At 39.4% G+C, this 72,089-nt stretch overlaps 1 protein-coding gene and 2 long non-coding RNA genes across 4 annotated transcripts; all 3 read left to right on the plus strand.

The window, feature by feature from the left end:
* Positions 1-10,672: 10,672 nt before the first annotated feature.
* LOC137586535 (uncharacterized) lies at positions 10,673-11,443 on the plus strand. The gene is made up of 3 exons (XR_011033802.1): positions 10,673-10,808; positions 10,881-11,126; positions 11,186-11,443. It is a non-coding gene; the product is annotated as an uncharacterized lncRNA (long non-coding RNA).
* A 4,399-nt stretch (positions 11,444-15,842) lies between these two features.
* LOC137586527 (prolyl endopeptidase) lies at positions 15,843-18,191 on the plus strand. The gene has a single exon (XM_068302612.1). The coding sequence runs from the start codon at positions 15,870-15,872 to the stop codon at positions 18,135-18,137; it is 2,268 nt and encodes a 755-aa protein (XP_068158713.1). The 5' UTR covers positions 15,843-15,869; the 3' UTR covers positions 18,138-18,191.
* A 7,463-nt stretch (positions 18,192-25,654) lies between these two features.
* On the plus strand, positions 25,655-26,656 carry LOC137587042 (uncharacterized). Of its 2 annotated transcripts, none has more exons than XR_011033852.1 (2): positions 25,655-25,869; positions 25,935-26,656. It is a non-coding gene; the product is annotated as an uncharacterized lncRNA (long non-coding RNA). The 2 variants fall into 2 exon arrangements; XR_011033851.1 differs by having other exon boundaries at positions 25,950-26,656.
* Positions 26,657-72,089: the final 45,433 nt, after the last annotated feature.

Here is a 72,089-nt window from a genome sequence, read left to right on the forward strand (position 1 = left end):
TTGTCACACGAATGGCTTGATGCTATTACCAGTTATTTGATGCCAACATCTGTAATTACACTTTACCAATCCTACACTTCTGACATCCTTAGAAGTCATTCACAAAGTTAAACTACAGAACTATATCCTTAACTTTGGTATATATTTCAGAAATATAGCTCCTTTTTCGAGTCGGCCACAACTTACAGTCACATTATGAAAAGCTTAGCAAACATTTGCCACCATTCATCAAATAGGAAAGGATTCAGCCAGACAAAAACACAACTCAAAATACAATTCATCTGCATAAACATTTGTGAAGCAATTGAAAAACAAACAAGAGCAGGCAACATCACCAGCGACAACAACAATAAGACAAATAACCAAAAAAACAGTGTCGAAAATGCATGTGAGTGATGCGGGAGTGAATGAATTGCTGCCCCATCCGTTCCAAGAGCCTTACCCATCCCGTATCCATAAACAAATTAACAGGCACACAGAGAAGCAAGGACAAGGCAGTGATGGTGATGACGATGCTCTGACGACTATCAAGCAGAACAGAAAGAGAGGGGGCTTCATTTATCAAGCCACCGAAATGCCGAAAATGTCGGAGAATGGGATCCTGAGGTTGAGGTCCTACCATGTTGACGATAGTTAACTATGCAATTGCCCTTGCCAGAGAGAACACACAAATGGGGGAGGGGCAAGAGAGGGCAAAAGCAAACTTTGGGTTCGCGTTGCCTCAAAAGTGATGAAATTCAAATGGAAGCATTTCTAAGCATTCATAGGGGGGTAGTACGGGGGGTACAATCCTGGGGGTTACAAGCCCAAAACACTAAACTCTAAACTGAATGAATGAGTGTCAAGTGTGATATATCACCGCAAAAACAAGACCATAAGCATGAGTGATAAACACTGTTGAGCTTGGTTAGCGCCTAACTGCAACACCAACACCAACACCAGCATTCTGTCACACACACATACACACACACACACAAATACCGTCACACACCACATCCAGTCATAGACATGTCAACATGTTGATGATGGTAACTAACTAGAGCAAGAGCCAGAGACTGCGCGATACAGCTGGGATACTGGGATGGGAATCGGATGTTGGATGAAGGGATGGGAAGATGTGGAGGCGCAGGCAGCAGAACGAGCAGCTCCAAACAGAGTCAGAATGATGCACAGTCGGCACACGGCACATAGACAACATTGGGAAACGGACTTAAACTTGTACCATCCATAACACTGAATTGGGAACTCGTTTTAAGAATTCATGAAAATAGATATAAGAAATGATTTGAATTACAACTACTTTCGTTTGAACAACTTTTGCATGTAGTGCAAAATATGATTCATAATAGATTAAATAGTCGAAATCACTTTATGCACAGACATTGTCCCACTGTGCACTTGAATGTTTTGTGCAACATACTGCGGCAATCACATGTGATGAACTGTAGAATATCGCAAATTGTGGAAAGGGGGATGATTTAGGAAGGGGAACGCGAACTAAGGCCGTCGTTCGCTTTGCGTTTGTTTGTTTGTCCACAAAAAGGCGTCAAGGCGTTTAAGCCGAAAACAAAAACTGGCAACTAGGAATTCATTGGCCAAAAACAATGCAATTAATTTCACTTACCCGTCGCTGGCCGTGAATGATGATGCTGCCTGTCGAGTGTCATTTGTGTGGACTGTGCGGAGTGTTGCCTGATCCAACTCCAGATCCAGTTGAGAGATTTCACACAGCTACAGGCGGAAGTGTCAACGAGGCGAGGCCTTTTCACTGGAGCGGTGATGAATTTCATAGTTTGTTGATTTTATGATTGCCTGTTGACTGTTGTTGCTATGGCATCATTTGAAGTCGGCCAGCCCCACAACGGGCCTGGGTCTCACATGTGCCTGACTTTGGATTTTTCACAATTGTCAACTCCAAGTTTATGGCTGCTGATGTGGCCCATTCCTGTTTTTTAGTAACGACAGTTTGTGTAGTGTTTGTCCTCCAAAGAGCAACATTATGGTCGTATGCAGGCAGGACGGACATTGTCACATCGTGAATCCTTCAACAACAGGACCGACACCAGCTTTAGTTACCCTGCGACATTGGCTTTGGGTCTCGCCAGGTGTCGTAGGTGTCGAGGTGTCGCTTTGTGGTCCAACACAAATCTAAGCAATTTGCATTGTTGTTGACGATTTGGCCACGGCTGACAATTTCCGTATACCACATAAAGCCCGCCACCGTCCTCTGTGATTGCCGCTGTCATTCAGGCAAATCTGACCAAACTGGTTTGAAACCTTAAAATCTGAGTTTTCTCTGGGACATATTGATTTGTAATAATTTGACAGGTTATTCATCATAAGCACAACTTAATTACTTAGTCAATCTCAGAGATATTAGTCGCTCTGTGTGGTATTAGGCAAATAGGCTGTATTATTCTCAGTTATGGGGTTTGTAATCGATTAATACTTTCTTTTATTGATAAAGGTAAACGTATATCTTGGCAAACGAAGAACTAATTAGTAGGAAAAGAACCATTACTTTCTAAAGATTGGGACACAAAGTTAAAATAAATCCTGTCTTCCTTGATATATTCATTTTCTGGAACTACTTTTCGGAGATTCAAAGTACGGAGGACAACATCTTTGATCTGTAATAGGGCAAAATGAGTCTTAAAAGTATTTGCACGGGAGTTGCACAATAAAAGGTCTTCTACACCATTTTGTATGGTAACGGCCTGTTCAATGTATGTGTACATACACACACTCTGAGATGGCTCGTCTGAGTGCTTTATCACCGGTCGCCATCATGATGGCCTCATCATATTTTTCCTTTTTTTTTTTTTTTGCAACATTTTTCAACACCACAATGCTGGGATCGTTTATCAACTGGCCACCACGACTCCAAGGAGGATCAATGCTGTTGCAGAACGAGATTGCAATAAAGAAAATGAAGTACTTAAGTCTTCTCGGCGACTTGGGTATACCATGCACCAAAGGATAAACTATTGGCCATTCCTATACCCAAATATTATAACCCTTTACAGATGCCAGGTCGATCAGTGCAGTTCCTCAGTCTAAGAGATATTGGAAAGTACGTAAATTGGAATTAAAGGTCTTCATCTGGCAATATAAAGGCTATCTCGCTCTTCGTAGAAGCGTATAAGCCTAGAGCATATCATAAATATTCGTACATACATATGTACATGCTTAGGGGGATATATAATATACTGATTTGGCTGATTTTAATATACCTTTTCACGCTCTGGGCCCATGGTGTAAAAAGAGAAACCTAAATAAATTACGCACATCTGTCAACTTTTGAATTTGCCATTAAGTCGCAAAATGTGCAACATTAATAACTGACATCAGAGACTCGAATTTGATTCGTACCCGAGAAAGAGTGAGGGAGAGGGAGAATTAGGGAGATAGGAAGAGAAAAATAACTACTTGCACATGCGCGTTATGTCAATGTCAACGACGAACAAAAGTGGACGAGGTGTCCGACGCTCTTGTCCAGAAATGTGCCTGAGCATCGTCCTAATTGAAAGAAATTACTTTGAGCTGACTTTATCATTTGTCACCTTTTTGTGCGATGTTGGTCGGCCTTAATATGGCTTTCCGTAGAGTTTTTAGCTGATATTTTAATGGAAATTAATATCCATAAAATGGATCTCAGCTTACTAAATTATTAGATGCCTTTGCAATGTTGGAAGACACAATAGATCCCTTGCAGTAGTTACTTGAATTACAGGAGAATTTGAAGATCCAAACAGATCATCGGAGTCTCAAGAGACTTGAATTTGAGACAATGCTAAACCTTTTGTCGTTGAATTTTCACCTAAAACCAATTTCAATTTGACTTGAGTTTTTGTAAATCGAAAGTTTTCTCCTCGACCTTTTGGAAAAACAAACTGAGAAACAACTAAGGTTAAGGTAATGATAGTATCAGGGCCAGTTAACCGACCAACCCACCCACAACATACTCGAAATTAAAACCGAAATATACAAGTTAGATTAAGACAGTCAAAAATGATTAAGAAATGCAAAGAGGAAAGAAGAGAATGAAAAAAAGAAACCGAGGAAATCCAAGTGAAATGGTAAGTTAGAGGCAAAACCCAAGTCAGTGATGGAGCAGATGATATGCCCGCGGGAATTGTTACTGCTCGAGATGGAGAAGAAGCCAGAAAAGGAAAAATGCACAAGCACATAAAAAAGAACAAAAAAAATTAAACATACAAGAAAAAAGATCCTGCCAACTGATTTGGGTGCCTCGAACTTTGAATACTCTTCACATCTTGTTTCAAAGGACCCAAATCAATTGTATCTAATACATGTTGGACTTATGTACTAAACAAAAAGTTGGCCATAATCACACTCTAGTATTATAGGTTTATATTTGCATTGCAGAGAGACGATGGCCTGAATGAGGACTTGTCGATAGAGAATACTCTATGTTGGCTTTTCTTAGGGTAAGGGTATATAAAAAGAAATTGCAAAATGGATACTGGAAAAGCAAACTCAAAGACAAGCAAATGAGGCAACGGAGGCAAAAGAGAGCGAGAAAAACAGTTTGTAATAATTTCATTTTGCAAATGACGTGCGAGTAACGAAACAAAAGAAATTAAATTTAACATACAAAGGAAGTTAGAAATTGGACGGGGAGGAGATACCTATAGAAGAGCGAGCGATTCGGCCTCTGGGCAGGGGAATTGCCTTATGCATTATAAAAGCGATGTCTTAGTGGGGAAAGAACAAAACTATTTCTGCAGATGAAATGCCGAACGCGAATTGCTTTTTTTTTAATGTCAACTCTAGAGTCCGGGGCATAGAGAATTATATTATATTATGAATGAAACAGAAACAGAAGCTGAACCAGAGGTACAATAAAATTTTGCTCACTAATGTGCCCAGGACCTCCGACATGAACCCAGATCCTTACCCATGCCAGATGCGACGGTGACGATGACTGTGACTGTGACGGCGACTGTGACTACTATAGTCCAGACAGACGTTGATAAAAACTCATTTCAACTGATGGCCAAGTCCCAAGCGGAGTGCCATCCAAGCGTTTGCTAGCGATGCACAGTGGTTCAAAGCTTATTTGAATAATAGACGCTAGAGTGTGGTGGAGGTGTATTTCAATACCAAACATCTATAATAAAAGTGAATATTTTGCATCACTTGCATAGTTTGTTGAACATTTTTCAAGAGCCTTTGGGCTACTGTGCAATGGCATCCAATGAAGCGGAGACTCCATTCGTACTCCTTGACGTACGAATGCTGGGGTCGGTTTTGACGACTCCTGACATGACGAGTGCGATTGCCATTGCCCAGTTTGATACCAGTTTTTCTTCTCCTCGCCGCTGCTGCTGCTGCTGCTGCTGAAGTTGGCAGGCACTCGCTCTCATGGTCGCCATCGTCGTCGTCGTCGCCATCGTTGCGTTATATTTTAATATATTTGATACAGACCATTACTTTTAACGATTATTTTCTAAAGTAATTACGTTTCAAGTACGAAATATGAAGAAGCAAAAGACGGGCATTGGGCAAAAGAGCAAGCAGAACGCCAACTTATACTGCCCTCCCTCAATCCATCCCATCCCCTCACATGGCTAGTCGGCGCATTAAAATGAAATGTTCACACAGTCAAGAGCTCCAGAGCTTTGCTAACGACAACATTACCAGGCCCAGCCTTAACCCAAACCCTTTGATGAACAATGAATTAAATTCTGTATAGTCGAAGAGAGAGAAACGAGAAAAAAATGGGAAGAAGCAAACCTGCTCATCAAGTTGAGCACATTTTATGGGTATTTTTAATGAATATTGCCTTTCGGCTTTTAATATTTGTGTTGCAGTGCCAAGTACTCAAAAAGGTGGACTTTCATTAGATAGAAGGCTACAGCCTAAGATAAGCTATTTAGTTTTAAAATTGGTATATTAGGCACACGTTTTAAAAGGGCGAATCATGGCGAATATACGTATAATGGCTTAAAGTGAAGATAGTTTTAGGATGTTTTGAATACTTTTCTTTGCTAGTCTAATGTCTACTTACAATAGAAATTTAATGTAGAGAATAAGTTTTGAATCGTTCGATATTTAGTTGCATATGTAAATGGGAAATCCATTGTTGCAAAGTTCCAATAAGAGCACAGGACACAGACTCTTGAAAACGCTTGATTTTGTTTCTTAAAAGCATTTTGAGGACTTTATGGTAACTCTCAATCTCTGGGACATACCAATTCTAGTTAGTATGTACTCGGTGGTTCGTTCTGCATGTCCTTGCCTTTATAATACACATACCTACAATGTAAGCCAACAACAACAACAACAACAATAACAGCAGCTACAACAATAGGAAGTGAGCAACTAAATTATACCGTCGAGAGTAATTTACGTGCTTTCCTTCTTTATTATATGTGTGGGCCAGGCGAAGCGGGTGAGATAGATAGATAGCCAGACAACACAAAAAAGAAAGGAAAAAAAAAAAACAAGCAAAGAAAAAACCCGAAAAAAAGAGGTGATACCCTTGCTCGATATTTCATGATGTATTCGTTGTCCTGTCCCAGGCCCAGGCCCAGGGCCTCACCTCAATGTCTATGTCCATTACCATGTGCCGCTCCAGTCGGTTTGTAATTTTTGTTTGGGTTTTTTCTGTTGTTGTGGGTGATTTACAGACACTTTGACGTCCGTTTGGGTGACGGTTGACCCATTAGTGGAGAATGCCCAACCAAATCAACCCCTAGCTTGGGCATTGACCAAAGTAAAAAGGCAATAGAGGTAGAGCGAAAACAAAATCATGAAATCATTGTTCATGATGATGTGCAATACATTACCCATTCACCATTCGCCCAGCTGGACCTCTAAGGGGTTTTGCTTGATTCCTTTCTCCGTGTGCTCCCTCTTCAGTAACTCACACTTTGGGCAATGTGGATGTTTTTAACTCTACTCAATAGAATGATGAATTCATCAATAATTCAAGCACACATTTCACCCATTCTAATTGCTGTTGTTTTGTGCATGAAAATTGCATCAAATGTGGTCAAGATGTGCCACATGAGCAAATACAACAAACTGGACACAAACGGCACGACTAGGGGTGCAAACGAATGAATGGTTTATATGCATCACATTAAACTTTGCATTCCAGCTTCGAATTGAAGAAGGCAGTAACCGCAATGACTGTGGTTCGCCGTCTACATTGCCTTTAAGTTCATGTCCTGATCAAACTGGACAGGTCGACACACAACAATGGGACCTTGGTCTAGGGTTAGCATTAAGTTGGAAGCTGGAGGTCGAGATAATGACAACATCTCTATCTATGGCATCTTTGAGTGCAATTGGCTAATTGATTTCGATTCTTTTGCGTCATCCGTTCACACGTTCCCACATCATTACATTTGGGGAAAAATATAGCAAACGTTAGCAGGACCTTTGGCTTGTCATTATTTGTCCTTGTCTATCTGTGATTTCTATTTTCGATTCTATTGCTAATTTCGAAAGACGCAGACACAGCAAACGAATCCAAATGGTCGGTCAAAAGCAATTCGTCGCCGTCGTGTGTAAGCAAGTGGGTGGTGGGTTGGTTTTGGTTCAATGATTAAAATGTTTCTGAGCGCCTTCTCCCCCACCACACACTTTTAGCCTTGGCCACATATTCTCTGCAACCCCGGGTTCTTAAAAGAATGTGTTTCCACAAGTTTTTTTAACTGAAACTGTCATCAAGTGTCTGCGCAATTTCGATGTGTGCAAACAAGTACACCAGAGCTCCAACTCTCTCCATCCAACGCTATGCTGCTTTTAATTACAGCCGACAACAACTTGAGTCGCGTTGGCCAAGTCCAAGTCAAGCCATCAGCGTCATCCTTGCATCATCAGCAGAAGCTAAAGGAGCAGTTTGAAACAAACGCGCTGGCGAATTGATTTTTTGATCTTTTCTTCTTGAAGGAGGCCCCCTTATTAGTATCTTGTATTAGAACAAGAATTGTTTCCAATTCCGTGTCTGTTGCAATTTTGGAACAAATCGCATTTTATGTTATTTTATAATGCTTCTCTCGTCTTTGAAGGCAAGGGTCAGTAATGACTCGAAGATGGACAGGGCATCCAGTTTCATACACAATACATACGAATTGATTCGAAAATTGATTCAGTTGCATGTGACATGTTTACCGAATGGTTTCAATGATAGTATCGGCAAGGAGGCTTGAGATAGATGAGAAAAGGAGAGGGGAAGAGAGCTTGAGACATGTGTTGTAATTACTGAAGGAATTGCAATTTAAAGTCTTTTCATTTTGAAGTCACCTTCCCGCGCACCCCTCAGCTGTTACCCTTTTGTAACTCTCTTTTTGGGAATCGCGCTCAAATCTTTTACAAATCAAAAGCATACCAAATGTGGCTTGCTTTGAGGCTAATTAGTGCGGTCACTCAGCTCCTTTTCTCAACCTCCGTTTTATTTTTTTTAATTAGAGAAGCGAAAGGACAAAGATGCGTTGGGACAGGCAGAGCGTCAGTGTCGGCAAACAAAAGATATCAAGAATTCCATTTCTTGGCCAACGTGGAGGCGGCAATTGAAGCTGTGAAGAGGAAACCGAAAGGAAAACGAAGAGACGACAACGGTCATCACAAGAAGTTGGGACAACGCATTTGGGTAAAATAAAGAAAATGCCAGCGAATTAGCAACGCCGCCAAGACATCCAACCGTATAGGGGAGGGGTTATTTTGCCCATGTCCAAGTCGCTTTCTGTTTTTTTTTTTTTTTTTTTTTTTTTTGTGGCTTTGCAAGATGCGCTTTAAAATTCCACTGATAACAGCAAAAGGCAACAACGAAGTGGACTTGGACAGGGCCTCCTGGTTCTAGGAATGGGATGAGAAAAAGGCGTCAGTGTCAGACGGCAAGCATAAGAAATGTGTCCTTAGCAATTAGTGTCGGCAGCAAACAGGGTGCAACAACAGTAGCACACAGAACAAAAAAGAATTCGAATTTGGATCGCTATTGAAAGTATGTTGTTGTCTCCAAAGGGCCAATATTTGTTTATAATGCAAAACTTCTTCATCACGATACCTGAGACCCCGGAGTGGAAAATTGACCGACGTGCATACGTGTTATCCGATTTCTAGATGAGTCTAACTGTTCTTGTTCCTAATTGCTAGGAGTCAAATGGAAGTATCTTTTGCTCTAATAGAGCTACAGACGGACAGACAGACATGGCTGACAAGAACACTCACCAGAACTAATATACCCTTCGTGCAAGAGAATAACAAGAAACAGATTTGTGCCGTCTCGACCCACCAAAACAGTCGAACAATCTCCATCAACACGACCCCAGCAGAGTTCAGTGATTGATACACTCGAAATTAAAGTGAATGTTTGTTGTGTGTATTCGCTGTATATGATCGATTTTAATTGCTGTTGTATATCAAAACTATGTGGCAATTTGTTGAGCTGCCAAAACTTTCTTGCCAATCGAATGAAAAATTTATAATTCATAAATTAAATATCAAAGAAGTTAAATTCGGCTATGCCGAAGTTTATATACCCTTGCAGTCCTTGACAATAATAATTTCACATGTTCAAAATTTCTTTTCTGCAACTCAATTCATTAATATACAAACAAAACAATTTTACTCTTCATACTATGTACAATTTGTTCTTCTTCTTCCCTCATTCCCTAAGCAAAGCAACGCACGCATACACATACAGTTTATGTAGCGTTGCGTCTGTGTGTGTATGCATGTGCTCTGTTAACAGATGGTGACGTAGTAGGCAGCAAGCAGAGCTGCCGGCAGCGATTGAACCGATTTATATAGACTGTAACTTGTGTTCTATTTATCCGATCAGGGTCAAATTTTGGGATCTGAGATTTTATATCAAATTCTATTATATTGGTAAATTTCATGGGGATACTCCAATTTTTGCAAAAATTTTTGTTCCAGAGCTATATGATATAGTAGTCCGATCCCAAAGATTTTCATACTTTATCTCACCCGGGTAAAAAAAAGCTCCCAAAAAAAATTTCATCCCGATAGCTCTTAAGATGGCTGAGTAAAACGCGTACGCACCGACGGACAGACGGACAGACGGACATGGCTATATCGACTTAGCTTCTCATGCTGATCAAGAATATATATACTTTATGGGGTCGGAAACGTCTCCTTCTGTGCGTTACAAACATCTGACCAATTTTATAATACCCTCTGCAAGGGTATAAAAAGAAATACCGTTTCGGTTTTGCACTTTCGCGCCGGGGTGGCTTAGCTGCTTAGCTGCTGCTGCTGCTCTATATAGAAAAATCTAACACCAAGAATGAGAACTCACCAACAAACATACATACATATTGGCAAAATTTATTTCTCATCCGAGGCGACCGGGCGCGAAGAAATATCCCCCCGCATATCAAAATAAACAAATCATCAATCAAGCGATCCGCAAGGCAACAAAAAAGGCATCGCCTGCTGGAGGAATTGGGCATGGCAGAAGAGAGGGGGAGCTGGTAGTGGCAGCAAGCTGGGATATCTTTGACAGTTTGCCCAACTAAAATAAGCAGCCTCTGAAGCGATACTCATATGCACTCAAGCAATCAACAGGCGCGAACTCCGAGCAATGTTTCCAGTGAGCGCTCAGTTTAGATCTTCCATTTGGAAGAGGTTGATTTGCGTTGGATTGTGTTGTAGGAGTTTACTCAGACAGCTCACCATGCAATTTACAAGATCGAATGCTGCGTTCTGCACAGCAGTTGGTGTGCTTTACAGGCCGTGATAGACGTTCCCAGTGAGTGAAATTACAGTACGAAACATAAATATATAATAGCAAGTGTGGATGGATTCGTATGGTAAAAAACACATATGAATTTGTTAAGAACTTTACAATGTGTTATTGTTTTTCAATACTACATCATTTCAAGGCCTCCATTGGAGATCGCAGAAGGTGAATTTGGAATGGATTAAATTGTCCACTGAAACACATACATACATACATACATACATATAATCATCAGACGACCAGACCTAATCTCGCGCAGATCTCTGTTAAGGAAAAGTGAAATAGCAGTCCTATGTAGGTCCTCTCCTCAAGTCTTTGGCCCTTGTGCAAGAGTCAAAGGCATGCAATTATGGATATCCGAATCAAGTGCCTCGACAGCTTGTAGTCGGTAGGTGCTAGACGCTCCTTACATATGTCAGTGGAAATAATGCGAATTCTACCTTGTAGCGTGCTTGACAGACTTGCGCTCGAATCAATATCGTCTCGTGTGCGGGTGGTCAACCGCAAAACGGGAATAGGGATCGCGATACTTGTCTTGGTCTGAAAGATTTGTTTATTATTGTTTATGGAGTGTTTTTGTTTGGCATGCGATTACGTCTGCGTGTGTGTATTTTCATTGGTTTTTATTTTTTTTTTTTTTTTTTCTTTTGACGCGGTGTTGACAGCTACAAATGCAACGTCGAGAGCAGTCCATATATGCAGAAGAGGGGCACACTGGGGTAAACAATGGCCAACCGAGTTCCACCAATAAGAGGAGCACCATAGGAGGAACATCTCAAAAAGTTGACATTTGGGCTGGCCGTTACCAGTTGCCGGTGCTTCCTCCAGACAATGGTTGCTTCGGTCCACCAATGGTAGGTGCGGTGACTTCATACAGAAGACGAGACGCGGTGCACTGTTCCTGGTTCTTAATTTTCGTTCAGTGACATTGATACATCGCCAGCCTGTAAGTTTTGAAAGCTGTTGGCATTGTTACATTTTTGCTGTTGTTGCAGTAGGTTGGAAGAAGGCTTCTCATTGGTTAGTTGAACACAACAGTCGATCGATTACCCAGCAAAGAGTGAGTTTAGTGTTAATCTTTCTAAAGTAATTGGTTCGTTTGTTCATCAATATAGGACATTGAATGCATTAAAACTTCTAAAACATGAGATCATACACTGCTAAATTTCACTCAAGTTTATGTGATTCATAGCCCATCGCATAGTCTATGTATAGTCATTCCCCAATTTATATATGTATATTGCAGTATTTTCCTAGCCACATACTTCACTTACATTTGTTTATTTAAAGCTGTTCCTAATAGGTCGCAAGTGCCAATGATGCAGTTGCTTTAGTCCATGGGAAATGTTTTGACGGATTGTAAACCCATCGACAGCCAGTTAGGCACTCAGCGTAGAGGTAGGGGACATGGGCGGATCGAACTATAACAACTTAAACAACAGTACTCGGCATTTCGGGGTGGGAGGCCAAGGGCGGAAGTGCATTTCCAGCACTACAGGCCACAATTGTGGCCAAAAGTGGCCCACAACGGCGATGGGTTACGGCAAGTGGCGATGGAAATAATTCAAATATCGACAGCACAAGCAGCAAATACCACAAATCGCGTACGTTCTGAATTCGAAAAGTAACACATTCATTATACTATATGTATAATATATGTACTATATACATATGCTTGCATGTACATACCTCAGCATGGACTCGTTTGAATTAACGGGTGCATGTAGGACTGATGTTTGTTTGTCCGTTATTTAAGTGCGTTTATGACTCATTTGAAGCTAAATGGTTCCAACTGGACAACTTCCAGCTATGCATTTACTGTGATCTTATTGAGTTAACGGACTAAGCGATTCGGGCTATAAACTTTTTAAATTTAATGGACCCAATTAACTTACACCGACTTATAAAGGCCTTCGGAAATTTCGAACTTATGTGGCATAGAGCAATTTTAATTTCCCTTTTCTCAAACAAAACACAGAATTTCCAATGGAGCCACAACGAATTGCATTTATTTATCAAATCATAAAAATGATTATTTATAATGCGTTAATTTTGGTATTTCGCTTGGCCATAAAGCAGTTTAGACTCATAAATTTAGTTATGACTGCTGCCGATGCCTGACGAAATCCAAGAGATGATCCCATATCCAGTATCGTAACAAGTTCCTGCGCTTGGCCCATTGTCAGACGCAACAACGACGACGACGACGATGACGATGAGTCGGCGTTGGATGAGATTTTCCATGCACGAAATGTGCGAAAATTATTTCTGTTGTTTTATTTATGTTTACAAACTGATTTATTCACGGGCCTGCTGCTGCCTGAGCTCGTTTGCATGAAATTTATTTTGACAGACGTGCATATCGCAAGGATTGTGTATCTGTGGTTTGCATCCGTTTCAAATCTGTTGGCATCTGATGCGCGAAGTAATCAGGGAAATAGATACAAGCTGCAGGGGGAGAGAATGGTTGGGCAATATTGGGTAAGAGATTGAGAGGTCCAACATGTACAATGATTTGTAAAGAACTGTGCCCTACCTTTTCCGTTTATTTTTCCATCAAATATGCACATATTTAAGTACAAATGCGTTATGCACTTGTCTTTGTGTGTCTAATACCAGTGTATTAGAGAGATACATAAGGTCAAAGTCGATTTTAAAAGTTGAATGCTTGAACTTGAAACCAACTCGAGAAAGAATTGGTTCACTACAGTTTAAATTGTGTGGGAAATGGTTTCATACACTTAGAAACAAATCTAGTTGGACTTTCTGCCCCCAAAACTGCCGAATTTATTTTTGGTCGCGAATGTTAATCAACTTTCTTCGGCCTCGACAACAATGAACAAATGCTTTTGCCCAATTTCTGTTTCCCTTTTTGTCTGCCATTAAAAGTTAACCATCATAAAGTCAACCTGAGATATCTATGCTGAACAACAGCCAGAACGGCGGGCAGTGAGTGGACCTTAACAACAATGGACAATGAACACATAAATCAGTGTAATTAATAGAAAACTAGCCAAACGCATGCGCAGCAGTAGCCGTTCCGTACTCCGACTCGAGCCACGTGCATCCAGTCAATGGTATCCCAAATGCATTCCCCCACAGATCCATTTATGTCGCTAGCATTCCGATCCGCAAACTGCGTATGGGTCTAATTAAAGGGGTCTTCCTCTTAAAGTAAGAACTAATTTCAGTTCGCGATACTTTAATTGATTAGGAGTCTAGGAATCGACTATTTCGAGGTGCCTCTTCAGGCTTTCCCACTCTACAGACAGCATATTTATGTAAACAGTTGCAGCGTTTTATTCAACAATCTTGTTTTGCGTTTCAATTGGTTGGTAATTTATCTCACAGTTTGATACAAACTCATAAATCTCTCAACGGCTATACAATTCAATATTTCAGTTTCGAATTAAAATAAATATTTAATGTTATTTTTAGCAAAACCCCAAATTATCAATAAAACAAATTTCGAGGCGGGGAACACATCTATCAACAGTCCCAAATCTCGACCACATACAACAGAATCCCATGAATTCTCTTAGGAACTAATTCATTCATTCATTTAGAACCCTGCCGTCAAATCACTGACCATTCATTTGGCCAGTGTCCGGCAAAGTAAGAGCTCACAGTAGCCCGAAAACTCAAAAGGGTAAAAAACTAAGGGAGGCCACACAAAAAAGTCACCGGAAATAAGTCACAGCAAGTCTCAAGCAGTATAGTTTGATGCTTGGTCATCACTCGTGTCCTTCAAATTACATCCTAATTAGACTCCAGGGACGCAAAGCCATCTCATCTGTTGTGGTTGCGAGACGACAGGAGATAAAATTGATGCGCTCCGTGGACTTCAAAATATAACTCATCCTCCTAACCAACACAAAGTCTGAGTTTCCTGCTTGAATTTGGGAGACATGGATCCAATCGTTATCCCGCAAATGTTGCATTGCGCGTGGAAAGGGGTTCATTTTTCTTCTAAGCATATGATTAAGTCGGAAGCATAAACAAAACGCAATTCTGTGTACAACATGTTTGTTATATATACATAAGTAATGGGTGTTTGAGGTGCTTCGCTTAGCACTGCCCCATTGGAAATGGCTAGAAACTAATTTTTGAAAAACTCTGGTAAAATTTACCTGCTTTGGGCAAATCGTATGTGCATAAATTTGACTGTAAGTCAAGACCATGTGACAGAACAAGTGACAACGAGACGAGCATAAATTATGGAGGTGGCTAAGCGTTAATCGCACATTTTACCTGCAACACCAACAGCAACAAGAGAGGAAGGCAAATGATATTGGGGCCTAAACGATTGGCAAATCGACAACCACCACCAGCAACAACTTTGTTTCAGCGATAACAATCACGATTGCAGGAGCAGGAACCGATTCTCAAAGAGCAGTGAGAGATGCAACGGGCCAGAACATAAGCAGCAACACAAATAATTCGCTTTAATGAGATCGCAATCTGATCGATGCGTTTATGTCCTATGTGTGTGCCAGTGTGAGTGTGCCTGTGTGAGTGTGTGTGACAGGGATAAAGATGAACAAACTTGGGATTCCTATCTCGATCGAGCCCCAATGACGATCATGCTGTTCGCTGCTGTTGCGCTCATGTCGCTGTCAGCGCTTTGACTTGTTGCTGGTTCTGGTTTTGGCTTTGGTTCGCTGCCAATTCTGCGAGTTGTAGCCTCTGGTTCGTTGACAAGCCCAGCATGCTTAGGCTTACAGAAGATGTCAGTGTCTGCCTGCTACTCCTGCTCCATCTTGAATCACAGCTTGACAAGCCGTAAGGAAGGGATGTTGCAAATTGATGGAATTATTGGACACGCCATTGCAGTTCACTTTCAAATTGTCTTATTCCTTTCAATATTAATTGATGCCATTATTGCAAAGTTTGTATGCTTAGCGGTTAGTATCCTTTGCATTAAAGAGATGCTTTGCCATTAACACCATTGCATTTCTTAAAATACCTTTCTCAGATTTCCCTTATAGTTCTAAGTTACGACAGGTAAAAGTGATTCTCTTGTTGACCTGGGCTTGAACAAATTCCACACAAAATTACACTCTACACAAAATATATAGCAACATCTGTCAGACGATTTAAAATTTTCAGGCACTAGTTTAATTTTAATCAAATGAAGAGCATATATTGTATGTGTATACATAAACTAACTTTTCGGACTTTATTGTTAGACTCCCATTTCCTACTTCAGGGCAGAAACTTATCATTTACAAGCGCTTTCAATATGTCAGGAATAAGCATAAAGGATTCAAATCTTACATATCCTAAAGCGCGAATAGATACAATTGTAGAGCACCACCATGGCAAAGAGGTAAAAGACGCTTACCGCTGGCTCGAAAACCCAGACGCTGATGAAACACATAAATTTGTGGATTCTCAGAACAGCATTACTCGACCCTACTTAGAAAATTGCGAGGAGTGGAAAAAGATTCACGAAAAACTAAAGAATTTGTGGAATTACCAAAAATTTGGATGTTACAACAGACACGGAAAATATTATTATTACTTCAGTAATACAGGGTTACAAAATCAAAGTGTTTTGTATCAGCTAAAATCGTTGGATGGCGAAAGCAAAGTTTTTCTCGATCCGAATACTTTATCTGACGACGGAACAGTGGCGTTGACCACAAAATCTTTTTCAGAAAATGGATCCTATATGGCTTATGGGCTCAGCGAAAATGGATCAGATTGGAACAAGATACGCATACGATGCGTTGAAACTGCCAAAGACTATGACGAGGTGCTTGAGCGTGTAAAATTCTCTAAGGTCTCATGGACAAAAGACAATAAAGGGTTTTTTTATGCCCAGTATCCCCATCAAGGGGGTAATATCGATGGATCCGAGACGAAACAGAATAAGAATCAAAAATTGTACTACCACAGAATTGGGGAATGTCAAGATAAAGATACCTTAGTTGTGGAGTTTCCCCAAGAACCTGCGTGGCGCATTTCACCTGAAGTGTCGGACTGCGGCAAATATTTAATACTGCTTATTCAAGTCACAGTGCGCGACAATTTGATATATTACGCTGATCTGGATCTTGAGACAGATATAACAAGCAAACTAGAAATAAAACCGATTGTTCGAGAATTTGATGCAGACTATTACTACGTTACCAATGTGGGATCGAAATTCTATTTTTGCACAAATAAAAATGCGCCCAACTATCGTCTAATTGCGATTGATTTTGATGCTCCGGCTGAAAGTAATTGGTCAACAGTAATACCGGAAAATGAAAGAGACGTTATGGACTGGGTTAAATGTGTTCACGACGATAAGCTAATGGTATGCTATATACGAGATGTGAAAAGTATTTTGCAGGCGCATGAATTGAAAACGGGAAAATTAATAAAACAGTTCGATCTGGACATTGGCACCATTGTGGAATTTTCCGGAAAAAAGACGCTTTCGGAAATATTTTACCAATTCTCGTCGTTTCTCAGTCCAGGACTGATTTATCAGTACGACTTTCAGAAACCGGATGTCCCGCCATCAGTTATTCTTGAAATCGACTTTAAGTTAGATGGCTTCCAAAGGTCTGACTACGCCGTTGAGCAGATATTTTATAAGAGTAAAGATTCAACCAAAATTCCAATGTATATAATATGCAAGAAACGAGAGCATAGAGAACCGCGTCCGTGCCTGCTGTACGGCTATGGTGGTTTTAACTACAGCATTTTGCCATCGTTCGGTATCACCGGGCTAATGTTTATCGATACTTTCGATGGAGTTTTGGCCTATCCGAATATTCGGGGAGGTGGCGAGTATGGGATTAAGTGGCACAATGGGGGAAGGCTTTTAAATAAGCAAAACGTTTTCGACGATTTCCAATCTGCAGCAGCCTATCTAATCGATAAGAACTACACCACCAAAGATCGATTGGCTATACAAGGTGGCTCAAACGGTGGACTTCTTGTAGGCGCTTGTATCAATCAGCGCCCTGAATTATTTGGTGCCGCAGTGGCTCAAGTGGGTGTCATGGATATGCTTCGATTCTGCAAGTTTACTATTGGGCACGCTTGGATCTCAGATTATGGGAATCCCAGCGAGAAAGAACACTTTGAAAATCTTTTAAAGTACTCGCCACTACATAATATTCATGTCCCTGAGAATGATAAAATGGAATATCCGTCAACACTGATATTAACTGCTGACCACGATGATCGTGTGAGTCCTTTGCATTCCTTGAAATTTGCGGCCGCCCTGCAAGAAGCCGTTCGCAATTCGAGATTCCAAAAAAATCCAATTTTATTGAGAGTATACACAAATGCTGGTCATGGCGCCGGCAAACCCACTGCCATGAGAATTCAGGAGGCCACAGATATTCTGACATTTTTCTTTAAAAGTCTTAACATCGACACGGTTAATTTGCAAAAGTAGTTGAAATTGTAAACATTTCTTTCTGTTCATAATAAAATTTGAAATCTTTCGATATATCCTGGTTAGGCAATTTACCTTTTTAATTTTCAATTGTTTTTCAAACTGACGTTAATTAAAAGAAAACCCAAAACATGGAAGCTGTCACTCCGCCGATACCACTCTTTCGATCTTCACATGTGACTGGAGTACAAAACTGCCCTGCCCGGCCATAATCGCATGATAGTCATTCGATTTACGCTCAATACGAGCGATGATCATGCAATGCACGGTGAGTGGAGGGGGAGGAAGCCAGAAGCTGCCCACTGACATTGGACCAAGTGCTGCACTTGGTAGCTGATCGGTTGTGTAATGTTTGCTGCCTTTTTGCCATTGCCTCAGCATGTGCACTAACAGGCTCTTCCCCACTTCCTCTCTCTTTCTTATTCTGTAGCTGATCATTCTGTGGTATCGGAGCAACTCGATCGAAAATGGATTTGTATCAATATCGACTCACTAACATGATTCCAATAAATTAATATGCATACATGGCAGGAACCAAGACTTCGACGACGACGTTGGAAACTGTTGTTGTCTAGATGTGTATTTGAGTCTGGGGTTCCAGATCTCGATCGTCATCGCAACACGATGATGCATGTGCAGTGTCCCTGAGTTGTGATCGTGTTAATGTAAATAATTGCCAGACTCAGCCTCAACCACAGACCCAGTCTGAATCTCAGGCTCAACCGTATATGTAATTAAAATCCCTCGGCTTCTCCCTTGTTTTCTCCCTCATTTATTGCTTCTATCTCATTTCAACATTGAGTATATCTACAGCAGCTTCTCACTTTGAGTCTTTCGTCTGTTTTGCCTGCTTGTTCAACTGCGACCAAGGAGATTCGTCTTGACTGATATGAGTCCGGGACAAACACGCAAGTCTTACCAAAGAAAGAGTTGCGAACTAGAACCCGAGAGCTTATGTTGACACTTCACGAATTTCGTTTAGCATTTTGCGATATTTCTTGCCGTACTCTGAAGAACATAGATCAAGTTATCGTCATTTCCAATTGAGATTGTGCTTATTTGTGCTATATTGAAGGACACTTACAGTAATATTAAATATTAACAATTTATATGTATGTATGTAGATTGTGTTTGGTCCCCAAAATATTCAAAGTAAACTGAATCCCAAGTATCCATCAACCGTGGATTTTTGATTTGTGATTTGTGCAGATTGCAAAATGCACATGAACCAGCCGAAAGAGAATGCGTTTTTTAACTGTTGTCCACTTACTTGCTCGTATGTCAACAGGCAACACAAGTCCACAGCGAAACCCTTGTGCCAAAACAAGTCCACATGGAAGCCCTTGTGTCGAAACATTCTACTGTCCTAAGCTTATTTATGGCCACAGATTGTTAAGATATAACGCCAGACGAGGACAGAGTTTCGACCACGACGAAGAAGACGTATCGAGGACCCAACTCTGCAACTTTGTGTGGATATTTAAAAAAGAGATATCGACTGCATCGGTGACGGCTTTTCACAAGAACTGAAGGACCGAAAGCGAGGCCAAAGTCTCTTGATATCGATGCATTGTTGATTAGTCTGAGTACCGTCTGCCCGATACCAGGCGAAATATTTGGGTCTTCTTAGCAGTCACGCACTAATGTATGTATGTACTATAAACACGGCTCGCACAGTGAGTTGTCAATCAGAATTCCGTAGGTCCAATTCTTTGCCGCCGCCCGATGTCAATAGCATGAGCGGCTGGCAAAAGTCGCCATGTCATTATTTGTGGGAACGTATCAGACCAAAAGATTTCTACATCATGCAAAAAATCGAAAATCATTACTTCACAACTGAGCGCAAACGTGTTCAGCAATCAATCAATCAAAGTAACAAATCAAACATGTCACATACTTGTTCACTCACTCAAACAAGTGGTTCTGGTAACTCGAAACGAGTTCAGCAATGGCGCACATGAGACGAATAATCACCGTAGATCGATTTGAGAAAACAATCCCAAGTTGATCCCAAGTTGCCCCCACTTGATGTATGTATGTTATGTATCTCTTGTGTTTTTGTGTGCCTGCCTACATATATGTATGTTTCAATGGAAGGGAACATTAATAGGCAAAGAGGTGCGTTTGCTAACCCAAGGAAAGAGGTGAAATGTAGAACAAGCATGCCGTAATGTCAATATACATAATGAACAATGTCTGGCAGCTTAAGGCGGATCTACGTTAATGTGTTTAGTTGCTATTCCCTAATTATCTCGGGTTTACTCCAATTACGACACTCGCCTCGCTGTGCTCTACACATATTTGGATTTCGGTCGTCGAGCTTCCAACTGGACTTGTTCCAATCTAGTTCGAAAAATCTTCAATATCTTCGGTTCCCCATGGTTGTGTTCTGCAATTAAATTCATATTCTCTTGCAATTGAAGCGCTCAAGTGGATATTCCACGAATATCATGGATATGGATATGCTGACAAGCAGATTGAGATGCAGATGCAGCTGCCTGTTCTCGTTTTGATTGTGATTGTGATTCTGATTCCTAGGTCTGTTATTGTTATTATAGGCTCGGGGTACTTAGGTGCGTGTGTTTATTTTGCTGTTGGGTTTATCAGTCAGTTGGGGAGTCAGCGTCTGAAGCACCTACATATCAAAATAATCAAATTTTTGATTGAGTGCGGTTAGTGCGTCTCTGTTTACACGATCGATGATGATGATGACGATCAAGAGATCGAGAGATCGATTCGTATTCATTGCCTTGGCTTGGCCGTATTAACGTTTTTCGTTTTCATTTTCGTCCAATCATGTTGTTGATATTGATAATACCATTGAGTGACTATGTGAGATCTGGATTCAGCTTCAACTCCAACTCGAGTGCGAATGCATGCATTTGCTTACGCGGATTTTTGATTTTTCTTTTCCACAATGCCCCCATGATGCCTGTCAATCGGAGAAATCCAGCGCAATTCGATGAAATCAGGAATTTGGAATTCAAGCGTTCGCCTCTCAAGTTCATTGACGATTCATTGACATTATAAAGAGACACTTTCAATTTGTAGGTACACAGCAGTTCTCATGTAAATGATAATGCGCAATGATATCTTCAAGCGGCTTGTGTTCAATTGGTTTGCCGGTCATGCTATACTGGGGGGCTCATTTTGTTTGAGGGAATTGGGTTGGATTCCAATTTTGATTGATTCACCGCACCTGAAGAGATGACAAGTGAAAGCAAGTGAAATTCATTCTGTCGAGGATGCTCTCCATCTCCATGCCCCATCGCTTAATGAATTTTTCAGATATCTATAAATTGGGGAAAGTCTGGGGCAATGCATACCGAGATGATCTGCGCTTCTATTTCAGTTGTCCATGGTTAGCATTTGCAGAAACAATCAAGGCAATTAAAAGTGCGCCCAAAAACAATTTGCCATTCTGACATTTGACAATTGTCACTGTAAAATTTGTACAAAAGTATCGACGGTGTGTGTAATCCATCAAAAACAATAAATCGACAATGTCGCGGGTGAGGGAGAGGGAGTACAAGGTAAGGCGAAACAAAAAACATTTCTTTGTTTTTGCCCATCGAAATGTCAACTGCAACGTGACTCGGGGTCGTCAACAAGAGCGAGAGCTAGGGCGCGGCGGGGACGGAAACTCTTTGCGGTTTTTCTTTGATTGGCAATTTTTCAAAATCGTCACCATCACACGAACTCGGACATCGAACGGGCATGCCATGTCTTGGGTCAGTCACTTGCAATCGGTCGACCGGCCGGTTCAGTTCGGTTCGGTTATTTATAATTCGCAGCAATTGATTGATGGAATCGCTGTATAGTCGGTGACACTTGGCACTGAGGCAAAAATAAATAGTCAGGGTGAGGCATTGACAGCTGATTGCGAAAGTCCATTAAGAGACTGAACTGGTGCCGCTTCCTGGCATGTTCTGGGCTATGTAAAGCAACATGAAGAAGGAATCGGCGGCAGCGGCAGTTCAATGATTGGAAAGAAGGAGGAGGGCTGTTGCATCTGCATTGAGGTTTTATGGTACTGGCAGAGGCATCAAAAGTGCAGTCAATCAAGTGAACAAAATTGGATAATTTAGCCAAAAAACGTAACATTTTCGTTCTGAAGTTAAGGGAGTCATTTGCCGAGAACGGTGGGATGACGTACGGTCTGCATGGGCCAAATGTCTGGAGCAGACAGTGAGTTTAAAAATGCGAGTATAGGATAATACATATGTTGGACGTTGCTTATAACCAATTGTAATTCGATATTGTGCATTTCGCATTCTACATGTAAATCTCTGACTGCCGACTAGGTCAGACATGGATACCATTGCTTTTTGACACCTTCTTCCCATTCGCCATATTACAAGTTGATGTTCATCTCTCCTATCATCGTACGAGGGTTTCGTTAGACAATTCTTTCTTTACTGCTATGCTACTATTAGCATTTAAATCTATATTTAATATACACATATATATTGATAACAGGGGAGACCCCTATAAGTATGTATCTATGATAAACAATATTTATTTGACCATCTTTTTTAACCAAACACCCATAGTTGTGATATATCAAAATCGACAAAAGGTACAACTGCAACCCTAAAGTATATGTATATATTCTTGATCAACATAAACAGCCGAATCGATCTAGTCTGTCTGTCCGTCCGTATAAACCTCTAGATTCCTGAGTCTGTAAGAGCTAAATCAAGTTTATTTAGTTTAGAGTTCATTTACTAGGGTTTATTTTACTTTACCAGTTGTGTATGTTGCAGAGTCAGCCGGATCAGGGCACTATATCTCTCTCTACTGCTATCAAACATATTCTAAATATCTTTGCTGTCTTCTAATTCTCATTTCTATTCGTCAGTTTAAAATAGCTGTTAATTGCGGTAACATATTTCATCAAGATCAAGCGAATATATCGCATAGTTCACATAGAAGTGATCTTTAACCAATAACTTTGTTAGTTTTAAAGCGATGAGTAGTTAGGTGGGGGCAACATTTGGTGATACAAAAAGTTTGATTTATAAGAAAATATTTTATGTATAAAACTGAACTTTTTTTAAATATTCTACTTTAAATCTCATCTAAATGTATTGTTGATCATTAGTAGCACAATGAATTAATCTTTCATTTAAGTGTCCATAGGACAGGATACGAGCTCCCGATCAGGATACATATCATATCAAATAGCTCTCCTAGGGACGATAGGTCAAAACATAATTGTGGCTAGTAATTTTGTTTGCTTCTACTGCGACTATCACCAAGGAGTGCAACTAACTTACTCATAAAATAATAGTAGTCTGTTTTAATGAGAGCTATGTAGGCAAGAAAAGAGAAACAAATTACTTGCAAGGGTATACAAACTTCGGCATGGTTGAAGCAAGCCGCGTTACTCTTTTGTTTCTTTAAAATCGAAACGGATGTGTGTGGTGCTAGGGGGGCCTTGCGTTCTCTTGTGCGAGGTAGCCCATGGCATATGCATATGCTTATGTGCCAAAGAAGGCGGGTCGATTATCCTACTTAACTTTTTGCCATACATTCATTACGCATTCTTCTAGTCGTGATTTTTCATTTTTGCACCGTTGTTATAATATTTATGATAAGTTCACTACAGATTTGCATAGAGATTAACCTCATAAGATGTTTTAATGTGCTAGTGAAGTGATTGGTTCTGGCAATATGTATGTTTCAATAAGGACTGGATATGTGTGTACATACGTATGTATGAAACGCAAAGCAGAAATAAGTAACAGTTGAGTGTCAATATTGTGACACGAAATTATTTGGTTGCTCCAAGCAAGTTCAGTTCATCCTGACTTCCTTCCTCTTCCTCGTCTTCTGGATTCAACGTTCCAGTTTCATCGCATGATGATCGGCAATAAATTGATGGCCGTCTCCCCGTTGCGAATGGGCATGAAAGGCCACTGAGTCAGCTAAAAGCACTACTCTTCACTGAAGTGTTTGGCGAACTCAAGCATCGGGACATTAATGCTCCCTTATTGTAATTTGTATAAAATCCATTTTGCCATTTAATTATTGTTTGCGATTAGTGATTTATGAACATTTGATGTGCTACAAATCTTAAACTATACAAAATTGATAAAAAGAAAAAAAAAAAACTGTTATAGCATCTAAAGACATTAACTGCCCAAACGAACACGCGCATTTGACATTTACGACCATCAACATCAACAGCTGGAGTAGCTGTAGGAGTGGGAGTGGAACTTGCCTTTGACATGTGCAACTGGACATTGGACATGGACAGTGGCAGTTAATGGTCATGATGCTTCTTCCCACACACACACACAACACACAAAAAATAACCAACTCACCAACGCTACATAAATTTCAAAACTGGCCTGGGCTTACTTCGCTCAGACACTACTAGGAGCTGCCCCTTCATCTGCCACACACATTTCACACAGTGACGACATGAATCCGCCAACATAAACACACTCCAGCCAGGACGCTAGGACATCTGAACACGGAGACAACGCACTAAAACACACACACACAAAATATTAGAAAAAAAATATAAACCGAAAAGGACAACAACGGTACGAAGGCATGTCCTGGCTAAAATGCTAGGGGAATAACAGCAAACAGAGGGACTGGCTAACGCCGTCCATGAAATACCCTTGATTGCCAACAGATATCGTATTTCGATTTCCGATATCATAAGCCAATATATGTCAATTGGCCAATCGCCAAGTCCATTTTTTTAAGAAACTACGTCGAAACGAAAACAGTTGTCGAAAACATAGACATACTTACACATTATTTAATACATATGTGGAATATTCTAAACTTTTCAAAAAGAGTATAAAGAATATTGCATGGCAAGCAAAAAATGTTTGGAGGATGCGTCCATGAATGCAGAAACGGCTGCTGGTAATCGTTGGCACCTAGGACGCATCATCCTCCCAAACTCTGGCCATGATATGGCATTCAGTAGCAACTCGTATGGCAGTTGCGGCCTGGCATCACCATCAGCTCATACTGTTCTAAACAGAGACTGCGATGGGGCAAGAGACAGAGGGTCTGCGGGTCGGCGTGCAGCCGTGGCCAAATTGGTTGATAGCTTGAAAAACTGTTTTTGCACAGCTCCGTCAAATTGCATTTTGTGTGACAGACCGCAAAATGCATCATCACCAACATGAGCGATGAGTGTTGTTGTTGTTGATGTTTATATTTGCAAGGACCTGCACGCCCCGTTCTCTATATACATTCCACATTGTCCAGTAATTTACGAGCTTTTTTGGGATGTCCACAAGAATGGGAATGCAATGTGTTGCCTGCATTTTAGTTTTTGGCGAGAAGTGCTGTAAAAACATGGACTATAAGCAAAAGGAGAGTGAGAGATCATTGCTGTGAAAGTGTTTTGAGGTTACAAGTTACCAGACTAAATTTATAGTGGCGTGGGACGCACCGTGGTTCGTTTATAAAAGACGACACAAAATATAAACATAAGACAAATGCTGATTGCCTTGGGATTTCTATCATCAAAACATGCCTTTTTGTTTGTTTCAATGATTCTCTCTTCAATTATTCCATTATATTTTGTCGCTTGTATTAACAAAATTAAGTATTGTGTTTATTAAATTAGAATGTGGTCGAAAGTGGTTATTGTACGCAGCACCGTTGGTTCGGGTGTTAATAACAGGAAAGGCTTTCAAGGAGTTCAAATTGTGCGTATTGTTAAGTTTATTAAGCCCCGTCCATTAGCTTAGATGAGGTAAATACACACAATAAGATCAACCCTTTTCAAACTGTGTTCGGCCCACTGTATCTGATAAAAAGAACAACTTCATTCAGTTTCAGTTCGTATTAATGCAGCGTGAATTAAGTGTCAAGGACATTTTTTGGTTTGAAGCCAGGAGCTGCCAACTACGCAATATATTTCAGCTCCTATTTTGCCCCGGTTTTCTCTGCCTGTCCTTGTCAGAGTGAAATGTATGAGGATGTGTGTATATGTATGTATGTATGTGCCTTGGGTGACCGAAAATGCGTTGCAACATTGAAGTAAGTGACGCAAATGCATCACGAACACAACATACTGACAACGTATCCGACGTAGGGATGGAGTAAATTATCGTGAGTCCGAGAGCAGAGCTGAGGCTAGGGTTGGACCAGCATCCGCTGGTATATGCAACTCAGCCATCAGAGACAGTTATGTCTGTCAAGATGAATGCCATATCATCGCACCGAAAATGGTGTCAAAATGTCACCAGCGGCGGTTGAGCCCTTCAGCAGTGTAATTGCAGCGAACGGGGGCCTCGGACATCTCTTGGTTCAGTGAGTCAGTAGTAGCCATCCGTCACATGGATGGCATCGAGAACTCAGTAAAATCGAGTGAAAAACCTTCAGAAATCGAACGGAGCCAAATTAAAAGCTGAAGCACTCATTAATGATAGTCAGTCAAACTACTATAGGTATTTACTTTTGCTTAGAACGCATGTCTATATTAACTATGTATATTATTTATATGTCGCATTAGCCCAAATTAAATGTTAAACATCAAACTTTTGCAACTAATTTTATATCATTGAATTGAAAACGAATTTTAAAGGGTAAGGAACTTCTGTCTCGGTAAAAGCTTATAAACATTATAGAATGCAAACACGTGTCCTATTTAGAGAATAGTCGAAACTAGACAACCCAAATCAGAGGGCTTTGATTACTGCCAAACTTGTAAGCTTTTGATTCCATTGATACTACAAAAGTTTGTCCCATGATCCACAATGTCGTACAATTAATACGAGAGTTGTTGAACTGTATTAGAATACATCGACATCTCGTTTAAATAAGTACCAACCAGATCTTCAAAGTATGGTAATTCGAACCCAGTTTTGATTCACCAAAATTTCAGTAGCACATAAATTCCACGTACCTAATCGGAAATTCATAAATGTCAAGCTATTTGAAGAGGACCTTATTTAATTATTACCAACACTCCTGGATATCGCTCTTAGAGGCGGCTTCCGTGCCTAACTTTGGTTTCGTTTAGTTACCATTTTTTTAATTGGCAAAACTGTATTTCGTTGCACCTTTGTTCATTCGATTAGCAATGCCCCTTTGATTGGGTGTCGTCTGCGTTCAGTTTGGCGTGAAACGTCCAATGGAATTACTTAAGCCGTTGTCACAGATGATGAGCGAACCGCAAATTCTTATATGTGGACGATGTCGATATGATATCAGGTTTCATTGTGTATGGTTTTTGACCGATTTGGTAAATAAACGAAAGTTATAAAGTACCCAAGAAATTTCAAGTCCACGCATCACATACTAATACTTTTTGAATTTTTATTTAAAACGATAATAGGTATTTATGATAGATACTGGATTAAATCAAATTGGTCAGATTCTTTTCGACCCCTTAAAATATGAAATAGAGTGGATACACCAATAGAGAAAGAGATTAGTATTAGTTTCTTTTATATTTAAAGATTAAAATGGCAATTGCCTCACTTAAAAAATCGATTATTGATTTCCATTTTCAGCATAGTTTGGTGCAGAATGAAATAAAAGGTACACACCAAACAAATAGTGAAACAGGACGAAAAAAGGAAAGAAAAGCGAACGCCAATGAAGGGCGAAATTGGTTTGGTTTTTGCATGTGAATTCCATAGAAGATCAACAAGTTGCCATCGAGTTCAATGAATGGAACGTGTGCTGGTGGCACGGATGGGCTGAGGGAAGGCTGAGGCGCACTTGAACTCGGGAAAGGCAGACGGCAGGCAGACGCTCGTTTGCCACACGCACACATAAACCAAAAAGAATTCTCTATGTGTGAATATGTGTGTTTGTTTGTATGTACAAAAAAGGACGATGCAGGAGGGCAACATTAAAACGTGAAAAAATTGCTATTCGGAGGTTTTTGTGCCTCGCCAAGGAAGTTCGAACGGAGCAGCAGAAAAAAAATTTCCCCGAACTTTTTTCTTTGTGTTTTTGCGAACTACCTAGCCGTATCCCCTGATTGAGAGAAGGGAGAGGTTCGGAGTGGGTGGGGCCAGGGTTTGTTTGGCCTTTGCGATATAATTCTTCTATTCTGATGCGGCCTTGCCCTACTCTCATTCAGTCTGTGTGTTTGTGCACACAATGTGCATAAAAAGAAGACATTGATTATGGGTGGGTGGTAGGTTTGGGAGGAGCAAAAGAAAAAACAGAAACAAAAACTTCCCGCAGGTCCTAAACACGAAATTCACGGCCGTCGTCTTAGAGCAACAAGCAAGTCAATGGATTTTTATTGTTTTACCTTTCTGGACTGAGACAAACGCAAATTGTTCACCTCTGAACATGAATTACGGCGCTCGATGCGTCATCAATCAATCAGGAAAACCCAGCCGCATACGCCCTGTAGGCCCGACACTTATCGTCGTCATCATCATTGTTGAAGATGCTCTTTTTCCTATCTTCCACTGCTTGCCCGATTCCATTCTTGTCGTGATGTATATTCATCAAACTGAGCCCGCTTCTTAGCTTGTTCTGCAAAGCGGCTTATTCAATTGATCAAATTGCTTATACTCTCTTCTGGATTCTTCATGGCCTTCATGTCAATCATTAGAGTTTAGCTTAGTATCTTTCTGTGTCAATGTGATCGTCTGATTTGAAATAACATTCGGAAAATAAGTAAGATTCGGGTTAGAGGTTATATAGGCCTTTTAGATTTTCTAGTTGTTTTGTTTTTCCTTTGTTTTGGATGAGTAAGAGTTATGAGTTATAACTTATAAGTTATGACGCTTCAATTATATTAATTGCCAATAAATCAGACCAAAGGAGAGTATTATTCTTTGTGGTCGAGGAACAAAAGCCACCGCCAATCATTCTATGTATGTGCAAATTGGCCAACATTCAAACAGAGAACGTACAGCCAGCAGTGAATGGGAACAAGGCTGAATGCGTCCGACCTGACAGATCTTCCATCAAACGTGCTCTCACGTCAAATGTCAAAGCGAAGGACTTGCGGATGGGTCAGAACGCAATGGAATCGAAAGTGTTGTGAGTTATGACGACGACGTGCACAAGTTGATCCATCAAACTGTTCAAATCCGACGCCAGTGAAATCGAATTCATGCATTGAGCGACTTCGACAGCGACGATGTGAATTTGGTTGTAGAAGAAGATGGGGATTCTATTTGTGATGGATAGCTTTGACTGTGGCCGACACGGAATGACGGACCACAAAACAAGCTGTGTCAATAGACGAAAGATAATTTGTAAATGCGTTCCGAAATCTATTCAAAGTATGTAGATGTTTAGTTTTTGGCATTAAACATTTTGTTTTAGGAATTCGGACGATTATTTGTTAACTAAAACCAAATCGTTTACAGAAGGAAGCTTTCCTTTAAATGAGTTCCGTTTCCGTACCATGATATTTTACTCATTAAGACTACTTGGAAGAAGATTTTTCTATATTTCTATCTTATAAGGTATTTGTTTAGTAAATTTAGCTTTTCGATCGATGGTTTCCTTTGAGTTCCCATTTTTCAATTGTTGAACCTCATCTCAGTTACAATTAGACAACAGATGACAGAGATATTTGATTATAAAAATAAAGAGTTTCCAGAATATTTCGTTAAGGGTTCGTACCAGCAAACGAACTACCAAGCAGTTTCTAAAGGGCCTGTTAAAAAATTAAATACACGCCTTGGTCCAATCAATTGGAAGTAGTTTCTATACCCCACAACCACAAAACAACACCAGCTGAAAGATTATCATCTTAAATCTGAAAGATTTTGTATCTAGATGTCTTTTTAATTCTGACGAGAGATAAAGTGCACTAAGAAAGTCAATCAATGTCTCACAAGCGAGTTTTCTTCAAGATAGACCCTCGCCGTCCTCTTTTAGTTATTCCAGGGTAAACGCTGCAAGTTAAGTTTTAAATTGACAGTCGGACAGATAGTATGGCGGGGACGGACGGTTGGCCACTTGACTGACAGATGGACGCGGATGTGGACGTGCTATTGTTTGCTGGGTCGCTTCCAAGGCGACCTCTCTTGATTGAAAGGACGAACTCAATATGTGCACACGGCGAAATTATGAACAGAAATTGAGTTCACTCAAAGAAAGCGAATAAGGGGAAAACGGAAAATAGGAAATAGAATGAGAACGGCAACGAGAACGACAACGACAACGAAAAGAGGTTGGTAGTAAAAAGTTGACAAAACGGATTTCAAGCACCGTGGGGGAGAGGGACATTGAAGCTGACAAGGAACCAACTACGAGAACGAGAAGAAAATACTCGTGATGATGACGATGGCGGACAGGTAAAAGTTTTTCCTCAGTTACATTAATTTGTAAAAGTGTTTTTCATCAAACAGGAATTAATTAAGATGCGCCCTAAAGTTTGGACGAAAAAAGAAAACGAAAAAAATTCCTGCAAAGGGCACAAAAAAAAATCATTGTGGAGCAAGCTGAAGGTAGTCCGGCTTCGTTTGGTGGAAGATGCCAATAATAATTGAAAATCATCACTTGAGATTTGCTAATTATATGGAATTATCTCATCTTAATTATTTATTTTTCGATTTCCATGCATTTTTCTCGCCTTCATGTAGCTCGCTAATTACTTTTTTCTCAGGTGCGATTATAATCAAAGCTTTGTGGATTTTGCCATCAAAGTCTCGAACTTCTCAATTAAACGAATGCATAAATCATTCGTCCTGGCACGTCTGCAGATAAGTCCCAAAAGTCCCCCAAATGTTCGGCATTAGTGCGAAAACGCACACACGTTCACATCCACCCGCACTCACACATACATATACATACATAGATACTCTAAGGACACTCATAAATCTGTGAAAATATAGCTAATTAAAAAAATACGCATATTCCATCATCATTGTGGGCCCCACTCATATTTTCTATGCTACGGACTGCTGCCTTGCTGATAAAACTCAACTCAGATTTATTCCCGCATAATCCATAAATATGCTTATGCTCACACAGTCCGACATACTTATGTACATACATAATATGTATTACGTATGTACGTATGTGTAGGTGTTTGTACACATCACCATAAATTTGCCCGCCTGCCTTGGTGTGTCATTCCATAACACATTAATTAATAGCCACATCAACAACTTACAAGAAACAGGCCAACAGTCATATTGCCTCTCCTCCACCTCCTTGGGGGCCATCACGCCCCACAAAAACCTGTCAATTCGTTGTAAGCCGCTCAATATGTGAGTCTCAATCTTGATAACACAATTGAAAAAAGAAATGCGTTTGAAAATATCTGTATTTCAATATTTTCCATAATTTCCATCAAAAGCTAGCTCATGTCCCATGGTCAAACAGAATTAGACTATGGACGAACGAACTGAAGCAAATTAGACAAAATATGCGAGAAATAAATAAGAAACTGGCAAATGATAAATAATAATTTCAGCGAATACATCAGAGAGCTGGACTACTAATTGGAATTGATTAGGCTCGCAGCGCCCCCAAAAGCCCGTACCCACTGTACCCGAACCAGTCCATGCCTCATCCAATGCACGTTCCACAAATTTATCTGCATCTATGGCATATGTGCCTTCCGTCGTCCACCTCCCCTCTTCAACAATTCGATTCCTAGTTGAGTGGCAAAGTTTTGTGTGCCGGAGAATAGTTTCGGCGAGGGCGTTAATAACAAATGTGCTTAATATTTGTGATCGATGGAAAGTGCTTTGTTTTATTTCCGTCTTTATGTTTTTAGAAAATATGTGCAAAGCTCAAGTCACAGGCAGGGCCAATTTATTATTCGTCTTAACTGCTCCTCTGCCCCCTTTCTAGAAGCAATACATTCTGCACGAGGAGGCGTTGCACTAATCACTTCATTAGCAAGAGCTGAAGCGGACTGCAGACGAAGCCAGCCCAGCCCAGCCCAACCCAGGCCAGCCAAGTCAAGCCAAGCCTGTCCAACCCATCCCAGACACGTATTTATTTAACCTGCAAATCACAAATTCATCCATCATCCTTTATGCCAGGGCCCTGTCCTGTCGCTATGTGACTGACAGCCTTCGGGTGTCTTCCAAATGTGCCTCCTTCGACTCCATGCTCGTCTTCGTCTTGACATTTGACTTCAAAGCTGACGAGGACGGTGACGATGAAAGCGACAAGTTCATTGTCCTTGCCCGACGTTTGCCTCCGTAATAAATCCGCCCTCATGCTAAAGAAGGACTCCATACACACACACACTCGCACGCACGCTCACTCATACACTGTTAGTTCCATTTTTTTAGGGACGAGAAAGACGCACTTTGTTCGCAATTTGTTTTGTTTGTGTATTTCCAACCGCACAGCGAGTGCCCTCTTTCTCCATTTCGAGTCCTTCGACGGAGTGTTCTATGTCTGCTTGGATTCTCTCCGTCTCTTTCTATCCCTGTCTATCTGTGTGTGTGTGTGTGTGTGTGTGATTGCATTCTTCAACGACTTGTTGGACTGGTGGAAATGTGTCTTGTGCCACATTGAAATACACTTTCAATTTGGGTTAAAACTTAAAGCACTTCTAGTCGCTTTAAGCGAATTTCGAAATTTATTAAAGTGCAATTGCCGGAGCAAATTTAACTCGTCTAATGTAACTCGAGCATATGTAGCACTGGTACTTTGCAGAATGTTAATATATATTTGTTTTAAATTTATGCAAATTCAAAATATTTACTTTTCTGTTACCTCTCCATCATCAAGCTTTGTGGTAATGCCAGCAACACATTGACTTAAAATTTGTATGCACGAGGAAAGCAAATTGGGAATCCCGATTATAATTAGCTGTCCATGAGTTACACAGTACCAGCAAAACAACAGTAACTAGGACTCCGAAAGGCCCACCAAGGAGGTGGAGTGCTTCTGGCCAACTGAGAATGCGAGATTTGGCGTCAACAGCCAATTTGGGGCATTAGCGAAAACCGTTGGGCAATTACTGTCAAGTGTGTCGCCTTGAGAGGGTGCGATTCCCATAGAAAGCCGAAAACTTGACAAGGATTAGTCTTCGTGCTGGCTAATCAAACGCTCATACAGCATGGACAATGAAAAAGCAGTTGTCGGTTGATTAAAGTTGGTATAGTTTAGTTTCTACTCACAGAACTATTGTGACCACACGATGCAAAATGAAGATGTGCTAACTCAATCATTGACAACATTACTGACTCAAAAGACATTCCCAGGACACTTCATGCTTCAAATGTTGCAGCCCTTCTCATCGGTCTTTTGGGTTGGCGAAGACTAATTACGCTGAAAGCTTTAGCGATTGGCCAGCTCAGATTATGTGAGCCTATCGGGTAAAAAATCCTTTTGTTTTCAAACTTGAAGCGAATTAATCAGCGGTAAACATTCGACATTGTTATCTGAGGGCGTCATCAGCAGAAACCACAGCCATAACAATGACACCAACACATCCACGGGAATTGACAAAGGACCCACGCATTCACTAAGTAAACGGGAGAAGTACCAGGAGTCGGGAGTCTTCACCATATCTGTCGTCTGCCTTTGATGTGCGCCTTTGACAAGTGAGTTGACAATGTCAACGTCACTATTTGACGGTCTTATTATGGCTTTGTGTACGTGGATGTACAATATGTTGTGGTGGTGCTGGTGATGATGTTGATGTTGATGTTGATGGTGGTGTGTGTTCAAGTAAATGTGTTGTGTATTTATAACAATCGCTTTAGGATTAAGATTGGACATTGGCCGCAACAGAAGAATAATGTTAATCATGTAAATTCTCAATCTTGACAGCCGAAATTTCGCAATTCGAATAACGTAAAAGAAACTTAACCTGTTTTGACTCTTTGTTTCATTAGTTTATAATATTTAGATAGGTCGGGCTTCTGTCAGGGTATCTTACAGTCGATGCCATGATTTGTATACAGCGATTTTTGCTTGCTTGGTATTCAAAATCTCGCAGACTTTTACTTGAGAATTGGGTGTTGAATCTGTTCGAGATCTGTATTGGATGTGTTTCCCGTATCAAGTGTGCAGCCTGTCATTGACCATTCGAAGACATGTCATGTCCACTTAAATGAAAGCCGACCAGGTCGACATCCATGCCTGTTCGACAGGTAAAAAAAACTCTCAATTGTCCGTCACATCAAAAGCATCAGAAGTTTTGTCATGGCAAAAGTTTTCCACCTGTCATTAATACAAAAACGTTGACATATTAATCCCAAATAGAAATTTCACCAACAGCGACCAGACTGTGGTAAAAGGTATAGTAATGACAGAACTGTGTTTAACCTAGAAGAGGGCTATTCGTGGGACCTTTTCAGGCTATGAATAATTTACCCAATGCGCTATCTTCGACTGTGTCGAAATTAGTAGGTATATCCCTAAAAATTTTTGTGTTTTACGACAATAACAATATAAAACGAGATTGGCAACTAAAATCAAAAACCAAAAGGCCCGGATAAGCTCGGGCGCGCCGAAGTTTGTGTACCCTTGCAAATGTTCCTAAGTTAGTGGCAAACCAGAATGCGTAACGATTTTTTTGTGTCTGTATGTACATATGTGTATTCCACATATATAAACGACTTGATAAGGGGACGGGAAGGGAATGTGACATACATACATAGATATATCCGGGAAAGACTTGTATATCCTTTTAGAAGTGTATATTAATTTTGGTCAGCAGTGTGCATATAATTATACCATGCACTCATATGTTGAAATGGTTTATTAAAGTCGTCAAAATGTATGTAACCTGCAGAAGTAAGCTGTTCTGACCCCAATATGTATATATGTATGTATATATATTATTGATCTGCGACAGCCGAGTCGATCAAGCCATGTCCGCTTGTCCGTCCGTTTGATCACCTATATTTTGGAGACTGTAAAAGCTAAAGGCGCTAAATTTGGAATATAGACTCGTGTAGTATGTGAAATGATCAAGTTTTGTTTCAAATTTTTGTCGTGCCCCCTCCGGCACCCACAACTTATACTTACATCTCTGATGCAGCCGGACTGGGACACCATGCCGTATGTGTGATTAATATAAATACTAATAATAGTGTCAATTGATTGTTAAGATCGGATCATATATGTACATATGTATGTACATTACTAATTATGTTTCCTGTAATGCGAAAATAAATAATTTTAAATTTAGGTATATGTAAATCTGGAAATTGGTATCAAAATTAATTACCTGTAGCTTGAGTTTTTGTGGGAGTACAAAATGGAAGAGAAACAAGAAAATATTTGAATGTACATATACAAATTTCAGCACTGTTAAAACGATGCCCGGATCTCTGGTTTCCTTTACTTTTGGTTTTACAAAAAAAAAAGTGCTGGACATTTGATGAACTCAACGGTGACCAGTGCTGAATTTGTTTTTTGGATTCGATGGAAGATGACCTCAATGGAGTAGATCAGATGCACGCTCATTTGCCGCATCGAACGGCAAGGGGCAGACCAAATGCGATTGACAAACTGTCAAGGTAAAAGAGAAAAAAATGCAAAATTAATTGAACAATTTAAAGCATTTTTTGCGGCCTGCAAGGATATCTGGTGGGCTAGGGGCCATCGCCTGTCGGTGTCAAAAGGGACATGACCGAACATTTGGCGGAACGTTTCTCCAAAACCGAATGAATGAGTGAGAGATTGTTTTATTGATTTTGCATAATAAAAATGTCACACACACACATACATATAAGGAGGGTTATACACATGGATATATGTATGTACATAGATATGTATGGATGTGCGAAAATACGTGTTCATATGTGCACAAGTATCTGTGAGTCGACAATACAGCAACAATAAATTAATTAAGCCGATAGAGACAGTTTAATGTCATTTAATAAAATATTGACGTGTCACTGACGCTGACGATGACACAAACACACACAGACACACATGCAGTCTGTAGGGACGCCATTTTGTTTTTATTTTCTCTTTTGCCTTTGCCACTGACGTTGATGTCTGACGGGTGTTAAAATCAATTGACGAAATCAATTGGAATTGGTGGTCAGTAGAATGGCGTCGTAGAGAGCCAGGAAAGCGGATGCTGATTGATTGACAGGCGACATATTGGGAACTGTTTTTCCAAGGGCGCCAGCACAAGATTAATGGGTAATAATGAAAACTTTGGCTGCACCGTAGTAAGGGATAGGTGGTCGCAACTGATAGAGATGCATTTCACATACATACATACACACATACTCATTTATTCATGTAGACATTTAGATATGTATGTACTATTCAGCCGTTTTCAACTTGACTACAAATTCGCATAATGAAATGTTAATTCTGACACGTCATTAATATATTTTGTCTGCCCTCGATGACCTTTCTACAGCCTTCCCCACTTGTGTGTGTCCATATGAAGTCAGCCTTCGCGGTTATGCTCGGTCAAATCGACGTTCCAACGATGTCGTAATTAGTTTTGACATTTCTCGTTGCACAAATTAATTTATTTGACATGTCAGACGACCGTCGATGGTCTCATGGTTTTTCAAATGTCACATTTATTGAATGTGCCAAACTTACACATCTGAATATTTACATACATACATACATATGTATATCGCAGCAATTGGATTAATCATTAATTGTCAATCTCAATTCATATTTAGCTAAGGTTATTTGGTTTCCGGTTCCGATAAAACTGATGGTTTTAGTAAGATTTTAGCCAAGTTATGCACAAAAGCATTTTTCACCAGGTGGTCGATAAGGCCGGAGTTGGCCTTTGGTTGGTGCCGGCGCTACGAAACTCATATAATCTGTGCAAGCAAAGTAAGCGAAAAGGCTTACTTGAATTAATTTTAAACTAGGTACAACATTTGATGTCTTCTAAAAGTATTATAATTTGCCTTGCCTCTTCTCTTCGTCTACTTTGTATTATTTACTCTTATATCAATGGTCGATGCAGCCGTCTGTTTCATTCCATTTTCACAGTTCTCTAGCTTTCTTTTCTTGGACTTAACTTTGAACTGGCATACACTCTCTTTCTCGTGCACCATCAGTTGACACTTTGCATCTTGTGCAATCACCAAATATTGTCAGAAAATGTCAACGTTGTCGGTCTCGTCATCCCCACCAACTCGCAAGTCTGTGTTGGCTTCTCTAAGTTTGTATCGAAGTTTGCACACAATCAGTAAAATATTTTGGCCATCCTTCGGGGACGACCTCGTTTCGTCTTTGGCATTTGGACGGACGTTTCGTTGTCTGGTGTCTTTAATGTTTTTCTTTCTTTTGCCATGCACATTTTCCGTTTTTTAATCTTTTGCCTTTGCTTCAGCTTCTGGATTCATTCTTGCCTTACTCCCCATCCTCCTCCTCCACCTCCTATTTTGGCTGAGGGCAAACTTTTTGGCGTTTCATCTGCAGCACATCAATTTTTGTTGCTGACGAGCAAAAGTTGCTGCACTCTTTCCGTTCCGGCTCCCTCACACACACACACCCACACACACACTATATACATACATATGTATGTATATAAAAATATATATAAATATGTATGTATATATGTATTTACTAGCAATCCCACTGTCCCAATGTTATTCTATTTGGGTGGCAGGTTCAGAAGCCCGTCCACATCGTCCTGCTGTCCGCTGATTGACGGCAACTGACAAGTTTCACTTCGACTGCGCATTGACTTTTCTTTTGCAGTCGTTGCATTTTACGAGTATGTCCCAACTTCTGGCTCTCGTATAAGCAGAAAGAAAAGCATTTCAGTAAATTTCTAATCCTTAAGTATATATGGCAGGAAGCGTCAGTCCTTGGCGTCTGTGTGTGTATGTATGTGCGACTGTGTAGATGTCGATGGCTATATGCATGTGAGTGTTATGTGTCTGTGTTTGCGTTTATTGCTTGGTCTGTCTTTCTTGGTTGCATAACATGATGCCAATGCTTGCACTACCATTCCAAGATCTGCTGGTCATTTTTGTATTCAGTCAGTCTATCAGTACGCCAGTTCGTCAGTTAGTCGCTTTAATACTGGGTGGGTGTCCCAAAGCTCTGACAATGGACGAAGTCGAGTCTTTATTGCATTTTGGCGACAGAAACTCCTTGGATGTCGTTAGGTTTTCTTTTCTTTTTTACAAAAGATTTTGCATGTTTCAGTTCCAATTTTCAAATTTCTTGCAATGGAAAAATGTTTGTCTGTGGTGTTGGCCTTGCCAGTTTTTTCCTTTTGTCATTTTAACTCAGAAATAGTCAGTTTTAATAAAAATTTAGAACTTTAATAACCTCAATCGATATGTAATCTCTTTTCGTCACAAATTATCACAGTTTTCACCCGCCAGTAGCTTTTTTCCAGCTACTGACTAGCATTTCGCTTATCTCTTATTCTAAAGCACTTCAAATCTTCATCAATCAATATACAGATATCTAATGAAATATACATGGCCCCGCAATATGCAGTTTGCGTTGAAATGAAATTCAGTACCGTCTTTCATTTAAGTGGCAAAGTTTAAACCTCAACCTCGACGTCTAAAAGTTTTCTAGCAACCTTACTCGAATATACAACAAATAGCGCATCAGTCAAAAACTCTTCTTTCTTGTCATCAGGAGACGTACCACGTCCAAGCCACGGAAGGAGAACGTCAATGGGGACCAGGAGGAAGCTGAAGTTTCTCTCCAAGATGACCAGAACCAAAAGGAAAGCTGCAAGAAAGGGCAAACGAATGGCGAATACCCTGACCATTGAGGTTAGCAATGATTTGTTCGTTGTTGCTGTCGAAATCGCAGTATTTTACATATTTAGGAGTTTCCATTTACCAAAAATTTGCAATTTGTCATACATTATCCCACATATACAAACATTTATTAAGATAACCGAAATATCGAACCAAAAAATAAATAGAAAAAGTGATTCGCGTAACGCGCCAAGTCAGACTAATCCTTGAGCCATCATATTACAGCATCGCCAGCATCTCGAACCCATAACCCTAAAGCAAGGATAAACTTGCGAATAACCCTTACTCTGTGACTCTCCGCTATCGCCCCTTTGTGTCATGAAAGCCATCAATCGTTTTGTTGAAATGTGCAATAAAAGAAAAGTCATGAAAACTTTCTGCGCTGCTCGCAGATTTCTAGAGATGCCTGAGTTGGTGGTAATCATAGGAGTACGGGGTGAAGGTTAGGTTGCCTAATGCCTGCGAAAACATGGCAAGACTTCCATGCCACTTCTTGATCCATTCGTCCACCCACCCCCTCTTTCTGTCCAACTATTGCTGTCTCTCTCTTCTTTTCCTGTATTTGACAGCGCCATGGCGACATTTGACGATTGACGAGGACGTCGACGTCAACGTCGCGTCGTTGGTCGTTCCACCCCATACTCAAACCTTCCACATTGTTGTTGCTGAGTTCGGCTTTTCGTTGTGGCAATGGCCAGAGCAGCAGTCCATGTTGGAGTCAGGGACAGACTGCAGTCAAATAGGTTGGGGAAAGGGCGCCATACATGTCGGGAGAATACTGGTCCATTTCGTCCCTGGTACTTTGTTGCCTCATAATGTTTCGCCACCCAAAAAAAAAAAACGTCCTGGGTCAAACTGTCGCTCGCACGTTGAATTGCGGTTGGCGTTTGGATGGGGAAATTCCATCTTTTACTGGGGCTGTGTATTGGATTTGCTTGAGTAGGGCGCTAGGACTGGCTTGAGCGTTGGCGTCTTAGTGTCAGCGGCCGAACAGTGACTGAAAAACTCTTCGGTTTCCGCCAACTGCAGGCGACAAGTGCAGTTCTAGCAGCTACAGCCGCGCCCTTTCCGACTTTTTTACTCACTCTTTCTTTTTATCTTACCCGACTTGCTCTATCAATCCGCACAGCGCATTGAACGACAGCGTCAGGATTTTTGCAATTTGAGAAGTTGCTACGTGACATTTCAATAATTTTTGAAAAGTTTCTTACTGTGCTCCTCTCTTTCATTTCTCTCTACTTTTTGATTTTATATTTTTATAGTGTATTTTGCTCCGTATTTTGTGTCCTTGGACACAAAATCGAAGCGAGGCCAGGCTCTTCTATTTTCTATGTGGTCTGGGGTAGACGTCATGGCCGGAACTAGGAATTTTATATTCTGCAATTTTCGTGACATCGTCATTTTGTCCACGACATTTCTGCGTCTTCTCTGTGCCCGGTCTTTATACTCGTCAGCGGCTAGCTGCATCGATGTGCCTTGCCATTGCCTTCGTTCTTTCTCCTTGTCTTTATGTAAGAAATTTGTTGTGTGCATTAGGAACTTTGACGCTTGACTGGTTTGAGTTTTGCTTGAGTTGAGTTCGGGCCGGTTGTGGATTCGGGTTCGAGTCCTTGCCTCGTTTTGACGTTTGAATTTTGATGTTCCGACAGTTTATTCGATTGTTTTTCTCGCTTTTACTCGACAAAATTACGGAAGTGCAGCATCAGAAGTCATCGTCATTTTTTCGCCGTCTCTGTTTCCTCGGCCCCTTGGCCCAACACCACGTCCGTGTCCCATCTGGTCGTGCTTATGGTAAGATGAGAAAATTGCCAGCACAAATGGCGCCTGAGCAGGGTTTGGTCTTATTGCGCCATGCTGGTCGGCTATCTTCATTAGAATTTATTTTTATTGTTTTGCGCAACTTTCAACTTTTACAACTTTATCAATATATGAATATAGATGCACCGACGTCTCGCTTCCGCAGTTGGTATCCTTTAATTAGGGAATGCTTCTGAAGGCATGGATGATGATAATGGTTCGTTTCAGTTATCGATCATCAGAGAATGCAGAATCGAATATTTTAAAATATGAAAACTATTATACATATCATCGACAACTTCTCCAGTTAAACTTACAGTGGGTTTTATAAAATTGGACAGATGAGAAGGTTATATAAGAAATGACATACATATACTCTTGATGAGACGAATTGCTGCACCCATCTCTGTCCGTGCAAACCAACTTTACGCTCAATTAGGAAAAATCGCCGGATCCGACCACTATAACCACCATAGAAAACCCATTGCAGAGTGTATTTTAAACTTGATCAGATGTGTGCAATGCAGAGAAATAGTTTCCGTTTTCGTCCGACCCCATAGAGTATATGTATGTATATGTATATTCTTGATCAGCAAGAAAAGTTAATCGTCCGTCTGTCGGGGCAAATCAACTTCGCACCTCCAATTTAAAAGCTGTTGGAATGGATTTTGCTTTTTAAGCTACTTATAACCTGAGTAAGATAAACGCCTACTACATTATTGCTGAAAATCAGCAGAGGCTATCAACTGTATGTGTATGAGGGCAGATTGTTGACATATAAATGGTTTGAAGGTAAAAATATTATGGAACATGTAAAAACATTATGACCAAAGGCTGCAAGAGTATATAAACTTCGGCATAGTCAAAAGAAACTTTTTGATATTTTTCTTAAGTTAGTTTATCTCTGTATTAAAGCTTTCCCCTAAATACTTTCTAAAGTATATGTTCACCAATTCACAGCTACTCAGTTAACAACAATAAATCCAACAACAATAAATCCAAAAGCAACGCCAACGCCAAGGCAGCTCAAAGGCAGTTCAGAGACCCGTCTTGCGAGACCCTGTCTCAAGTTGGGTACAGTAACTGGCTCAGCTTGGAGCGCATTTATTATTTGATTATAAAAACAGCAGCAAGCAACGGGCAGGAGTAGAGTGTCGAGCGGGGCCATAAAAATCACCTACTGACAGATTTATTACACACCGCGACTGGGGCCAGGAGCGAGACCAAATCGTGTGAGCAAATGCAACTCCAACTCAACCTCTGGCCAGGGCCAGGGCTCAGACTTTGACAACAAACAGATACGGCAGCAACATCAGCATCCCGTCCAGTATCAGCATCTAGAAGGCAACAGCGGCATCCTCGTGCTCTCATCATCGTCATCATCAGCAGCGTTGCTGACAGCTACACGGCAACGCCATCAGTGTAATCAACTTCGTGTCGGGGGGAGAACTGTGTTCCCTGCTGGATCCAACTTGGACGGGAAGACTTTACTCGATGGGTGGCATATTTGCTGCCGCTCCGCTTTCGGCTTTCCCGTACCAGTGCTCTCACTCTTTGCCCTCATTAAGCAAAAAATTAAAAAGAAAATGGAAACATAGAATTTGCACTTAATAGATTGAGGCCGAATCCCTAATCGTAATTCTCCTGAGTACGCTTGTGAATAAGTCAGGTATGAATTCTGTAAATTAATAAATACATTTTTAATACATCAAAAAAAAAAAACTAATGTATCGGTTTTCATATCTTACAAATAATGACGAAATAAAGCTCAGAATTGATGTTGACCCCAACAAGTCCAACACCAACCCGACGACCTTTCAGTGTAAGCTTCCTCTTTGGTCTCATTCAATAGTCATCAAAGCAGCGCTGGTTGCGTTTACTTAACTGTAAAACTTCCTTTGGCCAATATCGACATTGCGGATGATACGTGTGGGAACAAGGAAGGTTGGGCAGGGGAGTGGTGTGTATGTATGTATGTATCTACATATGGTATACATACTTTCTGTGGTGACATCCCCAAAATGTGAAATGTGTTGTGTGATTTATGCAGTCAGTCTCATGATTTGTTTGCAGTCCATCGCCTTTTCCTGTTTATCTGCAAAATATGGGAAAGATAAATTGGCGATGTTTAAAATGAGGCAATTAAGTCGTCTCGTCGACCTTGGTATACCATGCACCAAGTAAATTACTAGTCTTAAATTTACAAGATCAAATGCATGTTTACAAAATTCTCGAAAGACAATCGGTTTTTATAGAATAACGGTTGCAATAGGGATCAAAAATATTAAACAACCAAAATCTCCGTACTTACTAATCAAGTTTGCATACCGAACTCGTTGGCTCTGCATCTATGTACCATTATAGTTGTTCATACAGACGGATGGGGGAACAGATGGACATGGCTGGATCGACTCGGCTGTTGATGCTTATATGGATTTTGATGACTTTAATATACCATTTCAGCTCATTGTCAAGACAGAGGATGTGGTAAAATTGCAATCTGTTGGTCATTTCATTATAATTGGTAACATTTCGCTGGTCTAATGCGAACATTCTGACTGTCAATACCTGTAGACCTAGGAACATTCCTAACCCTAGCCAATTAAATTACTGTGTTATTGCCCTTATTAGCTTCATATCAATCCTGCTCACCCTTTAGTTGCAGTGAAAGGTAAATATGAAATGATGTGAAAATTATTAAAAACTAAATAAAGTTAGATTTTAGTAGCACAACTAACACAAAGGAAATGTTGTCTATTAACCTTATTGTAGAACTCATCCATCAGAAGAGACTTTTTATAATTTCACATTCCAATTTGTCAACTGGTGACAATGACGCTTTGTTGCGACTCTGCGTTTGGACTCGCGACTCAAGTGAAGTGAAAAAACATTTCCGGATGAGTAACTCATCAGTCAGGCGAAGTGCTGACACCACTTTGGGGGCCAAGCCATCATCATGTAGATGCAAAAGTTGCGAAGTGATTTTGAAGAGCAACAAGTGCGATGCAAATTCGGATAGTCTGAGGCAGCTGCCACGAAGTGCATCTGCGGGTGAAAAGTGACAGAATGGAATGGCAATTTACGCTGTGATTGAAAACTGATGGTGTTGGACTCTCGTTGACTTTGAAGGCAATGCCAGTCCAACACCATCATAGCCTTTAAATAAATAAAATATTCCACAGATACGGATACATTTGGTTGTAATCTTGCCACAGACCTTTAAACTTAATGAATCTAGCAAAGTAGACCAAGTTAATGAAACATGCTTAGTAGCTGTATATTATTTAGTTCGAAGCACCGAGTCCTAAATGCAGTCTGAAGTTTAAAAATTTGTAAGACCTAGGCGCAATAGCATTGATGCAATTGGCGGACTAAGCCGCCACCAATGCCATTCCTGTTGTTTCTATTTGTTTCTCTGTCTTACTGCGGTTGCTGTGTCAAACGTCATACCAACTGCAGATGAGATTAACATGGGACTTTGCTTGTCCCGAGGTCTTCGACTCGGCTTCGTCTCTGACCGGGACTTTTCCAACCAACGGCAACCATTTACCATGAAATATAACCTCAATCAACATTCGCTTATTACCCAGAGAGACTGTGAGACTGTGGTGTCCGTGTCTTGGAGTAGCCAGGATGACATTTTATTTATGAATACCAAATTGTAAATTATTAACATGTTTCACGCAAGTTATGGCCTCATGAGCCATGAGTGTCGTCCAACGGTTCGCAGTCGCATCCAACACGGTTGTTGGAGTTCGTTTAGGAGGAGACTTTAGCGACGGATCACTGGCAGGTTTGCTTGAACATGGACATGCTTGTATCAGGGTTTTGTTAAATGAAAACCTAATGTCGCAACGCAGTATATAAATGAGGTTATATGCATTTTGATTATAATTCTCACTTAAAAAAGTTTGTATATTGCCAGGTTAAGTTAATGTTTACAAATCGGAAAATATAAATTAAAAACTTTGCTCCCAGTCAGTTGAACATTGTAAAGTATTTTATTGAAATTGGCAGTTCTTTCAGGCTTAGAACTTTATACGACATGACAACTGTGAACTAGTCTCGCCAATAGGGATCCTTAAGCTCGGCTTCAACAATACCCCAAATAGAATTTGCATTTAAATTGCTCACAACTGTTAAAGCCATCCAACCACAGATCAAAACCACATGCTGGCAACAAGTGTTACCTGCCACGTAACAAATTCAGCATGCCGTTTTTCCAAGCCAGATCTGTAGGCCCTACATTTAAGAGTGGGAGGTGCATTGGGTGCAACTCTTTTGCATATCGCAACGAGTTTCGTGTCTGTGGAAGGCGACAAATAGACTTGTTTGGCCAATTCCCAGACGCTAATGATGCATTCTTGATGACATTTTCGTGCGAATGCAAATTTTCCTGCTTGTTCAGGGGCCGTCATGCGGGACTTACTTTGCAAACTGGCATAGGAGTATAATCACAACTATCAGTAATGTCGCATGCGACATTTATGGCACGCTCTGCTCGTCTCCAGAGCAAGGCAACATAATACGGCTCATCATCTGGCTTATCAGTTTGAGACCCCGCGCCCAGATTGTCACCAGCCATGTGTCGTATCCCTGTCGCGACCATCAGCATCTTGGCGGTTGTTTACAATGATATGCCTTGCCAACAGTCTCGGTGAGTGAGAGTTCTGGCATACATCGTCACTGGTAATGTATTTTGCATCCCAATCATGTCACCTCTTTCGTTTGCCATTATTTCTTCCCTCTTGCCAGTTGCTTGGCTCAGGAAATTGTACTTATATACTTACATACGAATATAATTCAACAACTTATTATGCATTACCTAATAAGTAAACAAAATGATCAACATTCATTTATCTATTCCCACATAAAAAGTAGTAGACGACCTCAAGTATTTCTTATGCAGGACAAATTACGGCAAGCAACTGACAAAACAGAGTGGCATTTAGTCCATTTGTACGATGATTCCTTTAATAATCCGTTTTCATTTAATAATTATTTTAAACTAAGATGTGCAGTTGCTAACAGGGAACAATCTTTTGAAATCTTTATACGAGAAATACAATCCCTGCAGAATATTCCCCCCTTTTTACATTTCAGAGCTGTAGCTTAGTGGACTAGAAAAGGTCTGCGTTGATCCTGCCGGATGACATGCTTGAACACTTCTAAACAAAATAATGAAATTTTTGTTTTTTGGCCAAAGCCGTTTATTATACTCTTGCTGATTGTATTATAAAATTGGTCAGATGTTTGTAACGCACAGTAGGTTCGTTTCCGACACCATAAAATTTATACATATATATTCTTGATCTGCATAAGAAGCTGCGTCGATAAAGCCGTCGGTGCGTATGCGTTTTTCTCACCCATTTAAAGCTATTGCGATAAAACTTGATATTTGAGCTATTCATATCCCGGGTAAGATAAAGTATGAAAATTGTCAGGATCGAATCACTATATCATGTAGATATAAAAAAAAACACAGTCAAGAAATTGGAGTATCGCTATGAAATTTACATATGTGATAATATTGGATATAAAACCTCAGATCCCAAAATTTGAATCAGATCGGATAAAGAGAACACATGTTACAGTCAATATAAATCGGCTCTGCTGGCAGCGCTGCGCACTACGTCAGTGCTCGAATCAACAGAGCACACGCATACACACACAGACGCAACACTACATAAACTGTATGTGTATGCTTGCCAATCGCGTCAAGAACGTAAAGGTGGATGGGGAAGAAGAAAAACAAGAAATGGAAACGAAATTCGAAATGTTTTGTATGTGCATTGATGAATTGAGTTACGGAAAAAGAGTTAGGAATATGTAGAAATACATATTATGGACAAGTATTGGGATATAAACTTCGGAACAGCCGAAGTTAGCTTTTTTGATATTTTTTTTGTTAAAATCTGATGAAAATTAAGTCATGCCAAACCCAAGTAAAAGAGACGAAGACTGTATTATCCATAATAGGCAGTTAAAAATATGATGCAATCCCATTGAAACAGTTTCTGGTTTCTATTCAGAGACCTACTAAATAGTCAAACTATGTACAGAATTAAAACTTTCTCGGCTCGCAAGCGTTTAAATATTGCGGGAAGTATGATTATTTAACAGTTTGTGATACAAATTTACTCAATGGGTGTTTCTTACTTACAATTATATAGTTAATTCTTTAACTTAACACAACTAATTGGAATAGGAAGAAATTTGTTCTCTCAGGTCTTTATTTATTGTCTTCATGTAAATTTGATCGTTAATTTACATGACGTTAGGGAATACCTCAAAATTTGTAATATTTTCCAAAACACTTGGAATCGCATAGTGTTGTGTGAATAACTAGTAAAAATATCTCATCATTTCGCTCAATGTCGACGCCGACTCTTATAGCCACAACATACACTGACACAAATTTCTTGCCAACAACTGGTCCACTGATGCGTTTCGTCTACTTCGTCATTCTGCCGTATGAATGAATGTCATATTCTTGGATGGAAATGACGAACTGCTGACAGGTGGCAACATCTAATTGGGCTTCTTAATTTCTGACACTCAGATAGCTCGCATATAAAGTGATTTACATGCCCCCGGCGGACGATGACGCCTAAGACGCTGACAACAACGTGGAGATGGCAGTCGGATTTAGTGAATGCACAGAGACACAGACAATTGCGCGGGTACATGAAATTGGCTGCGAAAGAAATTCCACAGAATTGCTACATTTCTTAGTTGTCGCCATCGTAGCAATGCTGAGAGGCAGTGGGGCAGGATTGGGTAGGTGGGCAGGGAGCAAATTGAAAGAGGCGACCGAGCATAACGGACAACCACGCGTTCATCATCATAATCATCATAATTCGCTGCCAAAACAAAATAAGACAGGGAAAAAGCATTCGAGCACAATGTTAGCACTCACAGTGGAGCAAGACAGATTAAATACTTTGACTTAAGCATTCAACTTTCATATGAACTTCTTAAGGCCAATTGTTATAAAGTATGAATATGCCAAAATCTAATGATGAGGTCAGCTCTTAATCATAGATGATTTCAACATGTTTGCTTACATCACTATTTACGTTTATTAACCTTTCTAGACTTTTATTTTGCCTTAACCATTATAGAATGTCATAGAACAGCTTTAGTTGAAAGAAAATACTAACTTTTCTCTCGATTGCTTTTAATGACGGACAGAATTGTTATCTGATCTACAAAGATCTGAACCTCGTCAAAAATATGTTATACATTAAACGATGTCGTAAGTTACAAAACAAACTAATATACCTTAACTAAATAATAGCATTTATATTTCAATAAGGTCGTTCCACTGTGCCAGCAACCCAGCATATGAATGGACCAACGACGATGCTGAATCTTGTCACTTGTCAGTTGTTTGTCATCTGACATACATGTGAGTGATATATAAACACACACAGCCTGGCCCGAGCAAGTGATGCGACTCTTCTTGCCCACATCCAAAGACGAAGACCAACGCCAAACGAATATCCATTCACATTCCCCTTCGTGTTCCCCTGCCACCTCCGTCAAATTCATGTTCACATGCATGGCACTTAGTCTAAATTCTCGCGTACTTAGCGGGATTCATTTCTGGTTCGCTTGTTTTTTGTCAGCGAAATTTATTGCTTGATTTGTTTTGTGGCCACCACCTTAAAAACCTCATAGGCAGAGCTTTAGGTTTACTTTTCATATTTTTCACATTGTCAGTGACATATACCATCGGGCATATGGCCAATGAAACTCATAAAAGTGGATTGGCATTGGATTGCGTGTACATATGAGGCTACTTCCGCTGAGAGTCTTTTAGTAGTGGGAGATCGAAGCAGCCATTTTGATTAACATGTAAAAAATTACTCCTGATACTACATAGTTTAACGTGTTCTTGTTTCTGGTCTCCTCAGGCCTTCTTTCTTTCGCATCTAAACCTGTACCGTTATCCCTTGGTGTCCTTAAGTACGCGAATTTAAAATTTTACGTCTGTATCGAATGTGAGTAACTATAGTTCTGGCTAATCTCTATCGTATAACCCACTCCCAGCCGACCTGACCCTAGCCGAACCTATCGCGTACTCGGCCAGCACTATGCACGAACATCTGCTCAACACTCCTTGTGAGATTCAACGTTACATGCTACAGATAAGATAAAATTTTTGAAATAAGTGCGTCGTCTCGCCGACTTCTGTATACCATGCACCAAGAAAAATCTCTGTTTTAAATTCATAACAACAAATGTATGTTTTGTACTTAAAATTCTGCTTACATGCTGCTTAGCCAGCTTATCTCGCTATCTCGGTCAATCTTAGCGCCCCCAACCAAACAACGGCCAACTCCGCCTTATGGAAAAGGTTTTTATGCATATCTTGGCTAATTTTTGTCCGATTTGAATAAAATTTGGTACATTGCTGGATATCAATTATCAATTTTATATATCAATATCAATTTCAAGTTTGCGAAAATTTATGGCATAAGGTAGACAATGATGGGAGATAATCGAGTTTTTTCAAATTACGGGGACGGAAGGGGGTGTGGCAAAAATTTGAAATAAACTCGATCACTTTACATCCTACACGAACCTACATAACAAATTTAGTGGCTCTATTTTTTGTAGTCTCCGAGATCTACTGGTTCATACAGACGGACAGATGGACGTGGCTAGATTCTGATCAAGAATATATATATTCTTTATGGGGTCGGAAAAGCTTCCTTCTACCTGTTACATACATTTTGATTTTACCATTTCACCATATGGGTGTATGGTATAAAAAAGAAAATACCAAAAAAATCCAAAAATGGAAAACAGTGACTTTGATCAATAACTTCGTAATTTCTTATGCTAAGATTGTAGGCCGTTCTTTCGCAAATGCTTGCAAGGGTATACAGGAAGTCAGCCCCTGCTTTCTGGTTAGTAATTGTTTTTTATTTTCTGTGCAAGTTTTTTCTTACTGCTTACTTTTTAACAGTAGTAATTAGATTAGAAAGTGATTACTGTATTGCATTCAGTTGAACAGTAGTAATTATGTTATGATTAATATTTCCCTTAACAGAAAGTGATCACATTTTAGCTTTACAGTAATTAATCTTAATGTTGATTACTTTTTCGCAATAGTAAACAGTTTTGTATTCGATTTTGATTTTTCACTTATTTCGGGACTGGAATCGAAACTGTCTACCAAGTAATCCCCACGTAAGCGATGAAGTAAACAAAAAGATTCCGTCTGGGATGTATCATTATGTATGTTTCATTTGTACTTTAGTACATATGTAAGTGTCATAAAACGGCATTAGGACCAAAATTTCGACTGGCTCCAAAACGAATGCTGGCCCCAAATCTTAGATTTCCCATATCTACAACTTTTTTCAAAAGAACGAAGGTGTATCTCAGTAACTATATACATGTATGTATGTATGTATGGAACGTTCTAATTCATTGTCCAGCCCAAAATGAGTTCTTTTTTCGTTTAGATGCACCTGTAGCAGGCGAAAGCTAACATGACGACATTAACTCCTGGTGGGGAAATCCTTACTTACCAGAAAACCCCTCTTCTTACTTTGTTAACTATTAGCAATGTGTTTCGTCGTTTACTTTTTTGTATGAAATGTCTGCAATTGCCACTACTTGGGTGGCATGCTAGAAGTACTTTACCCATAAACGAAGGGTACCCATAAATTAAATTAAAGCGCGATAAAAAAATTAAGAAATAATTAAGTTTTAATTTTATTTGAAATTGAAATATTATTCATTTTATTTAAATGTTATAATTTGAATTTGCCCTTGCAGATGGTAATTATTATTAGTCAAAGAAGATGTTTTCGACCCCATAAATTCCATAAATTCTGGATCAGGATATGTCCGTCCGTCCGTTCGTCAATCAACAAATCAACTTCACGCAGCCATCTTAAGAGCTATTGGGATGAAAATTGATATTTGAGCTACTTATAACACAATTGAGACACTGAATGAAAATTATCAGGATCGGAGGTGAAGAAATTGGAGTATCCCTTGGAAATTTACAAATGTGATAGTTTTGGATATAAAACATTTTAATCAGATTAGATAAATAGAACACAAGTTACAGTCAATATAAATCGGCTCTGCTCAAACCGACTACGTCATTGGATGGCAACTGTATGATTTAGTATTCTGATCCGTCTGATTCTGTTTTTATCAATAAATAGTTTATATACCGGATCCTTATTCAAATTTAGTTATTATGTTAAAGCGCAATATTTAAATTCATACTAGTGCGCCCTTCGTTTTAGCATTTTTAACTGAAAATTTTAAAATTGTGTTGGTTAGTTAACATCGAACTAAATTTATAATTTATTCGATGTTTTTAAAACCATTTCTTGTCAAAAATTAAATTGATATTCGCATTAAAAAATTACATAATCATAGATATTTCGGATATTACGAATTGGATACGTCTAAGTCTATCCAAATATAGCCTACGAAAATGCGAACTTAGGACACTTATCAGTTTTCGGATCGTGCTGTTATATGTCACTATAACTCGCCTCCCCTCTCTCCCCTACACCCTTCCCTTCCCAACCCAAATAAAATAAAGGCGATTTTCTCAAAGGCTACACAAGACAAAGTTATGGATATAGACACCGAATCCGGCACTGGATTTGTAAGCGCGCAGATTATGTTTGCTTAAAAATTTTGTCACGCCCACATAAAACTGATTTTCTTGAAAACTAACAACGCAAAAGTAACCAAACTTGGTAAATAGACTTAATATTATTTAAAATTTTTGCCACGCCTTCATAATTTAGAAAAAACTGGTTGCCTTCCGAAATTAGTTGACTATCAAATTTAGCACACTAGTTAGTCTTAGTCCTTTCTACCGACCTACCGAATTTAAATAAAATCGGAAACGTTCAAAATATTTGTAAACCAGGGGCTAACTTCGACCGTGTCAAGTTGCAATTTTGTGTAACTTTTTCCTAACCTATAAATTTCAAAGTGGAAATATTTTAAAAGTATTTAAAAGGTCTAAAATTTGCGAAAGAACGGCCTATAATCTTAGCATAGCAAATAACAAAGTTATTGACAAAAGTCAATGTCTTTCACCGATCGTTTCTATGGAAGCAATATGATATAGTCGCCCGATCTTGATCATATCTGGCACAATTGTTTATAGCTGTAATGAACATCAACAATACATTTCACGGCAATAGCTCAGAAAACAACGTAGTTATTAAAAAAAAGTCACTGTTCGTGACTTTGCCGTTTGTATGGGATTTATTTGATATAGTTTTTCGATCCGGCTGAATCCGAGATACACAAACTATGCAGTATATGCAGTAACTTTAACGGTCTAGGAGAAGTTCGCGTTGAAACAGACGAACGGATGAACTGATGGAAATGGCTATTTGAACTCGTCTCGTCGTGCTGATCAGGAATATATATACTTTATATGGTCATATGCTTCGTTCCTTCTATGCGTTGCACAGTTCTCATCAAAATTAATATACCCTTATTGCACGGATATAAAAAGAGTTCTACTAGTGGCGGAGTTGGGCTTTGGCGATTGGTGGCGCTCGGTTGTTTGTAAGAGTGAGTGAGATAACACTTGCTAGGAGGCATGTAAAAGGAATTGATTATACATACATATGTATGTATGTAATTATTTTTTACAAGCAGAGATTATACGAAAACTACATTAGTAGAATAGCCTAGGATTCGAATCCGGATCCTACTTGTTTATATGCCTAAATGACCTGGTGGGTTATCTTTCGAATTTCAAAGGGTCAGACGAGTATGTACCCATGTGGGAACTAGGTGAGTAACTAGATTGGTATCTGGTCTGGTACCCAGTTGTGGAGTGGTGGTGCGAGTAGTTCAATCATGGCCAAAAAGGTGCTCACCTAGTGGTTACTACTGCCTATGCCCAATTTCTTGGTAAAAGTAAAAGTAAAGCTTTACTTAAACAATTCTGAAAGGTTCGTTGCCATGTAGGCACGTACACCTCCCAATTGTTCCTTCCAAGTGGTCTCCCCATTCATTCATTGTCGCATTCGCATTTATGACGGGCATTGAATGACGCAAAATGTGAAACGTCACGTAATTTTGATTGACGAAACAAGCGAACAAAGGCACAAGTCAAAAACTAAGTTCGTTCTGACAAATCGTCAACGCAAAAACTTTTGCATTGCATTTTTACGGAGTTGTCTGTTTCTCTATCTTTTCTTTCTAACTTTCGCTATTTCTCTATCTCTCTCTCATGAGCGCTCTGTATTTATTCCACTGTCTCTCCAGGTCTCTCTTTTTCGCTAGTTCTGTTTATCCCTCCGTCTATCTTCGAAAGGCGTATTGGTGTGGGTCTCGAGTACGAACTAATACACACATCTTTTTACGTTTGCAGATACACACATACATCCACATGTACAGATATGTATGTATATGTATGTACAATATACATACATATAATTCTACAAGTTATTTAATCTCATCTGCCCATCAATCTGTCCATCAATTTGCCAGTCAGTCATTGCAGACCACCCAATCCAACTCCACCTCAGTCAGGACACTATACACATGCATAGACATTGCTCTTGGAGTAACTACCGATGGCTGTCCATCATTTTGTCTGCTCTATAAATTTTCTATTTTAAATTGACAGCGACTCGTCCAAAACTGAAACTAAAACGGAACCGACCTCAGGTTCTCGATTGGAACGTGGAATGGAATGGAACGGATTGAGTGAGTGAGTGAGTGACGGACTGACATCCTGTCTGGGCAAATGAGTGAGTGAGTTGGACAGATTGACGTTCGTTTCTTTTACCCTCACCGCACAATGTTCCTTAACGATGAACTTGAGTTGCAAACGGATTTTCAATTGGCATATTGAATTATAGCCAAGGACGAATTCGAGTTGAATAATTGAAAAACGGTTACATATTTGTGGAAGGCATCAGATGCAACCCTACATATGCATGTACGAATGTTAATTGATTAGCTAATGAATCGGACTGGACTTGATTGAATTAAACCAATTGCAAAATACTTGATAGGTATTAAAATTGTCAAGTTAAAATTCAACTTGTACCGCTCTAATCATACTGAATCGCGTACTTGTCCGGCTTTGAGTACTTTATACATCCCAATTCTTTTGTAAGAGCTGCAATTATTTGGTCGACTTGTCCGTAGCACATCTCCAACCCTCTTAGAAACAAGCGACACAAAACATTTTATGGGACCCGCATTTTCTTCCCCTTTTTCCGATTGAAGTGAAGACGAAGTCAACGGCGGCGCCAGTCGCGTCCTGTTGGAAATTTATGCAACTGTTGGACCAAAGGGTGGCAAAGAGTAAAACAGGAGACGATGAAAATAACAACGACAAAGAGTTGAAATTGTCTGTTTACTTTAAAAATTATTTTCACTCGACTGAAAAATCATTATCCCTAAGGTAACACAACGCGATGACCAACAGAGAGGGCAGGGTAAGGAAAGTTCATAGTCCGATGTCCGTCAACTGTTGGACATGCGTTGTTCCAGGCTTTCTCTCAGCTTATATGTGTGGTTGTGGGAAGCAGTGGAGCGAAGGGATAGGACACATAATGTGTGAGTGTGATTGTGTGTGTGTTTGTGTGTGTATATAAAAGGATAGAAACCTGTCTCTGACAAGTCATCGTCAGCTGTCAACTTATTCTTTTGAAGTGTATTTAGTTATGTTGTTGTAGTGGTTCTCGTTCTCGTCATTGCCATCGCCATCGCCATCGTTGTTGTCCTCCTCGGGTTTATCATCAGACAGTCAAGAGGGGGGTTTCCTCATTTTGGGGCACGGTGGGATGGTTTATGGAACGATGGCTTTTGCTTGCCTGGTCAATTCCATTCTGATGGAATGACTGAAAGATTGAATGAAGCACTCGCCGTCGCCGTCTTCGTCTTCGTCTGGACTACTGATGCCGGTCGTTCGTCACTTCGTCATTTCTTTCACCAGTTCCTTGCCTCAATGTCGGGATGATGCTGTTGACACTGACACGTAATATAAAAGTAACAGTACAGTTAATGCCCGACACTGGACAAAATGTCAAGCATATTCAATAAACGCATGAAGATGATGTCCTCATGTTTCAACAGAACAACAAAGAGAGTTATTGGAAAAAATGTCCTTACCTCAAAATTTAAAGATTTGGAATGAACTTGGTAGGATTTCATTTTATTGCTATCGTTATATATGTATGTAACGAAACCCCAAATATATTATTGGACATTTAATCAGTTCAAACCTAGTACAGGCAGTAAGGAGGAAAATATTTTTTATTTATTTACAAGAAAATTATATTGGCTAACACAAAAAGAAGTTCTATTAAAATGATCTGTTTAAAACTGATAAATAAATACACATCGAACATGGGTGTATCGACTCGGCTTCTCATGCCGATCAAGATTATACTATATTTTATAATACCCTGCCTTCGGGGATAATACAAATCATATTTTGTTGCTTTTTTCGATCTGTTTATAATTTCAATTAAAAAATATTTAAAGGGTTCTAATTTCTAATCTAATTTTCTTAATCGATTCTTAATTTTTCTCCTGATTCTATTGAGCGGTAATGACTGACTGAGTCTATCAACTGAAAATTTTCCCTAGACGAACTGTATGCCTAGATTCGCGTTGACCCCTCATCATAACACAACTTTTAGATATAAAGAGAGAGAGAAAGATAGAGAGAGAGAACTGGAGAACTGGAGAAGACGGAAAATATATTTGTGAAAGTTAAGAGCAAAAGGAAAGTTACAAGCCAAAAGGCCAGAAAAGATGCAGTGTCGAAAGGGGCGTGGGTGGGGTGGGGGAGTGGATATGCTGACGAAATACAAGCAAAAGATGGACAAATGAAAATCATAAGGAAAAAGGACAATATTGGACAAGTTCCCCTTACATGCAAAGGCAGGGATGTGGAGAGGTCCAGACGGTCTGACGAGATGTGAAGCGACAGGCAACAGGGCTGGCGAAGGCAACAGCCGTTCGGTTTGACTTGAGATTGAGTTGATGACGAAAAAGATGACAAGTTGAAAATATTTCTAATGAAGGACCTTTTCCAACACAAAGGACGTCAGCATGGACACACACATTTACTAAGACTGTGAGGTTATCAATACGAAAAAGAAAAACTGTGACAACGACTTAACACTACTCTAGATGAAATGTTCACAGTTTAAAATTGAATACAATAATGATTGAATTTTTTTATATATTTTTCATGTTTTTTGAAGATTACCTGTTTTCAAACCACAAAAGAAATATGCAAACGGGAAATTTTGTTTCGCCAATCTCTTAGAATTGGCGTTATTCTTATTTTGAAACCAGCAAACAAATGTAGAAAACTAAAGTGGACAAATGTATGGGACGAAGTGGGCCTGATGGTGGTTGTCTCGAGTCAGCAGTATGAGAAATTACAAAGTTACTCGCTCGCTCGCCTCCAGTTGTCAATCCGTTGAAGGATCTTTGTTATCTGCTCCGATGCACATGTGGGCGGGTGGGGGAGATAGATGGACGTAGCCTGGGACCTGCGGCCAGAGCCTTGAGTCTCGACATTTGGTTTTGACGAAGTCGCAAACGGCACCAAGATGTGGAAGATGATGTCGTTGAGTGGATAGATAAAGGATTTGTGATAAATGAAAAGCAAGTGGCGTATGAAAGCAAAGACGTGAAGAAGGAAAAATATGTGTTTCGTTCCTCATCGTTCTGGATTTGACCCAACTTGTGTTATGGCTCTGCTGAGCGTTGACATCGGCATAAGATGAGAGTTTCGTCTCCTTGCAGCGTATTTTTTATTTGCTATTTCTGTGTCCAACTTAAGGTAACTTGTGCGGATGTTTTGCCTATGAACAACTTTAAGAATGTCTATTAATTTTATTATTTGTATTATCAAATCACAAGACTTTCAAAATATGTGTCAGAGATGATTTTCAAACCGACTAAAATCTTCGTTTCACAAAAGCAAGAATAAATACACTTTATTTAAATATACTTTAGGTCAGAAATCGATTTTTCTATTTTATATACCGTCTAAAGTGAGTCGATGTCCCAAACTATCCCATACTCAAAGTGAAACAATTATCTACGTAGGTATGTATGTATGTAGAAAATTCTTTTCAAATGCTGCTTAACAAGCGGTCAACTTCTCCATTGTGGCAAACTAGATGTAGTGAAAAAAGTTTAAACGCATAACTTGTGTACTTCAAATAAACTTGGATTGTTGTTAATAAAAACCAAAGGGTCGGGGATAACTTCGACCACGTCGAAGTTGGTATACCCTTGCAAAAAACGATAGAACGGCGTACAATCTTAGTCTGGAGCAATGCGAGGAATGTAGCATATACTATAGTAATCCGATTTTGACCAAATTGGGCACAGTCATTAACAGATATAAGAGAACTGCACACATGATAGAAGAATTAATTTAAGTTAACAATATTCCAAATGAAAGAATTAAATGACGTTGAAAATCGACTTCAAGTGAATAAGCTGAACTCAGTCGCACAACATTCAAACGAAACAAAACGAATTGAATGAGTTAGAATGTAGGACAATGAATTGTTATGATTCAAATGCATCCGAATCTTAATTTCGTTTTTAGTATTTAGTACAGTATATTTATATCGTATATTTTTGTAATATACATGAGAACTGCAACGAGTATGATTGAGAAGGATCTATCAAACCTTTTAATCGAATCATTCCGCTCAACACCTATGTTAAAATATGTTTAGTCCGCTCACTCACTTAAGACAAAACAAATCATTCAGGATATCGCAACCAATTGGTTTCAATCAGTTGCTATCGCATTAGCTTCTCGAATAAGTCACAACCTTGATTGTGGTAACAAGAAGCTTGTAAAATACGAAGCATGGCAATTGAATAGACTTGAACTAACTTTGGTTTAACAAGTGTATGTATGTATGTGATTACTATATGATTGAAAGAGTCTCGTCGATGGCTTATTGGAAACCGTTTTAAGATCCGTTTGATCTAATCTTAATCAAATTTGACCCAGTCATTAAAAGGTATAAAAAAAAAAAAATCAAAATTAAATTTTATAACAACAGCTCAGAAAATAAAAAAGTTGTTGAGAGTCACTGTACTTTGCTGTTTGTATGGTACAGAGATACGATCCAGCTTAATCTAAGATATACAGTATTTGGAAGCCCCCCTTGTGGAGTATTAGCTTCGATCCAGAAGGACGGATCAAGAATCAAGAATATATGTATATTCTTTATATAGTCGGAGATGCTTTCTTCTATGCCAATGAATATACCCTTTTTGCAATGGTAAAAAAACAATTGGGATTCCCACATTACAGGGCAAACAAAGCGTGGCAAACAGTTCAAATGATTTCCATATGCGTACACACTTATGTTTGTTTGTATATACATTTACATCGGTCATTCCATATCAAGCTCGGAGCAAGGACTTACTTCATAAATTAAAGCTTTCCAATTGAAAGAGTACAGAGCCTTTAAGTAGACAGATGCCCTTGATCCAAAGATTATAAAACTTATGCCCCTTTTTACTTATTAGGGAAATTTTGTAAATTCTTTAAGAAAAACAACCTTCGCTGCATCTTCAATTATAATTTTCAATTTCTTTCCCAGACTTCTGCTTCTCATCAGTAAATTGAGACTGGAAAAATCATCTTAACGGAAGTCTGAAGTGTTGGCAGGCCTTCAAATATGTCTTCAACACGCGATGAAATGTTCCGGTTGCACCTCATCCTCGTCATGTCCCATTGTCTAATGCCATTTTCTTTTGCATTCTGGCTGTGTGTGTGGGATGGGAATACAGCCAAGTTTTTTCGCGTTCTCTGCCTTGGCGACGACATTTTTCAGTGGCGCCTGTTTTCTTAATTTCTGATTGAACTTTTCTGTTGACGGAATAGAAACTCTTCACCTCTCTTCGCCCCATTTTCTTTAGCATGCCTGTGATGGGGAACAATCGTCTGAATGAAAATTTGTGAGAAACAGATGTGCTCTCCCCTTGGAACATGGCAATTGTCTTTTGCAAATGTCTTTTTCTGTATTTCTTGCCCTGTGGAAATTGCAGTCGTCTGAAAGGGACACCCCCTTCCATAACCATTCGATTTGCTTCGAAACCAAAAATTAAAGCCCAAAAAGCACAGAGACATTTGTCTACTTTTGGCTATAATATGCAAATAGGTTTAATCACCTTTTGCTCAAAATATAATATGTTAGCGAAAGTACCAACACTCACCCAGTAACCAATCCAAACAAAAAATACAAACCAACGCTGAGCGGTGTGTAGTTCTTTCAGTGTGTGTTTGCTGCCTTCTTTCTTCTCTTCAGACATCATGTACACACATATAACTATATACTGTGTACATACATATGTACATTTGTATGTGTATGTATCTGTTTACCCTTGTTGTCCCTGTCAAAATCTGCACATAACCATCTGTTTGATGGCGTCTAGTTTGCCCTGCCCGACTGCCAGGGAGTCGATGGTCAGTCCCTCATTGAATTGAAAGAAGAAGTAACAAATTCGTTTTCCTTCTCTGCCGGTACCCAAAGGATTTTCAATCGAATCTGTCAAATATCACAACCTTCAATCAAAATGAAAAGCTCTGTGCTTCTTTGATTTCCATGTCCATCCTGCTGATGGTAATGATGATGACGACGATGATGAAGAATGTTGATAAAGCTACCCCATGTGCCCTTAACATGAAATAGGATGAGGAATGTACGGGTTGTCACATACACGTTGAGGTGTAATTATGTTTTTTCTTTTTTTTTTTGTATGCTTCAGCAGAGGTATAATAAGAATGTCTGGTGGATTTTCCGAATAATTTTTCCATCTGAGAAATGTAATAACTTAAAAGTATTCTAAAGCTTACTCAATGAACTGACTCGTTTATGGAATTTTATTTTAAATGCAATTTTCAAATACCAAATACGGAAGAAAGCTGTCCAGAAATAATAAAGCAAAATCCTAAATCGGCAGAATATTCATTTGTTTACTATGGGAGAACTTGATTGTAAGGTATCGTGGCCTAAAAAATTGTTTTAACCAAAAATCTCAGTTGGCAACTACCAAAGATTGAATTTACGATTAACAATCAATTTCTGATTTCTTTTTCTATCGAACGATCACAGGTTGACTTGTTTGGCCCCCATTCGTTAGGCTCTCCTCGCAATGCTCCACCCTTTCATACTCCTTAAACGTAGGAACCGCATTCACTAACATATTTCATTTTGTTTATTACCCATTCCCGTCGCAAGTCTTGACTGCATGGAGAGTTTTTATTTCCAACATTTTCTTGGTGTTTGGCTTAGACGCGGATTTCCCATGAGGGAAACAACAATTGAAAGTTGCTTGGGTCTCGCAAATCTAAATTTTTTGACAAAGTGAAGGCGGATCGATTGCAGACACTGATCAAATGCAATGTGTGGACTAAAACACGCAGACGAGATGCTTGGTTATCTTTTCTCTTTGAGATCATCTGGCTTAGGATTGGCCCAGCTGGTTTTTGCCCCATCCTGACTTGATGTAATTTTTATAGTTTGTATTATTATCGTCACAAGTCGCTCACTAATTGATTTTTCTTGTCGGCTGTCGTCCTCAGAGTCGATCGTGTGCAGAATGTTTCCGAAAATATTGGCAAATTTTGCTCAAACACGTTACACGTTGTCAACATCTTGCGCTGGCAAATGTGCCAGTTTAGTATCATCAATATATTGTGTGAGATCAAGAGGGATTGTCTCTGATTTGATTTCGTTTTACCTCTGCAGTTTGTATGTATAGGAAATTTGTCACTCAATGCTGCAGATTGGTTAGCCGTAGCATCCACAGCTCAGCTGTTGATCTTAGATAAGGACAGCTTTAATTGGACTTAAGGAAAACTTGAGAGGAATGGAATACCGTACTACGACTTTGTTTCCAGTTGCTTCAGCGACGAAGACTGGCTACAGTTCCAGAGATTGTAGACAAACTGATCACAAGACGGGGTCAGTTGCAGGTACCAGCTAAAACAGATCGTGAGAAAGTTTTTATGTTGGCAAATCCTCATACGATCTATTCAAATGAATTGAAACCTTAAACTTACAACCCAAATAATTCGCAAAAAGAATCCACCAACACCAGCCATCTTAAGCAACATAAAAATATGATTGATTTGGCTTAGTAGCGTAATCTAAACTCCTTCTTCGTGGCATTCTCTGTCTTCTGGAACACCTGCGTCATTATAGTAAGTTATTGTCGTATATAGATGCGCAAATATATCATTGATAGGCGATGCCATCGACAACATTGATTCCTTCCTCACATGGCACAGTCATGCACACTCATACACACCAAAGTTGTCTTTGGTGTCGTTGTCGTTGTCGTAGTCGCCTGTCGTCGTTGATGTTGCACATTTCTCAGATGTCACGAGAACTTCTTGCCCAACAACTAACAACGATGCAGGCGACCGTTGGGCCTGGTCGGGACAGCAACACTGTCGGAGGAAGGGATGGGTCTGGTGACTTATGTTTGGCTGCCGCTGCAGCCGGTACATCCATCATCTATCAAAGTTGAATTCATCTACGTCAAAGCGCTGGGCATGTACTTTGAATCGGGCTACAACATTTATGAATAAATGGCACGTACGTGAAAACCTCACACTTCTTTTTCCTGCATAGTTCAGCCAAAATAGAACTAGTTCGCAGATGCAATTCATTTAAAAAATTAAAACTAAATAGAATTAAGTTGGACCGGAGACTTTTTAAGGCTGTTGAGGTGACTTTTCGTCTGTTAAATCATTATGTCAACAAATTTCACCCATATAAGGAATTCAAAGAAACTGAGATATCGAAAATGCAGCTAGTTCCACGTTGTGAAGGCCGAGGCTATTCCTCCGTCTTCTGCACTAGCCTAACACGCTGGGACAAGTGCAAGCGCAACGTCGGCCTCGTCAACCCACTTTCTGTTCGTTGCCAAATGACAGCAGTCTCTAGTGCTGATGATTATTTGCTCCCGGCAGGAAACTTCAAATTTATTATCGCTTTTTTCAGTATTTATGAATTGAACATCATCTTGTCATATATCAAAGCAAGCGACGTGGCTCTTGATGATGTGAGAAGTCTAACATAAGAAGGGGGGAGAATCATAGCCTCTTGAAAATAAAGACCTTTTATTATGCCCAACCATGCAATTACTTTGCAAATGTATTGTTTGGGAACTTTTGTAATAGCATCTTTTCCATTAATTGGGACTTTGAAATCGTAACAAGCATCAAAGTGCCTTCAAATGCATTGCTAAAACGACTTCGGAGTAAAAATTTAGTTGTGCATTATACAAACTCGAACCAACATACAGATGCAAGTTGTGCCGGGAAAATCTCTCACATAATCATAAAATGACTTGGAAAAAAGGAAATTCCAGCGACAGATTTATGCTCTCGAGAAAGCTTTTGCGCCATTGCTAGTCCTTGTTTTTTTTTCTTTTTGCCTGATGGGAATCCTGTGCCTGGTCCCAGTCCTCTTTTCGGGCCATTCGGTCGCTGTAAATGTGACGGCGGCGCAATAGCGTGGATTTAGTTGCAATTATTTTTAATGTTGTTTACTTACACTTCAATTGATGATGCCAATAACTGTTTGAAAAAAGTTTCTGGTCCACAAATCGAACAAGAATACTTTTTCGTTAGAATTTTGTATCGGACGAAAAACATTGTAAATGTGCCGATTCGAAATGTTGTGCTGTTTCAATTTTGTTTTATTATTAAATAGTTTCTATTTATAAAATATTATTTAAATAGGTGAACATAGCTGCGAAATTTTATCGTATTCTTATATGTCATATGACAGCTTTATGTATCAATTATCCGATCTCGTGCATAAGTTAATTGCCTAAGAAGCAAAGTAAAATTAATTTTTCACCGATATATAATGTGGTCATCCGATCTTGATGACCATGAAATGAAACTCAGCATAGTCGTAACGCTTTCTGCAGGGAATGTTTATCTCGGATTTAGCCGTATCGGATCACTATATCATACAGCTCTCATAGGAACGACTGAGTCAGGAGAATGACAAACTTCAGCAATATGAGGTACTGTAACTGTATAGTTTCCAATATCATCGTTATTTTTGATGCGATTGTCATATCTGTCATACTGTTATTGACAATATTGAATTTTTTCACATCGGGTAAAGTCAAAGTTCAGCTGTAACGATCGGTTGATACATAATATTGGTAAGAGAAACATTTCTTTTCTCTTGCCGATATTAGAAAGTAGTTTATAATGTTATGCACACACCCCGCTACAATTCTTGAATGATTAAAATCGGATACATTTATTGAATACAAATGTAAACACATGCTGCCATGCACCCACAGGGTGATATGTTCAAATCGGCAAAATGTGCGGAAGGAAGTTTTTCCGACCTTATAAAGTTTATATATGTACATATGTACATATATGTATCAACTCAGCTTCTCATGCTGATCAAGAATTTACATATGTATGTATATACTTCTTTAGTATCTCCGTTACAAACATCTGACCAATTTTATAATACACTCTGCAAGGGTATTAGAATAAACTAACTGGGTAAACCAACCCAGCTCACATATGCACATATGTACATAGGTAGAACTATTGATGTCAATAGTCAAAATAAATCTTATGGACCGTGTACCCATAGGGTAAAATAGTATATTAAAGTCGCCAAAATGTATGTAAAAGGCAGAAGGAAGGTTTTTCGGCTCCATAAAGTATATCTATGTATGTATACATATATTCTTCATCAGTACCAACAGCCGAGTCGATCTTGCCATGTCCGTCCGTATGAACCAGTAGATCTCGGAGACTATAAAGGATAGAGACACCAACATTATATATCTTGTTTTTTTTTCGAAAAATCGCTTTATTTTATATAAAAAACTTGCAAACCGTAATGCGCCACTAACGGTAAATTATATCGAAACGTATCTTTGATCAATAGTTGGACAATGAATTAACCTTTCATTTAAGTGCTCATATGAGAGGATACGAGCTCCCGATCAGGATATACGAAGGATTAAAAAAATTGGGCGGATTAGCTCCACTCTCCCTTATATACTTTATGGGAACGGGACCCTCCTTCTATGCGTTACAAACATCTGACCAATCTGGCCAGGGTAAGAAGTCAGAATTGGCACCCACGAATATACAAGAATGGTTTTAGAAAGAGTAAATATTAAGAGAACCCACTGCCTCCTGTTGCTTAAATATTGTGCTAATCAGCAATATGGCAGGATTTACAGGGATGGTTCTGTAGTAGAGAAGTCATAACTTCATTCAACAGGTTTGGCATAGCAGATCGTTTAGTACCTCTCTAATTAGTTACATCAGTTTACTTTGTTTTTGAAATCTTTAAATTTTTGGAACTTTGTATGTATTTTTTAACGTTACTGGTGCCTATTAGCAAACTATCAGAAACGATAACCATGTCGATAGTTGCTGGGAACAAAAGGACTGTGTAGTGCAAAAAATAAGTAAATCTGTTTTTGCGTTTACCTTTTTCCTTGAATTGACAGCCATATTGCGTACATTGAGTAAAATTTGAACATTGCATTTGAAAATCAGATGCATACCCTTGCACTTTTTATACCCTTGCAAAAAGGGTATATTAATTTTGGTCAGAAGTGTGCAACGCATAGAACGAAGCATATCCGACCATACAAAGTATATATATTCTTGATCAGCACGACGAGACGAGTTCAAATAGCCACCACTATATCATATAGCTCCCATACAAACGCCGAAGTCACGAACAGTGCCTTTTCTCAATAACTTCGTTAATTTCTGTGCTATTGTCGTGAAATATTAATATTATACAGTTTATTACACTTATAAACGACTCTGCCAAATTTGATCAAGATCGAGTGACTATATCATATAGCTCTCATAGGAAGGATCCTATGATTGTAGACCATTCTTTCGCAAACATAAGCCTTTTTAGATAAAACGTTCTTCCAGATTGATGGCTAATAGGTAAGGAAAGAGTTACCAAAAAAGTTGCAAGGGTATACAAACTTTGACACGGTCAAAGTTAGCCCCGGCCCTCTGGTTTACTCTTAGCTTACCTATAGCAGTCAAAATGGAAAAACGTTTTACACAAAAAATCATTTTTTTGCAAACGGACGGCCTACAATTCTATCATAGCAAATAACGAAGTTGTTGATTAAAGTCACTGTTTACCGCGGATTGTTAGTAAGGGAGCTATATGATACAGTCACCCGATCCATTAAGCCTGGATATACAAACTGTTCATGCCTAAATGCCTAATTTCAACCCTGAAAGAAATCCATGGCATATGGATATGTATGTATGTATGTATTTGAATTTCTGGAACATCGTCAATTTCCATTTTAATTTACAGTAAATGATTCTAAATTGAAGCGTTGATTTTATTGAAAACAGCAAACGGATTGAAACGAGACTGACTTTCGGTTTTTCGCTAACTTACAAACTGGGTAAGCGGATTTTTGACCAGCCGGGGCTTATTCTGGACAAGTGAAGGGTCGTCTGACAACAATTCTGTTGTTTTAAGCGGGATTGTACATAGTTAAACCCTAAGTCCGAACCAAATTTCATCAATATCAAACTAATATTTCATACAACTTCTAGATTTTATTTTGACTTTGATACCAAGTAAAAGGAAGCATACATAATAACTTGCCAAGGTATACAAACTGTGTAACATGTGTTAATACAATCATTAAATAGGTCTCGACGTACATCATATAAAGAAGATTATTTTCAAAGGCAGCCCAAAAAGGTGATCTGGTCAGCTGTAAAGCTATTTCAAGAACCACCAAGAAATATTATCCAGAGATTTTGCTAAGAATCACGACCAAGTGAAGCGAAAAAAGATTGGCAAAGCTCACAACTAGTTTGCGATTAAAATCAGGTGTAGGATAAGTTTAGGCATCCTTACATTCAACCAAATATTTTAATGATCAGATCAGTAGCCAACTGCAGCTGACAGCTTTTAAAAATGATTGAAAATTAAATTTATCTAGTGTTCTTATAATGATTGCTTTTTTCCCCATATTTATAGTTGAGAACTATATTTGCTCCATACATTTAAACTTATCGTTATCTCTGGGTCTCTTGATTTCGGCAACAATGCAAAGCTATCTTCTTAAACCGATAATTTATTAATAATGCGGGCATTATAGTCCTGATTTTGTTTTTTTAAAATTAATTTTAATGTGAGAACCATTTTCGGTAAACTTCTTACCTCGATTCGATTAGCTCATCACGGTAAACTAATTTATGCTCAATATACATAAAATATTAAAATTTTAACATTTTTGCCAATATGCCAATAAAGGTATAATTTGGAGAATACATCTGTACACCCGCATATTTGTCTGTCTGTATGTTGCTATCTATGCCCATATAATACATGGTTTTTTTTATTGAGAAAGATATGAAAGCATCAAGTGAGAATTAATAAATAATGCCAAGAAATTACTGCACGCCCAAAACACTCTGCCGTTTCCCCACTAAAAGTTTTTCTTGGCATTGTCAATTACCATTGTGGACAAGGACAAGGCAGATAGACACAAGTCGATCTGGCTGAAAAACTAATCAAATGTCACACCTACGAAACAGATGAGCCCCGGCCGCCTGCCAACTCAAGAAGCAGCAGAATATTTTCATTGTGGGCTACGAATTCTATATGAAACATTAATTCGACGCCTGCGACATGGCATGGAGTTTGTCGACCAAAAGCAGGAGGAGCTCGCAGTTCTGAATATTATTGTATATTGGTGTGCGTGACGTTGCATCATGAATGGAATTTGTGATAGAAGCGCGTCGAGCATAACAGGAATAGGAATTGAAGCTAGAAGCTGCCCCAACTGACGGCTGATGCTGCATCCCGTTCACATCATAGACGACGCAATCGAAAAAACATCGAATTCTTGGTGGTAACATTTGGCCAGTCAATTTACACGTACCACTCATATATAGCATCGTCAAAATGTGAATGAGTAGAGCCAACATTCGCATTACCAATCGACTGATAACTCAAACTACGCTTGAGTGCCGAAACGATGAAGTTCTAATTGGCAACAAAGAGAGTTATGTTGAGGTCTTTTTGAAAATCAATACAAAATTGAATACTCGAGCGATTTTGTTGTAATTAATTCAGTATTTAATATGGGTATCTTTGAGGCGTTATGTAAGAACTGACAGTTTTGCCCAAATGTTTTAATATAGTTGTATAGCACCAGACGGTTTTCATATTTTGCGATCGCATCACATCTTACAGACATAAACAACACAAAGTTATGGGCAGAACAGCTTATGACCAAGCGGCTCCACATCCTTGCCGCAAAGAGACAAACTTTTCTTCGTGCAACTCGGAAATGATTTGTGCATCTCGGGTGCCCGATGAGTCAGGGGAGATTGCCGTCCTTTGCTCGAGTTCACCCTGTTTGTTTCGTACCTGGCTGCTTCTCCTGCTTCATCCAGTATCATAAATGATATCAGGGCACAGCCGGGAGACAAGGACACCAAAGGCATCATTGCCAATGCAAAATATGGCAAAGCGCTGGCGGTAATTTGCGCAAATTATTCCTTGGGAAAGTGTGCACGTGCTAACGGGCATCATAAGCTGCCAGAACGAAGATAGCCTCCATAGCCCTTCAAATCAACTTGAAAAACGAACAAAAAAAACGCGTCAGGTGGCCGCGATCCATTAACATTTGGTGCGCGATTTACGTTCCGGATACGTGCATTTGACTTAGATTTCGAGATTGAAGTGATTTCATCATCATCAAATTCCTGCAATTGAACGAAAATACAAAAAAAGTTTCAGAGCATGTTCCTGTTTACTCAAATTGGAAAGTTCATATACATATGTGAGATATCGATTTTTGATGAATTTTGGATTGTTTTGTGGTACCTCAAACAATAAATTCGAAAGCAGAATTTTATTCACCTATCTGAAATTGTAATATTTCGCCGATTTGACTCAAAACCTCCTCTATTCACTTTTTCTCCGAGCTTCATTAAATTCTCACTCGCGATTTTTACTAATACTATTTTTTGCCGAAGCTATGGGTTAAATGCGATTTATTAGAAAACTATCAAACAAGCTAAATATGCGAAACATACATAATATTTCTTTTTCTTCGCAGTCCTTTGCAATAATATTTCTTTTTTTTCTGTAAATATATTCATCAATGCTGTCGGCAACTTTTAAGCAGAGCCGATTTAGATTGACTGAATCTTGTATTCAATATATCGGATCTTTTTCAAATTTAAGGAAATAATGTTTTACATTAAAATCTATTACATTAGCAAAACATCATAGGATACTTCAACTCCTTCATATATTTTTCGTATATTACTAAATGATCTCGATTTTCATACTATATCTTAAGTCCCAAGTTTTCTTCTATAGCATTCGAAACAAAGGCGTTTAGTTGATTTGCACCCAAAGACAGATGGACATGGTTATATCGACTCAGACTTTCATGCTGTTCAAGATTATACATATACATTTACTTTGAATCATCTCTTTATCTGCATTACAAGATTCTGATCAACTTTATAATCACTCTGGAAAATAAAAGGTATAGAACAGTACGCCGAAGGGGTGATTCCCATTCACCTGAACTACCAAAAAGCTCAAAAAAACTTTTGGTTAGGGCTCCATTTATTTCTTTCGAAGCTTTTGCAAATAAACTTTTTGCAAGAAGACTAATGAAGAACCGTTTAAAACACTTGTTCCTTAATAGATATGAACCGCTCTACCTGTAAGAAACTGGCATAAGTGTCAAAACAAGTGCGGAAACTTTACACTGCAGTGTGCAGTGTACATTACAACCAGTGCACTGCTTGCCTTGTACTACCTACCACGCTTTTCAATCTACGAAAAGGAATTTACCGATATCTGCAACACTCGCGAAGATCGCTTTTTTGAAGCAGGGACTCTCGACTGGTTATTCCTAAAGGCAAACAGGTGTACAATCAACCCACTTAATAAAAGAGATTGCGGCTTATGGGAAAGATCTACCGTCTTAAACATACTGCTAAGTCTAAATCTTCGTTTAATCAAACTTCTAACACTCGCCAGAGCTTTTCACTCTATTAACAAGACCTTAAGTAGTCGACTGACCATAAAAAGATTTCTTACAAGCAACAATACAATTTGCTTTAAATTCAAAATGTAGGCCGAAACTGGATGATTCAGGGGATATTGGCATGTGTGTCTATGCACTTAAGTCAATGCAGGGTGCTGCTGCAAGAGTTCTTATCCCGCCCACTTCTTCTTTTACCCAACCTGATGACAGGCTTTCAAACCGGCATATAGAACAACTTGTAACGGAAAACCGACGTCTCAGAAGAGAATCGCAGAGTACTCGACCACCAGCATCAAAACTTCGCCTTAGGCAGGCTACCAGGACTCCTAAAGGCGGTAGAGGAATGGCTAGCTAACTGGTGTATCCGCGGCAACGAGTAAAAACATATAACATTCGCGCTAAGCAGAACAAGCTGCCCAGCTGTAATGATTCACAATGTACCAGTTCCTCAATCCGACGACTTCTTCATCTACACAGAAGGCTAACTTGGCGTAAGCATATTGAAGTAAAGAGCAGCTTACATTGGATCATCAGTGCTCGCTCCCCCCTGGACCTACAGAGTCCCGTATTATGGGGTAGTACCAGCAATATCGAAGTCATACAAAGGGCGCAGTCAAAGATCCTGAGAACGAGCACTGGGGCTCCGTGGTACATTCGAAACGAGTACATCGGAAATGACCTAAGTATACCTAGCGGACGGAAAATCCGAAATAAGCACTCAGCAACTGAAGTATTCTGCTAAACACATCCCTAATGCGCATTAACAATAGAACTTGAATTAAAACAAAACAGACCAACACAATAAAAAAACCAGATGGCCGAGGCTAACTTCGACCGCGGCAAAGTTTGTATACCCTTGCAACTTTTTTGGTAACTCTTTCCTTACCTATTAGACCTCAATGTGAAAGAACGTTTTATCTAAAAAGGCTTATGTTTGCGAAAGAATGGCCTACAATCATAGGAAATAACGAAGATATTGATCATAGTCACTGTTTTCGACCGATCGTTTGTATGGACGCTACATATAAGACATAGTCACCCGATCTTGATCAAATTTGGCACAGTAGTTTGTAGGCGTAATAAACTCTCTAATATTACGACAATGGCTCAGAAAATAAGGAAGTTATAGAGAAAAGTCACTGTTCGTGACTTTGGCCTTTGTATGGGATCTATATGATATAGTGGTCCGATCAGACGGACGGACGGACGGACGGATATGGCTATTTGAACTCGTCTCGTAGTGCTGATCAAGAATATATATACTTTGCATGTTCGGAGAGGCTTTGTTCTATGCTTTGCACACTTCTGACAAAAATTAATATACCCTTTTTGCAAGGCTATAAAAATGAAAAGAGCCGTTTGCATTTAATCTGTGGACTTTACTAGACTTAAGGCTCTAACAATAAGTTAAGAGAACATTCAAGAATAAACATTCAAGATTAAATTTAATAATTTAATTGGAATCTTTGGATAAGATATTTCTCCTGGTCGGTCGATAATAAGGTGTTAATAATTTTGGCTACAAAAAACAGGAACGCCAGGTCGAACCCTATTCATGACAAGATGAGTATTACTCATAATTATACCATACACCCATAGGGTGGGTTTGTGAGTCGCCAACATACATATGTATGTATATATAACAGTCTGGTGGAAGCTTTTTCGACCCCATGAAGTACATACATATATGTTTGTATGTATAAGTATATTCAAGGTCAGCAAAACAGCGTTATCAAGATAATTTAAAACCAAAGGGCTGGGGCTTATTCGACCGCTTCAAGGCTCTTTTTTTACCTATAACCGTCAAAGTGAAAAAAGTCTGATGTTTGCTAATAGACAGCCTACAATCTTAGCATAGCAAATATCGAAGTTATTGATCATAGTCACGGTTTACCACCGATCGTGACTTCGCAGTTTGTATGGGAGCTATAATGGTCCGATCTGGGTGAGTCCGAGATATACAAACTGTTCAGTATACACAACGTTCTACGAAGAGCTCGCGTTGATTTAGACGAACGGACTTGGCTATTTGAACTTGTCTCGTCGTGCTGATCAAGAAAGCATTCCTTCTAGGCGTTGCACACTTCTGACCAAAATTAATATATCCTTTTTGCAAGAGTATAAAAATAAACAATTTATCAGCCAGTATTTTAACAAACGCAATTGAATACAAATTTATTTGTCCTTAGAAAATGGGTAAGTTTTTTTTTATTCGTTTGTGTGTGAGCAATAATGAACAAAACATATAAACCGATTAACTATATACTGATCAATGACCTGCTGCTTTCCCTACTTTGATTATCTGATCATTTTATGGCCACCCAGACGGCAGCATTGCCCTTGTCTGTTGTTCTCCATCCACTTTTTCCTCACATCGACTGTCAAATGTCAGAGTAAAATTTTATTACTTCAATAACTTTGCCGTTATAAGGACTTAATTTATGGGTCTCAGCAATAGCAACAACAAACGTAAAAAGCAATTGCTGCAATTTTCGTTTCAGGACTTCTGTGTGTATGTGATAATGTCCTGTTTAAATGCAATAATTTCAACTGCAATTTTCCGCGGGCCACATAACCTTCTCCAGTGCACCCCTTGTTTCAGTTTTTGTTCTGTCTGGTCGTGTGACGACCAACTGACTGCCAGCTTGCATTTATTTATTGCTGACTGACGTGATGGCCCTGGTTCGTGTGGCAGGTCCCTGCCCTCTGCCGACCCCAAAGCGGAGTGGTGCGTATCTAGCCATTTTTTGTGTACATGTAATACACTTTGGTCAAGCAATACTAAGAGCTAATTTTATGAAAACCCTCTAATAATAATCGAGAATTCCCGAATTCAGGAATTCAATTTCAGTAATTCAATTAGCTCGGCCACGAAGAGTGTATCGTTTGATGCGTTTCCTTTTGGTTCCCAACACTGACATCATATGCAGGTCGGACTCTCTGCACTGTTGCAAAGCTCGGCGCCGTCTAGCTGAGAATCATAAAAACGAAAGTTATGACAACCTTCGCTACGTTGGATTTATGGGGTTTTTTGCGAAATTATTTTTATTTATTATATTGATGTCCCGACTTTATGCTATTGCAACTCAGAAATGTTTTGCTGCATACATTTCAGCGCCAACAAGACTTAAAGAGACTCGCCGAAAGGCCCATATCGTAAAGAATGCACAACTCGTCGGTCTTTTTGCATTTTTCGCTGTGAGCGCAATTTATGTCCCTTTGACAGCGATAGGCATTTCCTTTGAACTCTTAACTGCTCAAGAACTGCAGACTTAACTGTGGAGTAGTTATTACAGTGGTTGATTTTCACAGTGTCAATGCTAGCACCGGCAAATCGGGCGTATTTCGAAGGAAACAGGGTCAGAATATGCGATAAACCAACAGACATATGCATATGTTGATGTAAATATAATGGACTTTAGAAATGACAGGGCCAGAA

The sequence above is a fragment of the Drosophila tropicalis genome, unplaced genomic scaffold (genome assembly GCF_018151085.1).
Source record: "Drosophila tropicalis isolate 14030-0801.00 unplaced genomic scaffold, ASM1815108v1 contig_1009, whole genome shotgun sequence".
Taxonomy (NCBI): domain Eukaryota; kingdom Metazoa; phylum Arthropoda; class Insecta; order Diptera; family Drosophilidae; genus Drosophila; species Drosophila tropicalis.

Coding starts and splice junctions, on each gene's coding strand:
- LOC137586527 (XM_068302612.1), top strand. CDS start 15,870: ATGAAGAGCATATATTGTATGTGTATACATAAACTAACTTTTCGGACT.